This window comes from Pollicipes pollicipes, unplaced genomic scaffold (assembly GCF_011947565.3).
Source record: "Pollicipes pollicipes isolate AB1234 unplaced genomic scaffold, Ppol_2.1 Scaffold_3382;HRSCAF=3971_pilon_pilon_pilon, whole genome shotgun sequence".
NCBI lineage: Eukaryota > Metazoa > Arthropoda > Thecostraca > Pollicipedomorpha > Pollicipedidae > Pollicipes > Pollicipes pollicipes.
Genome location: NW_023596277.1, coordinates 1 through 51,077, shown reverse-complemented (window position 1 = coordinate 51,077; position 51,077 = coordinate 1). Strand labels below are relative to the sequence as shown.

General features: G+C 52.5%; 1 protein-coding gene, 1 long non-coding RNA gene and 1 pseudogene across 3 annotated transcripts; 1 reads left to right on the top strand and 2 right to left on the bottom strand.

Annotated features, from left to right (window-relative positions):
• The first annotated feature begins 16,525 nt into the window (after positions 1 to 16,525).
• Positions 16,526 to 19,386, top strand: LOC119091182 (uncharacterized). Its single transcript, XR_005093369.1, has 4 exons — positions 16,526 to 16,612; positions 17,435 to 17,560; positions 18,143 to 18,298; positions 19,113 to 19,386. It is a non-coding gene; the product is annotated as an uncharacterized LOC119091182 (long non-coding RNA).
• A 5,479-nt stretch (positions 19,387 to 24,865) lies between these two features.
• Positions 24,866 to 30,116, bottom strand: LOC119091181 (m-AAA protease-interacting protein 1, mitochondrial-like). 2 transcript variants are annotated; one of them, XM_037213835.1, is made up of 5 exons: positions 30,027 to 30,116; positions 28,239 to 28,298; positions 27,094 to 27,548; positions 25,814 to 26,015; positions 24,866 to 25,389 (listed from the first exon to the last, which is right to left on the bottom strand). In XM_037213835.1, exons 3-5 carry the CDS (start codon positions 27,490 to 27,492, stop codon positions 25,166 to 25,168), a joined length of 825 nt encoding a protein of 274 aa, XP_037069730.1. In that variant the 5' UTR covers positions 27,493 to 27,548; positions 28,239 to 28,298; positions 30,027 to 30,116; the 3' UTR covers positions 24,866 to 25,165. The 2 variants fall into 2 exon arrangements, with proteins under 2 accessions (XP_037069730.1, XP_037069729.1); XM_037213834.1 differs by lacking the exon at positions 28,239 to 28,298 and having other exon boundaries at positions 30,027 to 30,082.
• A 12,792-nt stretch (positions 30,117 to 42,908) lies between these two features.
• Positions 42,909 to 51,015, bottom strand: LOC119091179 (NADP-dependent malic enzyme-like; annotated as a pseudogene).
• Between the last annotated feature and the right edge of the window lie 62 nt (positions 51,016 to 51,077).

The window sequence follows — 51,077 nt, the reverse complement described above, 5'->3', positions numbered from 1 at the left end:
CTAGTAGGAAACAAAGTACTCGAAATCTGGGTCCCCAAGTCAAATTTCCCCACCCCGTCAGGGACAGAGGCTGGGCATCGACAACGCCCCCCAGTCAGGAGGCGCATCGCACATCGCGTTTGATCTCCAGGTGGCGCCGCCTGCCGTCGGCCCTGGCAGTGCAGGTGGCAGCTGGGCCCCTGGGTGGTGCGAGGGCTAGTCACGGGCGTCTGACGCACGCGAGCACGATGCGCTCCTCAGCGAAACAAAATGAAACGTCGAAACAAATGGCGATATGCACAGCACGGTATTACGTCGTTTTGCTAAACGCTGCTGCCATCGTACACTTCAGTCAGGCAATGGCATTTACCGTTATGTTCGAGCTCACAAACTTTCAGACATGTTTCGCATGTTTTATAGAGCTGATATCCCTAAGCCTCCCCGCAGGTCAACGCATTATAAACCTGGGCGAGTAAACGATACAAACCTTTTCCAATATTCATGCCTGATACGAGTGGAGCGAGCAAACGATACAACTCTTTTCCAATATTCATGGCCTGATCCGAGTGGCTGATCAAGTTCAGTATCGGAAAACCGCAATGCAAGGACATACCAACGCACAATTGACACCTGTGTGCTACGACGATCATGCAACAACAGGAAATACCTGTGTCGAGACTAACCAACACAGGCCTGACATCATTCGTGACAGCCTAATCACCGATAAAGTAAACGTTTTCGCTCTTGTGGACAACTCGTGTTGTCGCCTGTTGTGTTGTGTTATGACAACTCACTCGTGTCACTGGCGGCACGCAGGCTGCGTTTGCGTCACAATCCTGAAACAAATGCCCGACGCTCGTTCCTGGGCGAGGATTTGCAAACCTCAGGTCAGGATCGATAGCCGGGGTTTAGATAAGAGTCGGCCATGTACAAAAACAGAGCAGCCCTGATGTACTACCGCAACTCCAAAGAAGGCCGTCGTGCTTTGCTACGAGGCTGGATAGCAGTCGGACTGGCAATCGCGCAATTATGACGACTGGAATGCAAACGTAAGTTCGCCATTCATCACGCAAGTTAGCTGACGAAAAAGCTGGTTACGGCCCCAACCGAGCTGCGAACTCAGCGCTGTGAACCAAATATTTTCATTTGAAAGATCGATGCACTGATATCCCGCACGATGTATAAACGTGTGGACGCCTCCGCACACTGGTCAACAACACCAATAGCTGGTTCGGTAGATTCCAGAAGCGAGAGATAATGGATTTTCCCTATGACGTAATTCATTACGTGTGCACGTGTCGGATGCCACCACATGGGGCCACAAACCCGCTGATTAGATAACAGTAGCTTTAATAGTAACCTAATCCGTAACAACCTCGAAACAAATGTACGCTATATCGCGACTTCTCCATGTGTTTTATGATATTGTGCCACTTGTAGAAAAAAACTGAATGTTTTTCATGATCCCGCACCCGCGGCTCGAGGTTCACCGCCTGTTGTTTCTCCGCTCCGCTCGCTCAGGGTTGGCTGATCAGCATGGAGCCCAACGGCAGTTAACCTTGCATTTATGCCCCCCCCCCCCCCCTCCCGGCTTGGCATATCGGGCGGACGGGGCAGAATGTCAGACCTGGAGGTCAAAGGGCCACAGTTTAGAAGCGAGCGAAACCCTATGTGGGGCCGAACAGCCAGGAGTCCGGTGGTAGCACAAATTTATATGTGCGTCCTTGACACCCCGACGTACGAATTTTCGAGCCTCGCGTTACTGTGTTTTTACAGACAGGAAAAGCCACTTACTCGCACCAGGTCCCTTTCGGATACCATGAAGACCAAGATGTCGCACCCAATACTGGCAGCGAGATGCGCTAGGCAGTTCGCTAGTTCAAGGTCCTGTGGCACGGAACAAAGCCGACCTTCAGCCATGGCGAATCGCCGGCCGCGACGCGCGGGCATCAGCCACGTGGTCGGCGTACGCGCGGAAGCCACGTGGAACCCCGGGCGTACGCCTCCGTCCTCGTCCCAAGCCAAGGTCGCCGACAGTGTGGGCCGTGCTTTGATCTGCATTTACGACGCGGCTCTCTACGTGGGAGAGCGGGTCCCTCCAGTGTGCTACTTCAGCGCGCATAGCGCCAGGCAGCTGTTACGTGACGTTCACAACGGGTTCTAAAGCATTTCGGGATCGGTCAAATGCAGGGGTGCAGTTTCTTTCCTCTTCGGTTCGACAGAAATCCCCCCCCCCCCAACCTAAAGGTTGGGCCAAAACCGGATAAAGATCCTGGGGCATTCCAGGGGCAGGTAGTCGTGTTCTCGCTGTTCAGACCATTCTCCCACGATCCATTCGGCGAAACCACGCCCCTTGGTTATTGGTATCAAGCCAGCCCGCTATGTAATAAATAATTAACAACAATAGTAAAAAATAAATAACAATAAACCCTCTCTGCCCGCGGTTTGGCTGACGTCAGAGCACCGCCGCTATCGTGTTTGTCAGCCATGGCTGTCCGCCTCCACGCACACGGACAGTTATCGCTGGCTGTTTCGCTGTATCTCCGGTATTCGGTCAATATTTGACGCGGCCTTGGCTTGTACCGGGCGGGTCGCCTTCAGGAAGTTCACCGGCGGTCGGCGCGACACGCTCAGCCCGTGCGACATTGATCGCACGCGGCCCACCGTCGCCCCTCCGACGCCCAGCCCGGGGCTTTGGCCACATCCGCCCGTTGCAACAACCCCACGCACCCCGCGTCGCTCCGTGCTACCGAGGCGGAACGACGCCGACCGTCCGATACTTGGCTGAATCCCACCCCGCGCGTGTACCGGTGCTGCCGTCTGGCGGAGGCCGGCATGTACTGAAGGACGCCGGCGGCGCGCCCATCGCGGTCCCATCCGCCTTTTCCCGCCCGCGGGGCAAATGGGCGGCGGAAATGGGCGGGGCGGGCGCCCCGCGGCCGACACGACCTACGTATTACCATGGGTTTAATAGAATAACAACTCTCTTTGTCTATCGAATCCTCTTCGCTTGCGTGTGCAGGCACTTAGCGTTAAATGGAACGAGCACAGCATCTCACAGGGGAACATATTTCAGGATGTTTTTAGCTGTTGTACATTTGTTGCAATGAGTTATCATGCCAATGTCAGTTAACGTACTAGAAACCCACCTGGGGGATATGATGAAACAGTAAAAATATGTTTTACAGCCCTATGTCCATATAGCAAGAATAGAGAACATGCTAGTTTTTAGGTTTAGGTTATGAGGCAGGGTTTACCAAACGTAGGATTATCTGCACTTGAAACTTCAGTCATTCAAAAACATGTTGCCATGCACAAAATAACCTTAAAATGCAGATATGGCATATCATACTTCCTGCATATCAAGTTTGCTTCACATAAGTTTCTAATACACCTATGCTGCCTGTTGCACATGGATGCAGTGTGAAAATACATTTTCTCAAGGGCGTTGATGCGAAAAAAACCTACAATGCCTTCACCTATACAAAGACTGACAGTTTAGAAAAATAGTATTGAGATGTGGTGCAGATGTGTATGTGACTGATGATGTGACAATGACCGCAGATGTGTATCAATTTACTAAGATTCCACACAAGCTATTTTGTATGCTAAAAAGTTTTAGAAAACAAACAGGTGCTTATACATCATACAATTTTAATAAGTCAGTAGGACCAATCATACACCCGTAACTTACTGTGACCACCATCTTTACATGATGCTGTGACACATGCATGACATCTTTACATAATCTGATGGCAACTGTTATCTTTGTGTATAGGTACAATGCTGCCACTTCACATTTAACAAAATACACATTTGATATGCTTACTTGGTGGCCAAGTCATCCCTCTCTGTCTTCAGATTTCCCAGATCAATCTGCAGCTTTGCTCTCTCCCTGGCAGTCTCATCGAGAAGCCGCCTGGCATCTGCCAGCTCACTTTCATACAGGGACTTGATGTTTGTCACCTCCCTGGTGACAATCTCCTGGGACGAGCGCACTTGGAGGGACAAGCGGCTGTTTTCTATTTCCAAGGAACGAACTTTTTCGATGTAAGCAGCCAAACGATCATTAAGACCAGCGAGTTGCTGCTTCTCTTCCATGCGGGTGGTCCTAGCCGGGCTACTCGGAGAGCGGCTCCTGGCTGGACTTGCCGCAGCGGATCCACCCGACGACACAGACGTCGTGGTGGTCGTCGTCTTCTTGAACATTCTTGCAGACATGACTGTGACTTAACAGAGTAAGCTGGGGGAGCTTTACTAGTTGGTAACAAACCCGTATTCCCAAAGCACGCAGCACCCTCACCGCCCCAATCGCCGCACACTCCGGACGCGAACTCCCGTAACGCCGGTACCACGCGGCCAACGGTTTATCCTCAAACCGGGTGGCACTAAAGTGCTGAATAGTGTTGTTTGTGCTACTGCAACAATATCTCAGAATATGCACGATAACTGTGACAAATTAACAATATTTCGCCAAATTCTATTGTATTCTGAGGGGTTTTAGCACACAAAACGCTTGCTACAACTAATTTTTTAGTACTTACCCTTTGCTAAAGGTTTCTATGACGTCATTTAAGTATGCACCGTTACAAATGTCCAGTCATGTTATCTTGCGGTTGCAAATTTCTTAAGTTATAAAACTTGGCGTCATGTTTTGGTGTATGGGGCAATAACATGTAAGGAGGTTTCAATATGTTTCATGGCACCCTTCTTGGTACTTCTTGGGCCTACCCAGACATGTGGGTAGCCTACAGGCTACCCAGGAGCACTATTCTGGGCTAGGGGCCGGTCTAGGATTACATCAAGGGGGAAGGCATGCAGATTGTGGGGTCCCTTGAGTTTTGGTCCCCCTCTATAAAATACCTTTGCATTCAGGCCGTTAAATTGTAAGATAAGGGGGATATAACCTATACATGTGTATATTTTTTGATAAATATATGCATCTAGATTTACATGTACATCTACACGTGTATGTATATATGTATATTTAGAGAGAGAGAGAGAGAGAGAGAGAGAGAGAGAGAGAGAGAGAGAGAGAGAGAGAGAGAGAGAGAGAGAGAGAGAGAGAGAGAGAGAGAGAGAGAGAGATATATATATATATATATATATATGGATGTATATATATATATATATATATATATGGATGTATATATATATATATATATATATATATATATATATATATATATATAGTTAATGTAGGAACCCATGTTGCTGCGCGTAGCCCCATAAAGCGAGGCGTGTTACATATGCACTTGTATGTAGCCCAGTCATTTTGTTCAGACCTTTTTAATCCTGAGATTTTTTAGGCAGGGTGATTAAGAAAAACAGGCAAAATAAACTCAAGTTCACCGCTAAATACCATCAAAGCCAAGCGCAGACTCGATTTCTAACTTGTTTACGGCTAGTCGGTTGGGTGATGTTATCAGGTGATGGCCGATGACAGAATTTTTCCTATGTTGTAAACGAGTGCAAAATATCCTTGCATTCAAAGCATGTCAAGAACGTGGCGCACAAGTATAATAACATAGTATAGCAACACACTTTAATGACACAAGTATAATAACACACTCCATACCCACGGAAGACGACACATACGACGTCGGTGGCGCGTAAAATTACGTCCGACAATCGCGCGTAAAAATTTATCGGCGGATATCCGACTGCTGCTCTAAGGCTAGACACCAAGGCCAATAGGGACGGAACCTGAGCGATCATGAGTGCTGCGTTAGGCTAACGAGGAGGCTCCCGTCAACAAGTGTGGGATCCTCAGAGCGAGCGGAAAGAACCCAGGACACACGTGGTGGGCCCCAAACGATTGGTAGTGCTCCGACAGGCTGACTTATAAGGCTCCGGCCAGAGGACAAGACTCTCTGAGCAAAGGGAAATTACGCAAGACCGTGAATCAATACCCTTCTGTGATCAAGAGTTCCCGAGCAGGTTGACAGAAAAGGCCCGATAAGAGTGAACAGTCTTCCACTTATGAGATCAAAGCGTGTGTGTCAAAGAAAAGTGTGTCTGTTTGGCCAGTTTTGGGCCCCTTCGGAGCCTGTCAGCCCCGTCGGCATGGGCCATGGGGGCACGGTCCCGGGCCGCCCCCGCCCCCCCCCCCCCCCCCCTCCCCGTCCGTATTCACCACCGGCCCGAGCAGCTCAATAGATGGAGCCCGCCAAGAACATAGCGCCATCTTCTCAAATAAGTACTCAAGACACAGCATGGAGCGCCCGGAATGATCGGGTTCGCCCGAGCAGGTTAACATATGAAGGCCCCGATAACAGTGTAAGACCCTCCGTTCCAATAAGAAATACTCATGACAAAATGTGGAGGGGCCCCCGAAACGATCCAGCATGTTCGAGCAGCCTAACATGTATGGTCCCTGTCAAGAGCGTGGTGTCGATATTGTAGTGGTTAATGCTTCTGCGTTAGCCACTATGCGCCTGGGGAACAGGACGTACGGAGTTCGATTCCCGTAAGAAGCAGGCGTTGCCATATAGCTTCAACAGATGAGTGCGTCGTGAAACCCTAATGAGAATATAAGGAGCGTAGGGCCCTCCATTAAAATAGAAAATACCCAAGACCCAATGAAAATGGCCACCGAGCGAGAAAGTGTGCCCGAGCAGCTTATCAGAAAGGGCCCGACAAGAAGGGCGGGTCCTCGATTCAGATAAGAACTACCCAAAACCCAGTACAGAGGGCCCCCAAGAGATACAGCGTACCCGAATATAGTGTAGTGGTTAACGTGTCTGCGTCAGCCACTGCGCTTCTGGGAAACTAGAGGTTCGGGGTTCGGTTCCCACCGGTGCCCGCCCTTCCTGTCAGGGTGAGAGGCCGGCGTTGCCATATAGTCTCAACAGCTGAGTGCGTTGTAAAACCCTCATCACAATGTCAAAAGCGTAGGGCTCTCCACTAAAAAAGAAAGTACCCAAGACCCGATGAAAATGGCCTCTGACCGAGCGAATGTGCCCAAGCAGCTTATCAGAAGGGGCCTGACAAGAGCGTGGGCCTTCCATTCAAATGAGAAGTACACAGATCCTTGTGCAGAGGGCCCTTGAAAGATGCAATGTAGCCGAGCAGACGGGCCCCCGATAAGTGCGTAGCCCCCCCCCCCTCCCCATTCAGTTACGAGGTGGTCAAGATCCAATGCAGACGGCCCCCGAACGATCGAATGTGCCCGAACAGGCTGAAAAAGATAGTCCCCTATCAGACAGTCAGACAGTCTGATGTCTATCAGATAAATATCATATAGATATCAGATAGTCAGAGTAATTTACAACAGCAGGAGGTGCTTGGTTATGCTGTTAAATGAAAGTCATGGGGACGAAGCCGGTTTCAGCTTCAGTTTCGCCAAGTCGCAGTTTTTCTTCGATGGCTTCTGCCTCGGTATCCACCTGTGCCATTTTTCCCTGACTGGCTTTGGCCTTGCGCCATTTTTAACACCCTGGATTCGACTTAAGCTTCGAGCGATGAGTAAATTATGGCCTGGCTTATCGTGCTTCCTCCGGTTTCGTCATGTTGTATGTTCCACTGCAGTTGTCGCTTACTTCACACACGCATACACACACACACACACACACACACACACACACACACACACACACACACACACACACACACACACACACACACACACACACACACACACACACACACACACACACACACACACCTATTCACATTATTTTGTTTTGCGGGGACATGTGTCTTGGACCTTGTTTGTGGGCACGCAACCAAAACTGGCCTATTGTTAGTAAAGTTGGGCCTTGAAACTCCATATTACAACTGATTAAGGCTGAATTCGGGCTGAGCCCCTGAAATGTCTCGGGATCTTGACGGCGTGCACTAACACAACAAAGATTTCGAGGTGGTGTAAAAATTTGGCTTATGGGTACATTACTCATGCCCACATTTGGCAGGTGTCCCACATACCATTAAATTTACATTGTGTGTGTTTACCAGTAATTGGATTGAGAGCTTCTGGCGCAGACATTCTATATCGAAAGTGTAGGTTGTTCGGTAGTCAAGATGTGAATTTCTCGATCGACAGATTTCACGTTTGTTTCCAACGTCCACCAACTTCCCTTCAGTTTTTCAAGATTACGCCGCCGATGTTAATGATAAATGGGGTACTGCGTCGATTTCTTTCATTGAATTAAGTAAGCTATCCATCGTATGCAATGTGGGGTTTTTACATGAACTTCGAGCGTATCCTAGTTCATCATATATGTCCTGCATGTTTTCATTCTCTACATTTTTATGACAATGTAGCCATAATAGCCTTGCATGTTGTCGATTGCCTGCGATTAAGTACTAGCTACTGGTACTGCTGATGTAGGGTGTGAGTCACCGAGTCTTTTAATGCGCATAGGGTCCTAAATGTCCTCAAAGTGTATCCCAAGAAAGAAAAACAATTTTCATGGGCAAAAGGTATCCCTGGACGTTGTAAGTGTGCCCATGCACCGATTCCGATGCAAGGGCACATCGATGGCGATTTGTTTTCCAAAACCGACTTTTTAAGCAGTGCGATAAAGCAGTATGCTCCGCAGCCCGGCTCAGAGAAATGTCATGCGGGAATGAACCGCTTATTTAATACCCATGCAACATGTGTTCAAGCGTTGATTACACAACTTCATAAGCACTGTTTGTTTCACGGGCAGGTGGCACGTGGACGTTTTCATATGGGTAGGAACGGGTGTGGGCTCCGTGGGTGCAATGTCACCTCAACTGTCTTAAAATGCCCAGCATTAGTGTAATGAAGACGCATAAAAATAATCGACTCCAAAATTGGTTTTGCCTCCCTCCCACCGAAGCACATACAAATCTTTGAACCACTTCAAAACCCATGCACATTTTGAAGAAAAAAGGCAACTGATGTATCAAGCAAAGATTAAACAACCGAGACATGGAAATGATCACCGGTCATGTAATTGGGTGGCGTAACCTATCATTTGACCATCAGTTGGGTCGCACTTTGCGTAACAGGAACAAATCCTACGGTCGTAAATTTACATGGAAATTCGCGCATTATTGATGTCAAAAACACAGCAACATAAACAACAAATATTTGCATTTTGCATCTTAGCATGTGGTGCACGTACACAATCGTTGAGCACATAAGCATACGTGTTTTGTTTGACTGAGGACTCATTTATCTTGGTTACAGTTCCCGGACGAATGCTATGATTTCTTGATGAATTCTTACCTATTTGTCGATCCACAGACGAAAAACCTCTGCACTCAAAATGCGCTCAAACCTCTGTACAACACAAAAACGATGCACATTAAAACAAATATTTGTATTCTGCGTCTAAACATGTGATGCACGTACAGGATCGTCCAGCACACAAGCATGCCGGTGTTGTTGGACAGGGCTCATTTATCACGGCTACAATATTTGGGCGAATGCTATGGTTTCCTTATGAATTTTCACCTTTTCGTTGATCCTCAGACGAATCACTGCGAGAACATACTAAGCTCCATGGGGTTTCGTCATTGGTATAGCTAAAAACAGCATGGTCAACTGTGATCGCAATTACTGGCACACGGTCCGCTCCAAGCCGAGAGCACATCTGACCATCAGCGCAGGTTGCATCAGCGCCAGCATTTTTTCAGCAGATGATTCACTTCAGCATCGTCAACACACTGCAGGACCAGTCTCCTTTCAAAAGGCGTGTAACATGCTTGGGAGCATCCCTGCAAACAAAGACATACTGTATTTCGATTCATGCGCACATCGGAGGCTTAAAGTTGGTGAACGAAGGCGTGGCTTGGAAAACGGTCAACTTGGAACGGAGTTCACGTCGCTGGTTGTGGCTTGGGGAAACAGCAGCTCTGTAAACTTTCAATGGGCGAGGATTTTTATGCGTTAAGTGGCCTCATGCCGAGCAAATGTGAGCGCTGGGAAAACAATTGACGAAAGAACATGTTGGGAAATAATTGGAGACATGGTAGTGGTCAACATTGTCATTGTGAAAGCTAGCGACATGATCTTGGTCTTTTGCACAAAGATTGACTACATGCTGACCCCAGCGGTGCACCACCCTACATAACACACCTAGCGCCCGAAGTTGGTCGTCACGGATGAAGCTGACGCTGAATACATCGGGACCCGCCGCAAATGTCCCACCAGGTAGCGGCGCTAAATGAAAAAAATAAAACATGGATTATTGGGCCCATGAGAAGCAAAATTTGTGTGCCCACTTTACCATGGCATGGGTTTTGTTGCCTTTGCCGGCTCTCAGAAAAGGAGAGGTAAAACAACAAAAACGTCAGACACCGAAATTGAAGACAGAAGTATTCAGGTACAGTGGCCCAGGTAGAGCACAGGGGCACAAGCCCCTCCCCCCCCCCCCCTTGGTTTCCTAGGGAACGTCGATTAAGGGCCTGATTTGAGAGCCCGAAGGGCCGGCCGGAGAAAGTACTCAAGTGCCATTCCGGCGTACTGAATTGATAAGGGACATATAGGGCCTGAGGGACATTTTCCACTGCGGCAAAGCAGGGGCCCGACGATTTAAACCGGTCGGGTTCCCTGCACCCTTCAGGGGCCACAGTTCCTAACATGCAGTCCTATGTTGGCAAGGGGTCCAAATACGCGAAGGACAGCGTTCGATGAGGCCCGAAGAAGGTCCCGGGTACCACCGAAACCGACGATCAAGAGCGCGATTGGAGGACATGATGGACCGACGGGCCGGAAAAAGATCCAAGGCCGTAGGGCCATGACATAAACTATCAATAAAAGGGCACCGATTGAGGACCAGAGACAGTGCGGGACTCTATTTCGGCCAAAGACCACCAACACCGAACAGCTTGCTCCGTGTCAGTCTGAGCTCTGGGGACCATTTCCCAAACTGGTAACAGAACAAACACACGATTTGCATTGGTCGGAACCCCTGTACGAATGTGGGGCTCCTGTGACGGCCAAGGGCACACTGTGCGGGACGGAGTGCCCTGTGCCTTCAACAAGGGCCTCGAGTCGGCCAGGCACAGTTGCCGAACGGGGATGGGGAGGGACGACGAACGACAGAGGGCGTCTCGCGTTGGTTGGGGCCCTCTGACAGTGAGAGGAAACCTGACAACTTATGATGAGAATTCCCATTAGGACAATTGAAGGGCCCTGTGTCAGTCGGGGCCCCAGTACCAAACGTTGAGCCCTCCAAACCAAAGCCAGTCATGTGCCCGTTAAGCTGAACTGGACACTGTGTGCCAATTACTGGACCTCCTGCCGCGATCAAGGATCTTGTTGCGACAAGGAGGGTTCCTGCCTCGCTCCGAGGCAACTGGACGGGCCAGAAGGCTTTCGAAGTCAGGGAGGGAACCATTATGATATGATATATCCTTCCAAGGGCCCCCGGATCGACCAGAGGACCCCGCCGTGTCGCCAGAATGACAGCCAGAATGCACCCTGCTCTGGGCTGGAAAAGCCTTTAAGTCCTTGTTCGGGAACGAAGATATGCCACGTGGTGTTCTGCTCAAAGGGCCCGTTCCCCGGATAAGTTTTGGAACAAAGTGGGGCGAAACAATGTCAAAAATTAATATGGCCAACCCATGCTTTTCCTTCGAACGTTCATTCTTTTTAATAATCAACTAGGGAAACAAATTACTTCAAAACGTTTCCAGCCTGCCCGCTCGCAATCTGTGAACAAGAACATCCTCGGTCGTGGTTGCAGTCTTTGTATGACGGAACGGCGTTCGGCCAATTTGAGCAACATCGGGGGATGAAAGCCATGCGTGCGAGAATGACCGTCGTAAAATAATACTTCCGAAAATCTTTCAAAATAAACCCCTACTGTGAAAAGATTAAACGGTGGTATATCGTTTATTTTTTTACAATTTTGAGGTTTTCCACCTTGCTCACTAAATTTGAGTCCGCTCATTGTCCACCGTTCACTGTTAGCTGCCGGGCCGACACTGAACAGCTTATGGGGGCTGCAACGCCGGGCGTAGAGGTTTTGCTGCTAAGATTTGGGAGCGTGTTTGTTCAAAGCCAAGTTACATTGTTTGTATCACTAATCGATTTTGATTATATGCTTAGCATTTCCAAGACCAGCATGGGCTGGCCATCTTAATACAATTATTGACCTTTTTAGATCTACAATTTACGTTCACGGGGCCCTCAGCGGGGCTTTGTACGCTCAGTATGTTAATGTTATCCGCAGAACCCAGATCGAAATTTTGGCAAATGCTCTCAGTCCTATCATTCAAAAAAGAGTCCAATGCACCTTTTGGAAAGTAAGTGCGCGGGAAAATTGCCCCATGCAGTCGTTTGAGACGGCTGATTTCTTCAGTTTACTGCCTCATCACATAACTGCTCCTACTTCTTACCACACGGAAATCATGATCTAAGCAATTGATGTAAGACTGTAAGAACTTGGTGGGATACCATATAGAATGTTAGTCAATATCTCTGTGGAACCAAGATCAAAATGTTGGCAAATTTCCTCAGTTCTATCGTTTTGGAAAGAGTCCAAAACACGATTATGAATTTAAGCGCGCCGGCAATTTAGTCGATACAGTCGCTTGACGCCTGATTTGTTCATTGTATTGCCTTATCATAGAACTCTCCCCACTTCCTATCATACGGAAGCTATGATCTAAACCATCTATGTTAGATTGTACGGGCTTGATTAGATGCCTTGTGTGTGATGTAACATTCTAAATCGAAACTGTGGAAACAACGTTAGTTCACATATCTTTGGCTTAATATACGTGTTCCGCTGTTTGTCAGTCAGCTTGAATTCAGTTATGCAAGCAGAGCCAGCAGACAGCTTGGAGGTAAACTCGCCTCAATGTGCTCTGTGGTAAAACCCATGCCAGCAGAACGTTAGCCTTTGTAAATGCTGTTTCTGGATTGTCTTGCTATCTCCTACCGGTCTCTGCTCGGAGCCTCGTGATATTTTAGAATATCACGAGGAGTATGCATGTGTGAACATGAGATGAGCATTCCCTTTAAGCCCCAATGGAGGATTGCGTTTGGAAATAATCTTCTACGTGGAGGACCCCAACGAAGCGGCACGCGCCTAGCACTATGCTCGAGCTGAACTCGGTGATGTGTCGCTGTTCGCGGTCTCTGTGCACTGGGCTTGAGAGCTTGTGCGGCAGCTAGGGTCTTGGTGCGGCAGTTACATTCCGAAACCTGTTGTGGAAGAGCTGCGACGTTTGCGTGAATGACGGTTTCGTTACAATATCCCAGATATCGCAGTGCATGTAGACGCCCAAAAAATGCTGTGGTCTGAAAGGCCATTACGCACATTCCCGAAACTACGCACATACGTACATCAGCCATGTGCCATTGAAAGAGAGGTGTCCACTGCAACTGCATTCGTACCCACGAAACATCTTTGAGGCAAAAAAGCCCACCAGACTGTTAATTTGTAAACACGATTGTTCAGTGATAGCAAAAAGCAATGCCAAAGGTGTTCTCATACCCTAACCGCGTAAGGCCACATGAACTTCAGACGTGCAGCGGCGTAATATCTAACCTACCAAAATGTTCATATTTGGGATCAATAATGAAGTAGGCAGCTTCGTGCAGACAATAACAGTGGTTCGTCAGCTAAAGTCTTAGACGCTTCCTTCAATAACCGAATTCCTCTGCATCCTTAACAGGCGACAAATCATGTGAAAAATGCTACCTTGCTGAAATGCCATCGTTTTGTGGGCAACGTTCAACACATGTGTATGGAGTTAAGGTCATGATCTTAACACCAAAATTAGATTTCGGACTAGATGCACGACTGCACTATAGCGATGCCCGTCCCATGGAACTCCCACGGACTCCAAACACATTGCAGAAGCAAATGGCATTTTACCTTCATTTGTATGATTTCTAGAACGCTTGATGTGTGTACGTTTCCGCCACTGTTAACTTGCACGATCACTGTCACACTGACACCGGCAGCACTGCCCTCCAAAGCAACCAGACTGTCCCGACAGTGCGGTTGTCGACTCGGCGGCATCTTCTTGTAGACCGATTGGCCTTGACTTGGCTTTGAAGACACCTGCGCGATTTCCTATTGTTGCCCCCCCCCCCCCCCCCGCCATTTAACGCTGTCTCGCGCTCTGATGCAACAGACCGTCATTGTGAGCACATTCGTATTCCGCCACGTCCGGAAAATTCCGCGAGTCAAGGATGGCAACTATGGGCAGTGACTGCTATGGTACAGGAGACGAAACACACCCGACATGGCAAATGCCTTGTAGCCTAAAAAAGCCACACATGATCAAGGGCCCTGAAACTGCTACCGCGCAACGCAATCAAGGACTGAAACAGTCATCGGCCCAACATGGTCAGGAGCCTCGACACCGCCATAGGGTTCGGCCCAGACCCACCGTTGTCAGTGCCATGGCACAGACAGAAGCCTAGACACGTTCAGGGGCTTTATACAGTGTACATACTTTATACAGGGGGCCTGATACATCTACGTGCTCAACGTGGCCAGGTGCTCTGAGACAGTTAAAGCATTAACAGCAAGGGACCCCTTCACGCTGAGATGTCAGCAAGGCCAGGAGTTCCGACACAGTCATGACCCATAACGGTCAGGACCCAGCAGTCAAGGACCCTGTCACAGCCATAGACCTCCAAACTTATCAGGGCTCCGACACGGCGAAAGGTCCGACTGAACCGGGACGACATGAAAAGAGGCCCAAAACGATCTGGGCTCCAACACCGACACTGGTCATCACTGTCACTGCGCCGCCTGACGCAGTCAGAGGTTCGACATGGCCATGGATCCAACATGGACCCTCACGGCCACAGCATCAGCAGTGTCAGGGGTTTTAGCATGGGGGGGGGGGGGGTGGCAAAAACGGTCGTAGGCCCCGACACAGACATCCCCAAGGCCAGGGACTTGCTCCGGTCGGGGACTCCAAACGACAATCACGGCCGGGGGCCTTCGACACGGCTAGGGACATAATAAATACGGGACAGGCGTTATCAGGGGCTGCGACACAATGAGGGCCAAAGCAAAACCATCGGCATCATATCATCATATATCTAGACATCGCTAAGTGTTAAATACGATCATTGACAACCGCAAGAATATCTTATTCAAGAATATAGTCTAGAACACTGAGCAGGTCATGGGCCAGCTATCATTAAAGGTATCGACCTGTCAGTAGCCCGAACCACGGACCCTGACGTTGCTTTTGAATTGCACCCATTACATAGACCAATTCACTGGATGGATTTTCCCCTGTTTACCTCAGCATACGCTCAGCTAACGAATATTTGTGTTTATGTGTCACTCCTGGTATGTGGGTACATTCAATATCCGGAAACTTGCCAACCACAAATGGCTCCGCCCACTACCGCACTCCGAGTATGCACACTCCAAATAAAATAGTGGTGGGATGTGAGCACATAGAAATTGTGTGCCCGTAAAAAAAATCGACCGGCGCTCGAGCGAATGTCGTAAAAGGACCCTCCAGAACGATTTTTCTTCAATCAGGTTGTGTGGAGACGGTATGTCCCCACAAACCAAGATATCCCCACATCCCAGGTGTATTACATTCTTATGTGTCCGTAAAATAAGTATTTACAAACACACACACACACACACACACACACACACACACACACACACACACACACACACACACACACACACACACACACACACACACACACACACACACATACACACACATACACACACACACACACACACATATATATATATATATATATATATATATATATATATATACAAAAAGCTCAGACTTCACGAACACGGTTGCCCATGCGTATATGACGCAAACCACTCCGTGGCCTGCGTTCCACTCACTGCGTTCTTCGACGCAGTGAGTGGCGCTGCAGCGCTCGACCAAACCTCATTGCAGGGTGCTGTGCTAGGCTACGAGGAAGGCCATTATAATGCGTGGCAGCTCGAAAACGCCTCCGTTCCATCTTGCTGCGTGACCTAGGCGCGAAAAGATCTCCATCCTGTCGTGTGTGACGGTCTCGGGTTCGAGAAAGCACCCAGAACTCACTGGCCTGCGGTTGTGTGTCACCAGAACAAAGAGTCTTGAAGCGTCAACGTGTAGAATTTGGCCAGGTCTTTCGCAGAGAACCAGTCAGACTTCTCCAGCACATCCGACGCGTAATAAACAATTTCGCCTCAAGATCGCTTTTGCTGCCGTATTGATGCCTTTTTAGATCATGTAAATATTGTTTTGAGCGCAATTACGCTTGCATGACATTTTAATGGCGCAGGTAATCATCAACTAGCCCAGCCCAACCGGTCAGCCCCTCACTTTACGATAGGGGTGTAGAGATAGCCTGGTTCGTAAGTTGGTTTTGGAGATAGATTGGTCATTTTTCACTACTCAGTTCCCATTTTTCCAACTTATGTTGAGAAACAGGCTTACCATCATTACGCTGCGTCGTGTTTCAATCATCATTATTATGCTTTATGATTATATCAAACGGACGCTGCATTGTACCCACCACAGTTTGTGTGCCAGTGACGTCACAGTGGATGCTGCTAGCAAAACAAGCTTTTCTATGGCCCACAGTACTGGTGACCGGAGTGGTGACGGCTCACCCTGTGGACCTTGATTTGCAATGGCTGCGCCCGGTGGCGTGGTTGAGGCGGCCGGCCCCATAACCATTGGATGTGCAGATTTTCTTGCCTTTCAGGTACGTGGAAGTTACTATAACTACGCGATTTTTTGTAAGGACGTTAGTGACTCCCCGGGGTGTCCATCGGCTCTTTTTTAACTTCAATGCCCCTCGTGAATGGGCATAATTGACAAACTGGATTTAAATAACCGCAAGTTATTTAAGTCGGTTGTCATTAGTGACTATCAGTATCATCATCATTATTCATTACCACAAATTACCGCTGGTAAAAGTTTGAGCCCAGGATAATGCAAGACAAGGCAAGAGAGGTGGATAAGGTGTTCTAAACCATTTCTTGCTGGAGCAGATACTTCAATTTATGCTATTCAGTAGTGCGATTTGTTGTGCTCTCTGCCCATGCAAAGACTTAACCATCCATTAACTTTTAATATTAGAGGTCTGTGATTTCAGATTTCAGTGGCATGTGGTTTTATTCTGACTTACTATTATATAAGATGACTGCACAATTTGTACATCGTGGTGTCAGTTGGTTCATTGATTGCAACATGGCCATAACTGGTATCAGAGCCTGTGCATGTCTTGAAATATGTAAAAGTGGCCTCAGAGGAAGCAGTGACCTTTTGCCTTGACATTTACTTTCCAAATGAGTAACATCTTGCTTTATGTAATGTTTGGCAAAGGAATTAAATCTGGCATTTGAATTTTTCATGAAGAGAACTTAAAAAATCCATTCATCAACCCATCACTCTGTTTAATTGCATATAAGAACATCACCAGGATGTTTTGTTCTATGTGTTGCATGGTTGGGGCTGCCTTGCTTTTACGAGTGAATGTTCAACACTTACAGTATCATATATTAACAGTGGAAATGACTTTCAGGAGGTGTTAAAGAAGTCTCGCACCATAGATGATAAAATCATTTATGCACTTAACAAATCATTGCCTACACAGTCTTTTGAGGGTCAAGTGGATGCATCCAAGACTTGCAAAGATCTGTACTCAAAGGTTTGTTGCATATTTTTGTTAAGGTGATGCACGTGATTGGAATGATGGTGGAATTAATGTAATTGTTCTGCAAGCAAGCAAATTGTAGTTAGTGATGTACTGAGACATTAACTGTGTCATCCACCAGCTCTGCATATGTTACTAGGCTGTAAATTTATTTTACCACTGTCCTGGCCAATATGCCATTTTCATTGTGCAGCTAATAGCAGACCCAGTAGATAAAGTGACTGACATCAGGTGTCATGTTTCTGTGACAAGTGGAGAAAGCCAATACTGCTAGGTGGCTATGCATACTCATTGATATGTTGAACACATTGTCATGTGGTTCGCAGGTCGAGCCAAAACCCATTATGTGGTTAGGAACATGTGGGTGTAAGAGTCAGCATCCAGTTTACAAGGCATGCATATCAAGTACTAGGATGACCCATCATTCAGATAGTTTTTGTTGCTGAACTTCTTTGAAGTGAATCAATCAAATACAATTGAGGTACTATGAGCACCATGAGCAGAGAAAAAGTTCTGCCCCACGTCCTCTATCTAGCCTAACAGTTTCTTATTGGAGGATGCTGTGTCTGACCTCAGCTAAGGGAAAGCTACCGTGCCCGTGGGGCAGCAATCAGGCGCTGTGTGGAGGAGACAGCCGGCCATGTGGAGGCATTACGGCAGCGGCGTGAGGTCGACCAGGACAGCCAGGACAACTATGACTTACTCAGGGAGCTCCGGAGGGAGCAGTCCAAGGTACTGGACTGGATGCGAACATCAGTCCGCGGTGGTGTGGTGATCGTAACGTACCAAGTGCATCATACTTTCAGATGATGATAACTTTGAGCTGCGTCTGTCGGTGCTAGTGTTTTAAAATTAACGGCTAGGTCCCACACTATCGCCATCACAAAACTTTTAATACAACACGCCTGCCTAACCATTGAACATTGACGCTAAAACACACTTCTAGAAAAATCAGTAGCTTTCGAGGCTGAAAGCAATGTAATTGGTTTAGGTCTCAGCACGTCAGGGTATCTCAAGGGTGTAATTGGTTTGGGTCTCTGCACATCTAGTGAGCTCAAGGGTGTGATTTTTATGGGTCTCTGCACATCTGATTAGCTCAAGGGTTTCATGTAACTGTGATGTGGTCGGACAGAGTGGGTTCTTTTTTCGTGTTAAACCACTTCGAGGGGTGCCGGCAGTGTAGTGGTTAACGCAGACGCGTTAACAGTGGTGGCTAACGCGCAGTGGTTAACGCGTCTGCGTTAACCACTGCGCGTCTGGGAAACCAGAGGTACGGGGTTCGATTTCCCGCGGTGCCCGCCCTTCCTGCCAGGGTGGGAGGCAGGCGACGCCATATAGCTTCAGCAGCTTAGTGCGTCGTAAAACCCCAATGACACACACACACAACCTTACTTCGAAACCTAAGCTATAAGCAGTTGAAACCAACACGGGTGTCGTCTTTTTTAGGCACCGCTCTCACAACGTGACACGTTGGCTTTGCTCGCCCCGCGTGTTCTATAGCGCATGCGCGCCGGCGATGACATAAAGGCTATGTTTGCATCACCAGCTGCGGCTATACCGGTCGGAGCTGAGCGTAGAGGAAGTGGTTCGCGACCGGAGCCGAGCGATCGTCTCTGAGCGATGTCGACTCTTCTACGCGCCCGACCCATCCACCGACCTGCTCAACAACTAGTGGCTGCCGGCCAGGGGCGGGCCCGGCAACAGCGCGCGCGCCGGCAGCCGTGCGCCGGACCAAGCGGCGGGAGGCCAGAGTGAATGGGGGTGTGTCTGCCGGTATGAGCTTGCGTTGTTTGTAATACATTGCGCGACTTGGTGCCGATGGTGTGTGCGAATACGGGAGTGTGGCCGCCGCCCGGCCGGCAGGCAGGCTGCTGCCAGGTGCTGAACGGACGGTCGTTGTCCCCGTAGTCCGGTCGTGGCCGGCTGTGAGCCGGCCAAGCCGACCGCCCACGGTACAGCGCAGTTGTCGCGCTGTCGTGCTCAGCATGGCGGGACGCACTGCCGCGCGATGGAGGCAGCGTTTCACGCGGGTAGAGCAATATTGTGAACTGCTTGTTCCGTCGGACCATCTATGGGCAGCGGTACCTTACAAGCATGCGTTCGTGTATGTGCAACTTGTTTGGAACACTAGCATGCACGAGTCGTGGGGTCGGCAATGAACTTTGCATGATTTACCAGTTGTGTGATGTAACATTCGACAATCCTCGCTAACTTGAGCACAATTTGTCGACGATTTTGATATCAGAGGCTGTTACACCGGATGGTTTTTGCAGTATGTATAACCCGTGCACGCACGGATCCCGGTGAGGAGATTCGCGAACATTCGAGACGATCGCGGTCGTTAATTGCACACCGTCAGATCATGGACCTATGATGAACTGTAAGCCTGGAATGGGTTTTCAACTAAGACAGTTGCGAACCCGGGTATAAATGTAGCGTTGCAGCGGGGGGTTTGTAATATTTTTACATCTTATTGCAACCTTGCAGTTTTTCACAAATCCTTGTGGTTGGGTTCTTCAGCCTTTTGAAAACAATGGAGGAGATCCCATACCGCTACCTTGCCTTGTTTGCCCGTAGACCGTTGCTGCGTCATACCGCACACTACTGCAGCAATTTACAAAATTCTGTTAAAAGTTTCTTGCCTTGTGAGGACACCGAGGGTGGTTCTAGGGTGTTACCCTGCCTCGTTTGGCCGCGAACTGCGTTTTCAATATTCTGCAGACCTGCAATAACTTCAAAATCCCGTTATAGCTATTGTGCCTTGTGAGAACAATGAGGGTGGTTCTAGGGTGCTACTTTGCTTCTTTTGCAAGCCGCTTTGGCAACAATATTCAAAATCCCAATAGAAAAGCTCTTGCGTCCTGTGAGGACATTGAAGGTGGTTTCTAGGGCGCCACCGTGCCTTTTTGGGCGCACACCGCTTTTCCACATTTTACATTTCAACAATTGGAGAATTTCGGCACTTCAGGGCTTCATTCTCCCTGCAGCTGTTGGAGACAACCGCAGGGTTCTTTGGTGCTCATTTTCCCGTTGGCAGTGGCTTCAGCGTTCTGCGACACTTTAAAACAACTGTGATAGTTTGTGTCTTGAGCTTTGAAGTCCCGCGTGGTCGATGATGATGCTCCATTTCTTCACGACCTTTTTCAATGCTAGTAGTGCCCCACGTGTTCATGTAACCTGGCCGTCTTTCAAGAAAAATTACACTCAGTAATGTGCTGCACTCCATTCTCCCTTCGGCACGTATACTGGCGTGAGGCTGGCCGATTGCTTGTGAGACCCACAGGCACGCCGCTGCTCAGGGTGGAGGCTGAGGTTGGGTTTAGGAACATAATGATATAGAGAGCAGTCCAGAGTGGTTCTTCCCTGCTGCGCCCACCTGGCACGGCCTTGGCTGTGATGCGCGGTTCAGGGCATCTCGTCTGCTCCCTTCCAGTGTGTATACAGCCTCAGCATTAAGGTTTATTTTAATGTTAGTATATTTCGTCTTTCCATCCTCTTGCTGGGCTGCCGCCGGTTCCAAAGGTCCTTTTATTTTTCCTGCTTTCAATGAACTCAACGCCTCCGGCCACTATCATGTTGCATTCATTCATCACATTCCGTATCAACTTCCGTTTCACAATTTTGCCCCTCTAGTCCCATCCAGTGGCACATAGGGTTGGGGTAGAGTGTTGCTGCCCAAAATGCGGCCAAATCGGGAGGCTGTAGAAACTGTGAACCCACGTTTGCAATGTTATTTCCTCCATATCTCGACATGTCAGGCCGTTCTACAAGGGCGTCTGGTGCTATTTGGGTTGAGGGTCAGTGACGCATAACAAGATGCACTTGCCTTGGATCCAGGGTTGCTCCCATCCTTGGTCGCCCAGGTAACTTCCTTATCCCTAAGAGGGGTTTGCCTTCCCATTGCCAATGTCTAAGGACTTTATGACTGGTATCGTTATACCGACGTCATAGAGCGTAGCGTGTTTCGCGAGCGTTTTTGCGGGATCCTAGGACGACTTTAACGATTCGCACATTTTGCAATGCCTTGTGACATAGTTCCGGTATTATGAGAGCTGCTCTGCTGGCTGCTCTGCTTCCTCTTGAACGAGATCAGCCCTTCTGCGCGTTCACTTCTGCTCTGCTCTGACGGCCCAAGACCCTGTCTCTATTCGCAGTTTCCAGTGTTGGCATGCATCATGGACATGGAAGCCCTGCGTACATATCGTGCGTGCCTGCATAGTCATCCTTGGTATCACGCGCCCGCTACGTTGTCATTAGTTCATCGAGAGTGTCTTCGGCTTGCCCCGACAACATAGCAACATCGAGAGAAGGCCTTTTTCCTTTAAATCACGCGTGCCATGCGTAGAATGCCCCCTTCAAGAGCCTGAGTGATCTGTGCGCCTTCGAATAGGAGTTCAATGATTCGTGACATTATTTGATCAGTGCTGTCCATAGTATCATCGTGCCCACAATTGAGTCATTATTTACGCTGCATTTGGATGCAGGCCATACCGTGGATTAGGAGCAAGTGAGATATATCGTGTCCAACGAAACCCCGTTCATGTACTTGGTGTAATGTTAAAAGTTATCAGGATTTGCGACTGCGCGATAAAACTTAACTGCAGCTAAAGTTTATTGCCCTGACACTGAGAGCGCTGCCGCGCAGATGCTATCAGAGTGACTATTTCGAGTTGACGTAGTTGTCCAGCTTAATTGGCGGGTGCTTGTTATGTCATGTGATGTCAGGTTAGGTCATATTCAAACGGGTGTTATGCCCGGAATGTCGCAAGAAGTCACCTAGAATTGATTCCTGCTTTACACTTATGGCATGCGTGGACCGTTAGCAACCAGTGCAACATAATCGATAGGGGACAGACAGAACAACGTCTGGTCCTGCTCGGTCCCCCAATTTTGGACTTAGCGCGGTACCGTCTTTGCCGCTGAACCCGTAACACGCGCTGATTCTGAGAACGCAGAAATGTCTTAGTCTGCATCTGCTCATCCCTTCTGTATGGTGGGCATCGACAAGACAACCAGAAGAAAGGGAGTGTTCCACAGTTGTGCCGGGTTTTGAACTGAAACGCCCCGTTTAAAGATTGTTCGAAACAGTTTACAGCCCTTCCCTTTTCGAGGCCTAAATCCTAGTTTCTGAGCTACGCGCCCGCGAATATGCGCTATTTCGGGTTGGCAAAAGTCAGTTGGGCATCCAGGGTGCTATAATAACGCCATTTGAGTTATGTTATTCCAGTAAATGTGGGGCGCTCAAAGCCAATAAACATGTAATCGTCGAATCGCCTTTGCTGCCGCCTTCCACTTACGGTCGACCCGCGGGTACCGCCGCCTCCGCCGCTTTTCACCGACGTACGCCTTTTAGGTGGCGTCGCCACCGCCGCCGCCTTCCAACGACGGCCTCCCCTCAGGCGCCGCCGCCGCCGCCGCCTTCCAACGGCGGTCTCCCCTGAGGTGCTGCCGCCGCCGCTGCCTTCCAATGACGGTCTCCCTCAGGTGCCGCCGCCACAGTCGCTGCCTTCCAACGACGGTCTACCCTGAGGTGCCGCGGCCACCGCCGCCGCCTTCCAACGACGGTCTCCCCTCAGGTGCCGCCACCACCGCCGCCGCCTTCCAACGACGGTCTCCCCTCAGGTGCCGCCGCCGCCGCCGCCGCCTTCCAACGACGGTCCCCCCTCAGGTGCCGCCGCCGCCGCCGCCTTCCAACGGCGGTCTCCTCTCAGGTGCCGCCGCCTTCAAACGACGGTCTCCCCTCAGGTGCCGCCGCATTCCAACGGTGGTCTCCCCTCAGGTGCCGCCGCCTTCCAACGACGGTCTCCCCTCAGGTGCCGCCGCCTTCCAACGGTGGTCTCCTCTCAGGTACCGCCGCCTTCCAACGACGGTCTCCCCTCAGGTGCCGCCGCTGCCGCCGCCGCCGCCTTCCAACGACGGCCTCCCCTCAGGTGCCGCCGCCACCCCCTTTCACTTAAGGTCACCCCTCCCCAGGTGGCGCCGCCACCTCCTCCGCTGCGCTGTCTACCACCCGCCTCTTTCCATGTTCTGCCGATGTATGTGCATGCTTGGCTCATGTGTCCATGTTTTCTGTGCTGTGAATAATTACTTTATTAGTAATGTAATTGTGCAATGCCATGTAAATAGTGACAATATCGGTGGAAATCATGTCACCGTACCAGTCTAGCTAAGACTTCACATTAAGAACCAGCTGGGCCAGTAGCCAACAAACTTAACTAAGTCTCAATTCATGCGTTATCGCTTTGTATGGTTTTGTGTACCATGGCATGACCTTAGAGGTCGGCGCACTCTAAAACCCCAATCATCATTATATCAAGCCGCCGTCGACACCCTCCGTGCCGCCGGTGGGCTGCAGAACATATTCCTGGACATGGTCCGAAAGCATCCTCTGCTTAAGTGGGAATTCCTTGGAGATTACATCACCGCGCAGTCAGCAACAGTCGGTCATACGACCGAGCCCTCTGCGTCTGGGCGACCACAACCCCCTCCGCAGCCCGCGGCGCCAGGCACATCCGGACCTCCGCCATCTGGCTCGCCCCTGTGGTGCATCTTAGGCAGGTAGCCCACAAACGTTGAATCAAATGCACGATCAACACTGGAGCAGCGATTGATGACAATCCAGTGTGACCACATCAAGAGTTGCACATATTTATTTATCACAAAACCATCGTATTCTCTCCAAGCAGTCATTCAACACATCCAGCAACCGTTTAAAACCACGGGCGTCGAAGCGCACCAAACACACGACAGGCAGATCCAGCAAACCTTTGCCCATTACGACAGCACCTCTGCTAATTACGAGATATCAGCAGAAAATTCGTGTTATAGTGTCACCCGGAAACATTAAAGAAGGTACCAGCTTACATTTAGATGGTTCTTTAAAATGGAGGATACAATTTGCAGGCACAGGCTAATACAGCAGGCTGTCGGAACAAACGTGCCGTTTACAAAACGTAGTTAGCATTTAAGCAGTAACACAAGGCGAAAACAAAGCGAATAGCCATCCCGGTAATGAAAGGAATTACCAAAACACGAACGGAGGAAAATACGGATACATTTGACGATCTTTCACTGAGTAAAGGATGCATCCAGCAAGGAGCGCTTCATATAACTCGCTGCCAACGGTGCTTTACGAGGTCACTGGAAATCACGCCGGCACTGTCGCAGATCCACCGCGCCGGCAGCTAGATATCGACAACTCGTGTTAATGACTTCGCGACTGATATTGTCGTAATGAACATCAGGAGATGGGGCCAGAGCGAAAGACTGAACTGCAACCTGGAGCACACGGATGCTTTCCTTGCCACTTGCAACCGGGACCAGACCCGACGAGATACCGCCACGGAGCAGGTGCAGCAAACGTGCACTACGAGCATCCGGCCAGGGGAATTCGACAAATTTGAGCACCTTCTACACTGACATTGCTCTTGGAGACCAGATGAAACAGTGTCAGGTTCTGAAGCTTGGCGCAAAACGCTGACAAGTTCCATTTCTATTGTACAGCTTGGCATTCCGTGCATTGCTTTTCCCCATCGATCATCACGACCTGCGAGCGATGTGACACCCCACAATCCCGACGCGGTGCCATTTGGCGAATCTTCAATCCGCTTGTTCAACATTGGGCTTGAAATGGTTAACAACGTTCACCACCCAGCTATCGTTAACCCCTTTTGTGTAGTTCCGGATGAACCTGTAGTTCCACACGGTGAAATCGGGTAACTGGTATGGAGGCACGTATTCGCTTTCCGACAGCCGATCTCGGTTCGCGAAGTTCGAGTGTACGTGGGCGCAGACGGTCACCTCAACCCAGCGCTTTTGTATATCTGTAAGGGAAGAGACGGACGGCAATAAAAACTGAATTCGCGAACACCACGCAATACTGAATGCGAATGCAAGTCTAGCAAGTCAAAGTTTTCCAATCATTGTTGCATGACATTCATCATAAGTTAATGCTTGGGAACATAACTATTTAAAACAGTGACAGCTTACTGGTACGCAACAAAGTTGGATCACACCAGCTGCAGTGGAGCGAATGGACACTAAAGTCGTTACGGTAACCGCCGAAGGTAAAATGCAGCCATCATGATGGGGCGCTCTGGCGACTACGCTAGAGAAAATCTAACCTGTTCCCATTTCTAGGTTTCCTGTTACTGTTTGCGCTGGAGGGTGGCAGCATGGATATCCAAGCACACGAGATCCCCGACTACAAACAAAAAATACATGCTTCGAATTTCCATCAGAACTTACCGTCATCTTCCTCTATGATCATGCCGATCTCGTAGGGGAAGATCGGCCCTATATTATCCCGGATAACCTTCAGCTCACAGCGCTCCTTGACCGAGAGGGTGGCGTAGTTCCTCTCGATCTCTGCCAGCGCCTCCGGCGTCACCAAGCCACGAAGGCCAGCGAAGTCACCGTTGGCCAGCTTCTCCGAGACGACTAAAAGGGCCTGGACGATAGGTGATCATTGTCAGGCACCGTTGGGTATGGAACATGCGTAGACGATGATGTATGTAGGTAGCAGGGCTGTTAGCTCTGCGTGGCCTGTCAACAAAGACGTATTCGCCGAACTGGCAAAATCGGAAGCATACTAGCCTTTCTAACCCATCAGGTCATCCATTCATGAAAGCCTCGCATAGTCAGTGCCCTAGTTGCCCCTAGTGCCCTGAGATGACCGCGCCCACCTTCCCTCCCACCCGCGTCACAACTTGCTGAAACGAGCAATGTGACACAGGTGTGCCGACCATGTGTTGTGTCCACAGTGAATGACAAGAGGAAAATAGACAGAAACCATCGCTCTAATAGCATTCCAAATATTGAGATAATTACTCTGAATTGACAGACGTCGTTGGCTGTCAGATCGTATGCCACAAAGATTGCCGGCGACAAATACTATGATCGACCAACGTGGTCAATGACGCGAATGGCCGCAGCCGAAAACATAACCAGTGACAAACGTCTGTGATAATGATCGCCAGGGCAAACTGCGCATGACAATATCGTACGGTTGAAACACAGCCCAACTCACCCTAACTCAACATGTGAATGCGGCTATACCCCGGGTAGCATTTCGTCAAGGTTTTTGCCATCGGAATATGGTATTCTGATGATTGCTCCGTGAGAGGTAGCGAGTTTTCTGAGATGACGAAACCTTTTCGATGAGTTTCTTTCCATGCAACGTCGTCGGAACGATGCTACATTTTACCCATTTTGAGAGGCAGGCCCCTGCCCCTACCCCTTTTTCAGCCCTGTTCTTAACCCACAACCCTTTATTTCGAACGTTATTTGCTCCTTACGATTTGTGACCTTGTGAAAATTCACATACGCCATATCAACATGCGACGATCAACATTACGTACAATCTACTTAATTTTTATCCAGCACCCAAACGATGGCAATCTTCTTGAAAATGTAGGGCCGCAATTCATCACGGCTGGAAATATACATTCAATGATGATCTTCAAAGTTCATCTTCCTAATATCCCAGCGTACTGCATGTACTTAACTATTTTACTTCATTTGCTTACCTGCTTCGCCCCATCCAGGAACGTTGGAAACGAAAAGCTCTGATCCAGATACGGCCTGATGACGAACAATTGGAGAAACACGTTCTTGGCCATCTTGACGAAGCTCGGAAACACAATGTGAGGGAAATCCATTAGGTCCCGCGACCCGGCCATGTCTGATGACATGGCAAGACGGGACTGAATGGGCCCGCTGGCAGTCAATGTCTGCGCTTGCGTGACCTTCGGGCGGCACATTGTGTGCAGGTGTCCCCTGTTTCCGTTGCACCCTATGCCAGCCACGTGCAACAAAGCCGACGTTGCCTTGGCTTTCTGCAGCAGCGATTCGCTGCCTTTCAATGTCAACAGAGCCAGCTGTGCCGATCTTGCTCCCAGCACACTAATTTGCGTCATGCAGGACATCGTAGATCGGCGATGCCCCCCTTCTCGCTCCTCAGCTGCCTTTTATCTTCAGACTCCTGCAAGCGAAAGCACATGCTAATATTTAATACTACGTGAAAACATGTTCAGACATGGTAATATGCACACGAAAAATCGCATAGCCCATGACCAAGGGTGCACACCGTCTGCTACGAGGGCAGCGACCCAGGGGGCGGGGGGCGGGGAGAGGGTGGGAGGCGAGGAAAGGGCATGTTTTATGTCTCTTCTGGATCAACCTCTGGTCATAAATGTCATAAATGCAGCCGGGCACACGGACTTTATGCTTCGCCTGGGTGACCTTGTAGGCTGCCACTCGACTTGATCTAGCTGATGCCATGCTAAGGACATTTGTTAATTTTATACATAAGTATGCATTTAGCCATGACATGACATGAAGGAAGATAGTAACTGGTTGACATGTTTGAAGCACGATAGAATGTGCTACAAACTCAGTGGTGGAGCATGCGTCCGAGACGCCACCTATATCCTAACCAAATAATACCTTCCAGTGGCTGCACTTGCCCTTGCTCGTATCAAGCGGTAAATAAAATGAGATGTCAGCATAAAAACTGCATCCAGTACACCACTGGCATCATTCACTTCACAAAGACTCATCCTGAGTTCCAGATGTTGATAGGCCCATGGATCGTAAACCATGGGGAGCCCTTATATCAGTATCTGGTCAGGCGACCACGTGGGGTGATGACTAAGAGGGTCCATTACCTCACCTGACAACAGGGGCTGCAAGGCGCTTCTGTCCCTCCCCTGGGCACCCACCAGCTCCGATTCTGGCGACATGGAGGTCGGACTTCAGGATCTATCCACAGGCATTCAGAGGGATACATCCTCTATCACTTCCCTCCCTGACATGGGATGTGGCATGACACAGAAGGCTGCCTGACCAAAAGACATAGCTAACCTGAATGACACAATAGATCCCTCACTGACAGCAGGGGTTCCAATTGACAGAGATCCCAGTTTTGAACCAGGGGGTCTCCCATTTGGCACTGATGCCCCATTACAGACACAGGGCCCTTCCATTGTCATTTCCCATGCCTGCTCTCATTGTCACAGAGACTGTCAAACACACAAGGTGCTCTGACATTCAGGGTCCCCCTGTATCTCTTCACAAAACTGCCACCCAGACCCTGACCAGCTCAGCCCCCTGCAGGCACAGCATTTTTTGCTAGTTGATGCAGGCCCCATGGCCTCCACAAGAGCCCCTCATTGCCCAGGAGGGCTTCCATGTTCCTGCTGGCTGATCAGCACAACATACCTTGTGACTGACATTTAAGGGCCCTGACCATGCAAGCCATGCTCCCTCAAAACCAAGCTCCCATCAGACTTCTGGGCCCCTTAACCAGGTCATTGACCATTGGCTTGGCACATCAAGAGCAAGGAGCATGTACCCCTGGACCCACATTGCTTGTGCCCCTGATGATGGCTACATAGCTCCAGTGGCATGGTGTTCAGCTGACACTGGCATTATGTGATGCCCATGAGTGCTTTATCAGCACATTGAAATTGTATTGTCACACAAAGGAATGCATATCAGTTTTGACAAACCATCAGTAATATTTATTGAATTATTGAATTGTTGACAGCAACCTCTTATCAAGATATGCATTGACATCAGTTTCAAGACCTTTTACTTTATTCAATGTAGATATATGACATGTTTAGCATGACAAACTTATTGGAAACATTTTGTTGACACAAATATTGCTATAGTAACATAGTAGATCTAAAAGGAGCTTCCTTTTTATGGTGTCTCCTCCATATCTACAGCTTGCTATCCACTAATTAACCTTGAGGTTCTGCTGAATGCCTCCTAGAAAAAAACCATAATTTGCCAGCATCACCGGAAAAATGCTGCTAGCAATCCTGCAACACTCCACCAAAGGAACAACACATCTTGTGATACCATTAATTTTCTCTAGATTGTGATTACATTGATACAGAATATCATAGTGTCAATCTTATGGTCAGCATAAGTCAGGCTCTTAGGCATCATGTCAGGTTAAAACTGACCCATTTCAACATGGCAAACACATATCCTTGCACAGAACTTCATTTGAGTGCTTGGGGAGGAACATAGGAAGAAAGATGGGATGCTGACCTATAACAGCAGAATTACTTGATGATAAAATGAATAGTTAAGAACCATGAAGCCTTCTTTACACTCCCGCTCCACAACACTGAAATCTTCTTTTTTGTATGTGGGAGGCACAACAATCTAAAACAGTACAAGTGCACAGCAATTGCACCACAATCTAAACTATTTCCATGCACAACCATCGGTGCATTTAGAACACTTCATTTAGGTGAATGGCCTTACTGCACAGTACTTGTAATATTCATTGAATAGTTATATCCTCGAGCCAGACAAGCCAGAGCCAGGGAAAAATGATCAGGGACCTTTAGACATCATGTTTACGATGTACCAGCACTAAATATTGGGGGTCACGAGCCAGCATTAGGCGAATTCATATCGACACTGAGGGCAAGAGCCTTACCAACAGCAGATAAATCGTCAGCCCTGCTTCCAATAACTCATCCGCGCCTAAATGCTATGAATAATATGCCCCAAAACAATATCCACAAACCCAGCGCCGTGCCATCAGCTGCCTTGGCCTACAATAGCATTAAGTCTCTGCTGCGTCAAGACTGTATTTTTACATTTGATTTGTATCCAAGCCGCTAAAGCTTTTTTACCTAGAGACCTCCACGGGTATTTGGTGGTATTTTGTAGCCTGGGCACTTCTCTAATTTTGTTGAAGTTTCCAGGAACGGGACGCCCTGTGGTATGTCGTTTTGGTCTTGGCAAATTCAAAGTGGAAGTGGGTGGAGCGGTGGTTGGGCTGTGCATACATGCGCACCAAATCACAACTATAGGCATACACCGTCTTTGCAAGTGATGGAGCAGTTGCTTGCGTAGCTATTTAACACACGGCGATTTATTTAGAAGCGTCCTCTGCTTGGCATGCACATTCTATGTTTGCCGCATCATGGATACCTTAAATACCTTCTCATGTGACTCTTGGTGGATATGCGGCATGAAGATAAAGTGCGCGGCTAACTCCGCAGAGCTATAACAATAGGAACCAGGTGAAGCTATTACGCTGAGTGTAGATAAATAACGTGTCAATGGTGACTATATCGTCTAGCGTTGTAACCTCTTGCTCGCATGATACCCAGTATAAGCCTTCCAAAGTGAGTCCAGTTCGATGCGCAGGATGTAGATATGAAGTTTTTTCGCTCCCCGGAAGCCTCCACACGCACATTTCGTTGGCAGCTTATATAAAGACATGAAGACATCTGTCCGACAAAAAGCCGCGAGGACCCATCAAGGCTGGCCCAGCCTTGATCTACCTCATGTTCCGAACGCGCCCTCGAAAATAATGTTACTACCTCACCTGCTTGAATTTAGCTATAAATGAGATCTCCAGACTGATAGGACTTGTCCAGACGGTTTTTGAATGTTGCTAGGAAAGTACTCACTACAACTTTGTCGACCCATTCCAATGGTTCACTACTCTTAGACTAAATGGCATCTACCTCATCATAGCTCCACTCCTATCATTTGCTAAATGAAGCTGGTTTCCTCCATGCCTCAGCCTAATTCCCCGTGCTCCATGCAGATCTACCTTTCATGATCTTGTATACATGTTGTCCAATGACCCCAAACCCTGACATTCGACATCACCCGCCGATGTGCCGGCCCCGAGGTGTCTACATGCTTGGTTCACCGCCGGCCGGCTTAACACTCATTAGCCAACCTCGCGAAAAAGGGGAGCAACAGGCAGTGATGTCCGATCCGGGAGTGTGAAAGCGTGCAAAATGGCGGCATATCGACACCTTAAAAAATATCGGCATCGCACCCTGACTGCTGGTCTGGGTGCTGGTCAACTGGTCAGATGTTGCCACACGACCCAGTCCAAGCGACGTATTGCGTTATGAAACTGGATGGCGTTGTCGCCACTCCAGCCAGCGTGTGGTCCCCATATAACATTATCTTGTATCAAACCATGTGCATGTGCGGCGATGTCGCGGAGATGTGCGGATATGGTGAATGGTTGCATTGCATTAAACCGGATCAAGTTGCCTGGTCGGCAGAAATTTTGAATGTTATCGTCCGTATGCGGGCATATACCGCTGAACGATGTTTATGCATCCGCGCAATACCATGACACTTTGGCGATGACATCTTATGTTTTCAGTGATGTTTTTCCTAACACGTTTTCAGTGATGGCATCACTGAGCACATATAGAGAACGTGGGGCAATGGTGACTTTCGGTCTGGTTGTGTGCGGCACTTGGCGCCACCACGAATTCCAACCGAGTTATGCCAGAAAGGGGACCATCACAGAGAAGGACCGAACCCTGCCATATTGGTGTGCTCGAGCTTGGACTTCAGACGTGCGAAGAGCTGGCGTCACTTATACCTAGTGGTCTAGCATCGGCACCGAACAATCCTAGGAATGCAGCACTTTCGCACTGTTCCTTCGCGCCTGGTGCTTGCTCCTCGCGCTTGTCCTACCGCTCCTGTTCTTGCCACTCCCACGGCAAGACCGGGAGAGCCCAATGAGAGAGGAGGGTGACAATAATGCTCCTCAAACACCATTCTAGCTTATTGCAGCTGGTTAAAGGTGTCCGTGCGGGTGTCCAACGCTGGCCACACGTGGCAGTTTGCGCCTCCTATCGTGTCGAGAGCGTCCGGCTCCGCTCAGGAGGACCGGCAGGGGGCAGCTGACCCCGCGGCGCCGGCATCGTCGGCAACAGTCTCCAGGGAGCGGATGGGTGTAAGCTCCAGGGTGCAGCGTGCATTTGCCGTGCTCAGCGCGTTCACGAAATGGCTGATCCGGACTGAGGGAGGGCTAGAGGCGCCTTCATGTTACGCGGGCACAATGGCACCAGTACCGGTCTGCATCCTATGCCACGTGACTGTCTGCAAGCCCGGGAGAGAAACACCACGCGCATCGGCCTTCAGCCACGGTATTGCTGCGCTGCCGCTCTGCCAACCTTCGTGGCCGGCCTCTTCTATCCGCTGGGCGGCCGGCCAAAATGGCCAGAACTACGGAGCAGCAGGTGGTCAACGAGCGGCTGTACCTTACAACATTGCTGAGACTGCGGCGATGCAAATGATGTCCTTGGACGATAGGACGATATGCAGCGACACATACACCCAGTGGTCTCTTCCTCAGTGGTGAAGGCCTTCTGCGGTTTTTTTACTGATGCACTTTTGTTATGATCGTTGCGGAGTGTGGGGAGACCAGATTTTTTTTTCTCGGATGAAACGTAACGCGTTTCATGCCAGGAGTTGAGAGATACGTTGGTCTATATGGAGAGAGAATAGTACAGCTGGGCAGCTTTTGTTATAACTGGGCTCATTCAGGAGCTAATTTGACAACGTCCAATGCCTAATGTGATGTTGCTTTCCCTGCTTGTGCTCATGTGTGTGTCTCTTGTTCTGCATATGTGTGTCCGCATGTTTGTTTCCCGGCATCATTGAACAAAATATATGTAAGAGATGCAGAACGTAAAATGCGGGAAGTGGAAGATGGGTCTAGGAGGCGGGAAGTTAACAGAATGTGATACGTGATGATGTCGACTTTGTATTGCCGTGCACAAGGCTAAATCTTGAATAACTGCGAGCATGCGCGCTCACGAGCAAGACTTGACGAGTCGTTCATCGGCTCGCAGCGCCTCCGCAGAACCGGAGCGTAATGCTCGAGTTTCAAATTGACGAGGATTATATCACTCTGCTCCTTCCACCCTGTTCCAGTGTGAGATGCCAGTATCTCCAAACGCGTTGAATACGATATTGATAATTGCCACGAAGCAGGTGACTACCTTGTGCTGCCGTGGAGCTAGTCGAGAGATGGTTACGGAATGCGGATCCTGTGGGGAAATGGGAGAATATCTAGCGGACACCATTGGGGGTGGTGGTGGGGGCTGAGGCTGAGCCTCTCAAATTTTTAAAATATTTATATTTTCAACAGGGGGGATGGCTGTAAGGAAATCATAGACCTCCCTCGCCTCCTTCCCTCCCCCTTTTCCCCGCCGAAATGGGGAATGCATCCATGTTCAGCATTGTTTCGGTCCATATCACACCGCTGCACCACTTGTTTTCGTCTCCAAAAAATGCCCCATACGTGGCATTTTGCTTCCTCAGTGGTGAAAAGCCGTTTAGCGATGATGCATCCTTTATACATGTAGCACGCCTCCGCATTTAGTAGCATTCATCACCATCCGAATTGGCAGTGATCTGGCAGTATGGAATCCCAGTCATCTAGAACTCCCAGGTTTATCTTGAGATCCCGCACCGACATATCCTTAGAAAAGCTTCTAAACATTTGGCAGCCACAGCAGCCACTAGTGCTTTCCCTCCGGTTTCAAAATAGTGAGCGCGATCTCTGGGACCGTGAGCGTGTCGGAGCGTGTTGTAGAACGCGATTAAAGGGTATGGATGCTGCCTTGCCTCGTGAGCGTGTTGGAGCCTGTTGTAGAACGCGATTAAAGGGTATGGATGCTGCCTTGCCTCGAGAAATACTCTGGGAATTCTCGGATCTTTAACGAGCGATCAATGCAATCAAGGTCGCGTTGCCATTCGATGCGTCGAATTGAGAAATCCGGAATTAACATTTTATACTTTGCAACGTTATGCCCGGGCAAGGTTGCGGATTCGCAATGACTGCAAGCCTCAACTGATTGTAGTATGGGAACAACCTCATAACAGATGACATTTCCAATGGCATTACATGATAATGATGAAGGTTTATTTATGTATTTGCACTTGAATTTGCACACATTCTTGTGTTTAATTAGAATATGATTTTTCCTGAACATTATCTCTTAAGTGAATGTTATATGTTTGAAGATATCATAGCAGCCATCACATTTGATGATGTAGTCTTACTTGTATCTAAGTATACTTTTAGGTGAAAAAGACTGCTCTGGCAGCACAATTTCTTTTGAGTAAATATGCTGCTGAGTATGTCATTGATTGTCAGCCTACCCTGCACACCATTACTTGAAAGCCAATTGATGGTAGTTGAATCCAAAAATTGAAACCATGCTCATTGATGTCAGATATGAATGATGACTGCTAGGATGACCTTGAAATAGCATGCACAATAGTTGCTCTGCACATCTTTGGTTGGGGTTATGCAACTCAGGAATGGGAGGGACAGGAGGGACATTGGTCATAAGAAGGGCAGGACTGGAACTGCACCAAATCATCTTTGAAATGGCTTCTTCAGTTAAAGCCCACATAGAACTGTGGAACACTCCCTTCAACAGGAACACATGGCTCATTAGCTGGATGATATGCCTCTAAAGAAGTAGAGATGATATTCTGCAGCTGAGGTTTGAATTAGTTTCTTTATTTAGGTTGGGCCTTCAGATTGGATAGATTGGGTAGATGTGACCAGTATCCACATTTTGATGTTTATATGACCCTTGACCTCACTGCAAAATTGGGAATTTCTGTGCAACGGCCAGACTTTTGTGTGAAAAGCTGGATGGGCAGGCAACAGTCCTCAGCGTGGTCAGTCTTCCCTTCTGGGATCTCCTGGGTTAGCTGCTGCCATTCACAGGTTGTCCCAGTCAGCCAAATAGCAGGTGCCTAAAGTGGCTGGGACCCAACCTGCCATAGGGTGTCATTTTGAATGCAGACATGCTCTCTGGAAAATGAAGGCACTGGGATGAAATAAAGCTCATTAAAGCATACTTGCCTGCTCTGTTCGATGACAGATGGTGGTCTCCCATTCTGTCTGCCATCTGGTGTTATCCCTGGCTTTGAGGACATCCTTGGTATGCCAGGCTTGGTTTCCTACAGATATTATGTTTGCTTTTTTAATGATGGTCCTGAAGTAAGGCAAGCAAAACATGATGCCCTGAAAGTTGCAAGATGATATCATTGGTTGTCCTAATCTGTTCTCCCAGATGATCTTGCACATTGTTTATGATAGTTGCCTTAAATATATGCTTGCCTGGCTGCTTATGTCTTCTTTGGTTTGCAATATAGGTGTTTGTTATTTTTGTTACAGAGAGAGCTTGGTGCAATTTTAAAAAGGAAGTTTGAGCTTGAGTATCCCTCAGATGCCTGCCTCTGTTTCCTTAGTAAACACTTCTAATGTATTTGTGTGTTATTCCTCCTGTATGCCAGCAGATGGAGCTGAGCGTGACAGCTGAGGTGGATCTGGGTCAGCTGCTGTCAGCGGCTGCTGGGCGGGCCCGACGCGTGGCCAGCTCCAGCCTGGACACAGAGGAGACGACCAGCGTGCTGGAAAACCGCCGGCGCCGGCGCCGCACAGCCGAGCTGACGGCGGCGCTGCTGCAGAAGGCGCGCGCCGACACCACCGCCGCCAGCCGCTCGGCGCTGGACAGCACGGCCTCGAGCGAGCCGAGCCTGTGCTCTGAGGCCAGCGCCGAGGAGCGGGCGCGCGCCTTCCTGGAGAGCAGCTGCGGCGGCCTCTCGCTGCTGGACGCCAGCCTGCTGCTGCAGGAGCTGCGCTCGCCGGCTGTCCGCCGCACGCGCCACAGCACGCGCCGGCTCCTGCCGGCGGCCGCCGACGGCCGACTGCAGCGGCTGGGCGAGGACGGCGTGCGTGCCCTGCTGCTGATGGTGGACGAGCAGCTCGAGTCGTTCCGTGGCTCGCTTTCCGACAGCGACGACGAACCGTCGGCCGACAACACCGTGGTAGCGGCGGAGTCAACACTAACCTCAGACGCAGGAGGCGGCGATGGACCGAGTCACGAGCCGGCGGGGGACGGCGGCCGGCGGGGCTCGCCGTCCGACACGACCAGCGTGACGGCGTCGCCGGGGTCGGAGCCAGTGGGCGTGTGGCCGGACCACAGCCGCAGTATCGTGGCCGGCAGTCTGGAGCAGGCGGACGGCGGCCGGCTGGGCTCGCCGCGCCACTCGCTGCGGCTGTCATCGGCCGTGCCGCTGCTGCAGAGCACGCCACGCCGTTCCGGCCGGGTCGGCTCCTCCCAGATCTCGCTGCGGCTCGAGCAGTCGTCCGCAACGGGGGCCGATCCCTGCACCACATCCGAAGCTGATCTGGGCGCCGCAGGCGGTGCCGAACCGTGCAATTTGGCAGCGGAAGACCCTTCAGGGACGGGCGTGGGCAGACTGCCTCGTTACTCGCGCAGTGAAAACCGACCGATGGTGCCATGCCTCCTGGAAGACTTAGCAGAGGTTATGGACGCTTCAGCTGACAGCGAGCTTCCTAGAGGCGAGGAGACAGCCGGCGAGCAGCGCTCCCCGTCCGCTGACACCACGTGGACGCCAGGCACGAGACTGTCCGGCGCGGCGACCGTCGCCGCCGCCGCCCCGAGCCCACATGACGCCGTCCGCCGCAGGCTGCAAGACATGTCGCTGGCGGCAACGGACGGACCGCGGCTGGAGAGCTCGGCGCCCTCAGTCAGTCCGCCGGTCAGCGAGTCCGCAGCCGTCCCGCGCCGGCAGCGGGCGGCGGGGCAAGGTAGGGACGGTAATCGGCGCGCTGACCGGTCCGGCCGGCGGAGTGAGCTTAATGCTGACAGCTCGGCCAAGAGCCGGCGCCGCACGGCCGAGTTGACGGCGGCGCTGCTGCAGAAGGCGTGCGCCGACACCACCGCCGCCAGCCGCTCGGCGCTGGACAGCACGGCCTCGAGCGAGCCGAGCCTGTGCTCTGAGGCCGGCGCCGAGGAGCGGGCGCGCGCCTTCCTGGAGAGCAGCTGCGGCGGCCTGTCGCTACTGGACGCCAGCCTGCTGCTGCAGGAGTTGCGTTCGCCGGCTGTCCGCCGCACGCGCCACAGCACGCGCCGGCTCCTGCCGGCGGCCGCCGACGGCCGGCTGCAGCGGCTGGGCGAAGACGGCGTGCGTGCCCTGCTGCTGATGGTGGACGAGCAGCTCGAGTCGTTCCGTGGCTCGCTTTCCGACAGCGACGACGAGCCGTCGGTCGACGACACCGTGGTACAGGCGGAGTCAACACTAACCCCAGATGCAGAAGGCGGTGATGGACCGAGTCAAGAGCCGGCGGGGGACAGCAGCCGGCTGAGCGTGTCGTCCGACACGACCAGCGTGACGGCGTCGCCGGGGTCGGAGCCAGTGGGCGTGTGGCCGGACCACAGCCGCAGTATCGTGGCCGGCAGTCTGGAGCAGGCGGCCGGCGGCCGGCTGGGCTCGCCGCGCCACTCGCTGCGGCTGTCATCGGCCGTGCCGCTGCTGCAGAGCACGCCACGCCGTTCCGGCCGGGCCGGCTCCTCCCAGATCTCGCTGCGGCTCGAGCAGTCGTCCGCATTGCCCGAGGGCGGTACGGCACGTGCGGAGGCCGGCAGACGCATGGACGTCCCGGTGGACCCCTTGTCGCGGGCGCCGCGTTCCGGCCACGAGCACATGGATCTGACGCGCTCCGACCTCACGAGCGCGCCTCTCGCGTCCTCGCCCGGTTCAGCCGGCACGCCGCCGTCTGCCGGCTCCAGCGGGGTCGATTCGTCGCTGGCGCCGGGCCTCGCGCTCTCACGGGCTGCCGCCGTCGCTACCGGGGACGCTACTGGGACCAGCTCGTTCCAGGCGCCGCGGCTGCGCTCGCCGCCGTCCGACGTCAGTTCGCTGGCCGGCGTCTCGGCGCTGTCGGCGCGCCGACCGGACCGCGACACGACGCTGGCCCCGTCGACACTGGCTGAGCTCTCGCTGGCGGTGTGCGCCGATGCGCCGCGCCGGTCGTCGCACGTCGGCCGCTCCCGTCTGGTGTCGTCGGCTGTTAGTGATACGCTGCCGGAGAAGGGGTGCGACGAGCTACACAGCGTGGGAGAGGCGGGCAGCGGAGGCGGCCTCAACGACGTCGGTCGCGTCACTGGCGAGGACACCGAGGCAGGCGTGTCGGCAGAGCCCTCCGAGGAGGCGATACTGGTCGACGCCGGCGCGGCGTGTCTGAATCACACGCCGGGCGAGGAGGTGCGCCCCTGCCAGCGCGGTGTCGACGCCGACTCACTGACCTTCTCCCGGAGACTCGCGCTCGACGAAACCGGCTCGGCCCGGTGCTCGGCCGACTCGGCCGACCGGTGCTTGACCGGCTCCGCACTGGAGCGCAGTGATGCGGCGGCCGTGCCGTGCGTCCCGCGCGGCGGCGGCGGCCGCGCCGCCGGCAGCCGCAGGCCCGCGGGGAGCGGTTCGGACTCTGGACCGAGCAAGGTGGGCCGCTGCTCGCCTGCCGGGTCCGTGACCTTGTTCTCTGACGCGACGCTGGAGGAGGCCGGCGCGTACGGCGTGCGGGACGCGCCTGCCCACGTTCGGAGCATGTCGTCCTCGTTCGGAGGTGCGCTACAGCAGGCAGCCGGGGTTGGTGGCAGCAGCATGTCCTCTTCGTTCGGCCGTTCTGGCAGCGCTCCTTTCTGCACGGACGGCATGGCGGCGCCGGCTGCGGGAGGCCCGCCGTCCCAGCCCGTGCAGAGGCGCGGGTCCGGTCGAGTGGAGTCCTCCGAGTCCGATGCTGCAGTCTCTGAGGCCGGCGATCGGTTGGCGAGCGCCCCGCAGGCGAGAGCGGCGCTGTCTAGCGGCGCCCTGGTCCTGGACCAGAGCGGGGACAGCGGCGGCGGGTGCACGCCGACCACCAGTCTGTCCAGCGGCCGGCGCCAGCCGAGAGCGTCCGCCCGCCGGCGGCACCGTGGCCGGGCCTCAGGTGGTGACCTGAGCCGCTCTGGCCGGGCCTCAGGTGGTGACCTGAGCCGCTCTGGCCGGGCCTCAGGTGGTGATCTGAGCCGCTCTGGCCGGGCCTCAGGTGGTGATCTGAGCCGCTCTGTCCGGGCCTCAGGTGGTGACCTGAGCCGCTCTGTCCGGGCCTCAGGTGGTGACCTGAGCCGCTCTGGCCGGGCCTCAGGTGGTGACCTGAGCCGCTCTGGCCGGGCCTCAGGTGGTGACCTGAGCCGCTCTGTCCGGGCCTCAGGTGGTGACCTGAGCCGCTCTGGCCGGGCCTCAGGTGGTGACCTGAGCCGCTCTGTCCGGGCCTCAGGTGGTGACCTGAGCCGCTCTGTCCGGGCCTCAGGTGGTGACCTGAGCCGCTCTGGCCGGGCCTCAGGTGGTGACCTGGGCCGCTCTGGCCAGGCCTCAGGTGGTGACCTGAGCCGCTCTGGCCGGGCTTCAGGTGATGACCTGAGCCGCTCTGGCCGGGCCTCAGGTGGTGAATCCAGTGACCCTGACACGACCCTGGTGGGTGACCAGGGTCTCTTCAGCAAGACGCCGGCCGGCGACACAGTGTTCTTCGAGGACAGCGAGGCATGCGAGCCCGACGAGGGTGCCGATGCCACTGCGGCTGGCGACCCGTACCGGCTCAGTCTGGCCGGCGGTGACCCGCTGGCCGCCTCCGCGCTCTTCGACGAGTTCTCGGGCGAGCTGGACGACTCCGAGCTCAGTGATGTGGACGACACGCTGCCCGAGGAATACCCGGCGCGGCAAGGGACTGCCGGAGGCCGGCGACCCACCCGCCAGGAGCGGTACGCCGCGCTCTTCCCCGACACCGTGACCGCCGCCACCACCGCCGCCGCCACTGCCAGCACCGCCGCCAGCGCCGCCCGCAGGCCGCCCTGCGCCCGCCCGCCTCGGGCGGGCCATGTGTTCGGGGCGCGTGTGCGGCTGTTTAAGGAGACGGACGCGGCCAACAAGCGCTGGTTTAAGGCGAGCGCGACGGGCCTGAAGATCACCAGCGAGGCGCAGTGTGAGGTGAGTCACTCGCCCAAGATGACGACGAAGCCCGGCCGGGCCAATGATGCGGGCTTAAGTACGGGGTGGCAACATTTGTCGTGGTCACTTTGTGTTGCACTATAGCAGAACAACACTTGCTCCCCCGCGACTTACCGTATAATCCCTCTAACTTGAGTAATGGGCCCTAGATATGGCATCTGTTGCTTTATGTAACATGTCAAGGCGCACCAGCATGATTCAATTGCATGTTAACCAGGCACTCTGTGGCATCACTAGCTCACCAGGTGTGTATGACAAATAGCTGCAAAAGTTCTACGTGGGATCCAAGGTGTACAGGATACGATCTTATCATTCCAGGACCCGCCATCCCATTCCTGGGAGTTCCATTCGTTTACAGATGGCGCTGCAGGGACGTTTCATGTGGTGAACTTAATCTGAAATTAGTGATTGCTGGCATCGGCTGACATTGTACGGTACATGGGGCGGCTGAGCGCCCAGTCGATCAGTCCGCCCACGGCCAGAACGCACGCCATGCACGCGTGCCGCGCTCGCTCTGACACCGGCTGACCGTGCTCGTCGCCAGTTTGTGCGCGCCATCGAGCAGTACGAGGAGCTGGTGTTGGGCCAGCTGACCGAGGTGCTGGACGGCCGGCGCCGCGTCTCCACCGAGGACGTGCTGGAGCTGCTGCGCCGCGCGCACCTGGCGGACTCGCCGGAGCAGGTGCGCCAGCTGGTGCGGCGGCACCTGCCGGCCGAGGCGCAGCGCGAGCTGATCCAGGTGACGCTGGCCGGCGGCCGGCTCTACCCGCCCCAAGACCCGCTGGCTGAGCCGTGAGCCGGCCTGGCCAGCAGCGCGAGTGCTGGTCTCCACTGGACCGTGCGACCTGGGCCCTCGACCGGGCCGTGCGGCTGCCCTCAGCGGTCCCGTACTGGGCCGTGCTGCTGCCCTCAGCGGCCCTCGGCTGGGCCGTGCGGCTGCTCTCCGTGACCCTCGACTGGGCTGTGGTGCTGCCCTCGGCGGTCCCCTACTGGGCCGTGCTGCTGTCCTCGGTGGCGCTCGGCGGCCCTCAGCTGCGCGCAATGGCCCTCGACTGAGCCGTGCGGCTGCTCTCGGCGGCCTTCGGTCGGGCCGCGTGGCCGCCCTTGGCGACTCTCGATTGGGCCGTGTGGCCGCCCTCGGCGACTCTCGATTGGGCCGCGTGGCGCGCTCGGCGACTCTCGGTTGGGCCGTGTGGCTGCCCTCGGCGACTCTCGATTGGGCCGCGTGGCGCGCTCGGCAACTCTCGGTTGGGCCGTGTGGCTGCCCTCGGCGATTCTCGATTGGGCCGTGTGGCTGCGCTCGGTGACTCTCGATTGGGCCGTGTGGCTGGCCTCAGCGACTCTCGATTGGGCCGTGCGACCCGTACTTGGTCCGGAGTTTGCTATTCTTCTACGTGCCTGTCATCTCCTTGCTCTTGCGATGTGTGCTGCGTTGTTGATGTGTATCTGGCAGCGTCTGGTGACGTCCATAGTGGCAATGGACAAGCAGGCCCGAGCAGCACGATAGTATAGAGCTTTACGTCTTGGTGATCACTTCCGTTACAGGTATGCCATATGCAGAGAGCTCCTGACTCAATTATGTGGAGACGAATGTTACGAATAAACTGGACTTCTTGCCATATTTTTTCTGAGTAATTACGCTACGAGGAATATGTTATGTTTGTTGGCTCCCTATAGGAGCATAGGCTGAAAGAACGCAATGCTGCGTTCAACAGTTTAACGGGAAACAGAGCCAGTGGTAGGCACACCCAGTACGATGACAAATTCTGGTCGTCTGTTTATTTGAAAACTGCATAGCGTGAGCTGGGTTCTGGGGCGATAGTGCGGACACAATGTGGAGATAGCGCAGGCTTGAAAGTCCAAACCTTACGCTGCGGTTTACCATTGGTTCTGCCACCTCGCTGCACTTGCGCCCAAGCGCAGCGGTGAGCGTGGTCGGGGCGGCAAGTTCATCGCCATTTGGCGGCCCGTCCGGGTTGTGAACTCTGTGATGCAGTTCCGCCAACATCAAATTTGTATTTGTGCTCAGTCGGGGTAGCCTGTTTTGCATCAGAAGTCGTAGCACGCGTGCGCGCGACGCCAGGCTGATTCAGCTTGAACCTGATTTTATACCGATTAGTTAAGATTGGTTAAATACGGGACTGGGTGCAGATGTTCTCCAAACTATGTCATCGATCACCCGGCTCCGCCCCCGGTCTCATTCTATCCCCAGTCATCAGGTGGTGGCTCTGCCCCTGTCATGTCTAATGCCAGATGTGGTTCGGTCACATCAACGTATATACTTGAATGCAAGCAATAACGAGTGTGAAAAATTGTGGTGCAGAGCGCGAACACGCCGTTTTGCACACAAACTCAGTACCTGCGGTGTCATTTACACTCATCGTTCGTTTAATCGAGGATTAGGAGCGCATCCGGTCGAGAAATAAGCGGGCATTTTCGAAGGTCGGAAAGAACGGCAGCTACAACATAGTGTGAATTCAACAGCTGAAAGAGTTTGGATGCAGTGACGAATTACGTTTCAATTGCGCACGTAGAAAGATGTGCCATTTTCCTCTCCCAAACAGAAATGGCGCCGAACAACAAAGTTATGGTTAGTTGGAACAATGGTTAGCTGGGACCCGTGCGCGAGACAGCGGGTCACGACACGTCTGCAGCACAAGAAGCGGAACACTAACGGTACGATGTGTATTTATACTTGTTCCCGTTCAGTCCGGCACCATTCACTACACTTGATATATTAGGACATCAACAACGCATGCGTAAACGAGTTCTACCGCTTCACTGATTTAGTAGCTGGCAAACCAGCAAATAATTTTGGACAGGTTGGTCGTGTTTGATAGACGTATCTTCTACCAACGAGGCCGCTCAAGAGCGGCGGGAGGGGGGGGGGGGCAGCGCGGGCGGAAGAACGCACAAGTCTATTGCTTCATGTCAGACATGCTACAGCATTTTTACGCATAATCTGACCCTGTTGCATTTCACTCGTTCTACAATGCTTCCCTTCCTGACACAAAGCAGCCCGCCAATCGGTGTGGTCGGCCCAGGGTCGGTTCCGCGTCAGATGGCGTCCGTGGTCGGCCGGGAGGCGGCGCCAGCGTCGCCGGGGTCGGGCTGGGGCTCACTGGCCATTCGACACGCCTTCCCAGCTCCACGTGGCGGGCAGGGGGCTACAGTACTCGAAGTCGTACTGCTGAGCTCGGATGAACGCCTCCTTGTCCTTCGGCTCCGGATACAGCGACGCAGTGCCTATCACAACAGCATGCGTCAGGCTGTTACACAGCACACAGCAGAGCAGCGCGCAGCAGGTCTGGGCCGCGGAACACTGTCTGCATCTCCCCCACAGAAAGGGGACGGGAAGACTTGACTGATGAACATGACTGTGAAGATTCTGCGTCCTAGATAAGGCATCTGGGCAAGGTACGCAACATTACATGACTGGGAAAATAGCAAAAGGACCACGCTGTGCAAAACTCAGCGATTGCAAAGGATGCCTCGGCACAACACTCGTGATCAGCCATTAGCTAAATAGCAGGTGCAGTGGCGTGGGACTGGTGTGTCTTTGGTAGGGGCCGGGCAACCCCAAAATGGAAGAGACCGGTGGGTTCGTATTGTATTTGAGCCCCACCTCCCTTTCTGCCCCAGAGCATAAAAACGACGCATAATTTAAGGGCACCACGTCATCGGCCAGCATTTCTACAGGTCTCTTCACACCTTGCAAACTGGCTGGCTGGATTCGGTAGTCAGGCAGCTGTTGAGGACTAAACGTGTCACATTTAGGCCCGCAAGCTCGAAAGTATGGGTAAAAAGGCTCTAGGCAGCTGTTGAGGACTATAGGTGTCACATTTTGGCCCACGGGCTCCAAAGTACGGATAAAAAGCTCTTAAGTGGTATCCTTCTAGTCCGTAACAGCTGACAGCTACAGAACACGCTGCGGGTTCTGCCCATCTCGGCGGTTGTGGACTAGAGGGATGTCATTTTTTATCTCTTTTTACCCGCGCTTTGCAGCTTACGACGTCAAATGTGACCTCTAGGCCACAACAGGGAACTCACTACAGTTTCTACACAGGATTATGAAGCCAGTCTGCATGGTGTGAACGTGCCTTGAATCGCAAAATACAGAGATAGAATTCCCGTGAAATAATGAATTTAGTGAATACGCTTGCTGGTTTCCAAAGCTTATGGCAATCAATCTCAACATATTTGGCACGCCTACATATACCTTACTCGAGCCAAAGGCGAGTGCATCGCGATACAGACCACTTTTCCCCGGTTATCCCCAGACTGCCGGTACAATCGCCTCTATAATACGAACAACCGATGTATGACGTCAGTGTGCTGAGCACGGCTGTCTGCGCATGCGCACCACATGCAAAGGGTCCACTAGGCGCCTCCTTTGGTCTCTGTCAAACCGGTTGCATCTAGATTGTTGGCGCAGCCACTCGCAACAGATCACAGGTGCGGGTGGAACACTCACGACATTCGAGCAGGACAAAACCAGGCGCGAGTAACCGCACACACCCGATATTGTGCTGCAGAAGCGGCAGTCCACAAACACAGTCACCGGTGCTCATGCACGGCCTCCAGCGGACTACGTGGGTCCCCAGAGAGGGGGGTCTCAAGCTAAGCTTAGGCTCTGGCGGCGGGCTCGCAGACAGGGTGACGACGGAGGCAGCGGTGGCGGCAGGCGGGGTGGGGTGCACACAACCAACCTTATAGACTAGAGGGCCAGGGGTACGCCTCTGGGATGGAGCTTCCGTAGTGGAAGTCGTACAACTGAGCCCTGATAAAGACCTCTAGGTCATCCGGCTGGGGGTAGGTGGAGGCTGTCCCTGAAAGGCGAGCCGTTCACTTGAGGCGCACCGCCGCACAGCAGCCTTGATCATCAGATCCCGCCGCATGTACTGAAGAGCTCCCGAGTTCAGCACACGGCAGCGCGCACCAGGCGGCCAGGCAAAGCCAGACGCAGGCAACACTTCTGCCAGTGCAGAAAGCTCCAACAAGTGTTCACTGGAAGACGCCGAAAAGCGTCGGCACCGGACGGGTCCAAGCGCACTAAGATTCCGTCAAAGACAACGCAGCGACGCACAGCGCTGCTTACCAAACATCGAATTGCCCACGGATCTTCATTGAAAGTCAAAGCGTTTCCCAATCATGCATGCCAGCCATCAGCTCCCGTCGAAGTCCATTCTCTGACGTCACGGACGACCACCTGTCCAGCGAGCCGCCCTACACTGGCAGTTACCTGTGCCCACAGATCACCGACACCCACCTGTCCTGCACACCTGACCTGCTGACAGAGACTGGTCTCGGGTCACGGGCGCTCACCACCCCGAGGGTGCTCACCTGTCTTGTAGGCGTGCTCAGCCAGCTGGACGGCGATCTTGAGTGAGACGTCACGGATCGCGCTCAGCGGAGGGTAGAGCCGGCCCTGGGCCAGGTCCTCCGTCGACACCATCAGAGACAGCGCCTGCCGAACGGCCGCGTCACACCACGTTGCAGGCTGGCTGCCGTTTTAAACCGCTGTCTTACATAGTATGGGCCACTTCTCATCAACTGCTGTGAGGCCAGAAGCCAGCCATGTCACACAAACCGACAACGCTTAACTGACAACAATATTTTTGTTTCGAAGTGACGCATGAGCGTAACATGAGCGGCGTTTTACGGCACCTCGCTCCCCCAATAACGTTGCTGCCAGATGAGTACCGACAATTTTACAAAAGAACGCGGCGCTTTGTACTGCTATGTGCGGAGTACAGATTCAACAATTCACGAATGAGCAAGTTTGTACAGCCCTGGAAGATACAAAAGCATTCGTGAAACTACCAAACGAACATACAAACATACATATCGCAAGGGAGCATACTCATCGCAAGGCACTATATGTCAAAGAGCATCACCAACACAAGCGCCGTGACCTTTCACCAAGTATGGGTCCGAGTCCAGGAACTTAAGTCCAAGCCAGGGTCCCGATTCACTGGATCTCCAGTCCTACTTTTCGCTTGAGACCAAAATTGGTCCCATAGATTTTGTTCTTAGACGTTATTTCTAATGCACTATATCTGTAACTCATCTTCTTTTAACCGTAACGTTTCGTTTGGATTGAACTGCAACAGATCCGTGTGGTGTCACGCCTAACCCAGTCTGACCTAACCATAACCACACTGCAGCCTTACTTGAGTTCTTTAAAAGTCAGCCCTACAATAGTTGTCGCGCTGCAAAAGTGTGATAATATGCGCTCCAAGGTTTTGACAACGTTCCCCTGAATCTTGTCAAAGTAACCGAACCCAGCACAATCGAACCAACCGGACGTACACGAAGGGAACGTGGACACCCCGGCTCGGACAATTAAATAGGCATATGGATACCTTACCATACACCCAACATGTGGCTATCCCTTCCACACCATGTTCGTGGACGAGATGTTTGTTTTGATATTTGTATGATCCTCAACCATGTTGAGCATCGAGCGAAAGCCTGAGATTAACCCGCATTCCAAATTGCACGCTCTACTTCAAGAACGTGTCAGAGTCCACAGTTTATCAAATTTATGCGTCCGCTTCTGAGTTCAAAATCGTCTGCAAAGTGAATCGATTCACTTTTGCCCAATTCCAGATAGGTCATGAGTCCAAATCTAAGTCCGGACAGACTCATATTTTTGCTTGCATCTTACCTCCGGCGGAACACGGGAGCCGTGACGCTTCTCACCCCCGCAGCGCGCGGGAGCCGTACCGTCTCTCACCTCGGCGGCGCGCGGGAACCGTGACGTCTCTCACCTCGGCGGCGCGTGGGAGCCGTGACGTCTCTCACCTCGGCGGGCGCGCGGGAGCCGTGACGTTTCTCACCTCGGCGGCGCGCGGGAGTCGTGGCGTGTCTCACCTCGGCGGCGCGCAGGAACACCTCCTCGCCGATGTGGTGCATGCCGGTGCAGATGACGCCCAGCGACACTCCCGGGAAGATGTACGCGTTGTTGCCCTGGCCCGGATACAGCGTCTTGCCGCCGATCGTGACCGGGTCAAAAGGAGAGCCCGAGGCGAAGATAGCCCGGCCCCTGCCGACCAGAGTCACCTACTGCAGGCGCGTGGCTTGGCCGTGGCCAGGTGAACACAGCGACCCGGGGGCTCCGGAATCACGACTCCGACAGGTGACCGGCGGTATGTCGGGACTGCCGCATGTGGCGTGGACAAAGCTGCCGATATATGTCTCCCAGCGGTTGCCGGGGAGGTCCACGGCACTTTCCAGACGCTTGTGGTGCTGGTTGGCATGAGTGGTCTCAGCCTCACACGCACACTGCAGAGTGGGGGAACACACTATGCCTCGTCAGTCTGCGATGGTTAACAAGTGTCTGAGCTGTGCCCTGGCCCGGCTACAGCGTCGTGCCACCGATCGCAACCGGGTCAAACACATCCTGCAGGGGTTCCTCTCATGTCTGGCCGGTGTCCTCTGGCCACCCCGCACGCTTTGTCAGCAGGCTGGCCCGCATTACCTCCGCGCGCGCAGGGGGTCCCACGCTACTTGACTCGTGTCTCCTCACCAGCCCATAGGAGTTGTCTTGTGTCTGACCCGCGTTCGGTCATTGCCCTGCGGGCCGCAGGGATGCTCAAGGTCTGGCCAGCGACTCGGCGTCAGCATGCAGCGCCGCCCGGTGCCTGACCTGCGTGGCCTCGTAGGCCTGCTGGGCGGTGCACTCCGCCTTGCTGGTGGGGTTGCTCAGGGCGAAGATGATGGGCTCTTTGTTTGAAACTCGCCCATGTCCTTCAGAATATCGGCGGTGAACGCCTGGGACTGAGCGGCAGCCCCTGTAACAAGCAGACACCGGGCAAAGCCTTAGACATCGGGCGAACAAGAACATCAGGGTGCTGCTGCGAAGGACACGTCTCGCCCCGTTGGCCGACTCGAACATGCACTCGATGCAACATGACGAACCACCACGGCGGTCATGGTCCACAGGACTGAAAGCCGATTCAGATCAAATCTCAAACGCACGCCAATGACTTATTGAACCTGCTGCACCACGCCGATGATCGCCAATGCAGTCCTCCCGAACACCAACACAGCATCCTCCTCACCAATCAGCGCCGTCGGTTTCAGCTTCTTCACGACATCAGCCAGCGCCTTCATTGGAGGCATGTCTTTGGCGTAATCGACCTTGTGGCCCGTGACGCCGCCCTCCGGCCGGTTCTTGACAATCAGGCCCCTTGGAGTCGATGAGGAAGATCTTGCCGTGGGCTTCATCCGAAGAAAGACCCTCTTGTTCCATCGCCATCACGCACAGGTTGGCGATACCCAGAGAAGCCTGGCGGTCGGAGCACACACCTAACATAGAAACACAAAGACGCAACAACACTGACCTGGCTGTCGGAACACACACCTATCAAAGAAACACAAAGGCGCAACAATACTGGCCTGACTGTTGGAACACACACCTACCATAGAAACACAAAAAAGCAACAATACTGACCTGGCTGTCGGAACACACACACATCATAGAAACACAAAAACGCAACAATAATGGCCTGGCTGTCGGTACACACACCTATCATAGAAACACAAAAACGCAACAATAATGACCTGGCTGTCGGAACACACAGCTGGAATAATATGTTACAACACCTAATAAATAACATACACCTAGAATAAAAAAAATAGAAACACAAATATGCAACCATACTGACAAAAACAAAAAAAGAAAAACGGTGCAGATTCGGACGAAAACTTATTTTTTTCATTTGACCAATGAAGTGCGGCCTCTGGCCTGAGGCACGGCAGACGGATCCCACTGAGACAGTCAACCAGCGCCATCTAGCAGCGCGCCCAAAGTCCTGATCCGGTGCTCGCCACTGACCTCTCCGGCCCCAAGGAAGAGGAATGTGTGGTCGGAGAGCCGCGAGTTCAGCTTCCTCATGGCGGCCAGCAGGCCGGCCACCGCCACCGACGCCGTGCCCTGGATGTCGTCGTTAAACGTGCAGTACTTGTTCCTGTACTTTTCCAGAAACCGGAATGCGTTGTGGTTCCCGAAGTCCTCGAACTGGAAGTCAGCAGAGTTGCGAATCATATATTTTGGCACATGACGGTGTGCCCGGCACCGCTGGCTGGCATAATACGGCCTTTGCTCGAGACGGAATTAAGCAATTGCGCCAGTATAACACGAACAACCCCAGGAGGCACGCTCGCCCTGCTGCACATGATCCCATTTGCAATCAAGCCATCAAAGGCAACGCCCACCAACAGGAGCTTCCACTGGCCGAACGGAACAGTGAGCTGCATCGTCACGTCCAGGGCCTTCCGTCCGGTGGGCCGCCATCCTGCGTTCCGCAGTATCAAATGACTCGCCTTGGATCAACGTGTTCTGTCCGTACCGCTTCACCACCCGCCTGCAATGAACTCATCGATGAACTCGTCGTACTCGGAGCCAGTCACCCGCTTGTGTCGGAGCCCGATGTAGAACTCGTCGTCAAGCAGGTCCTGAAGTGACCAGTGACGAGCCATCAAATGTCGATCATTGGCGGGCTGCTCAACTACACAGCGAATATAGTCCAATCGAACTAGTCAATAGCATCCATTTCAGGCAATGTATGCTTCCATTTACTCACCTGACAGCAAATTGCGTGCGTTCCACGAACGTATTGATACGGGTAATCAATGGCCTTCAGTACACGTGCACGCGTATCTAAGTGCTCTCGAAAGGACACGGCGCCGCCACGACACGGCGCTGGTGCAGCGGCGCGCAGAGTGGGTGCCGACTGACCTGCGTGTTGGTGCCCACGTCCAGCACCACGGGCAGACACTGGTGCGGCTTGATGCCGGCCAGGGCTGTGTAGAGCGACAGCTTGCCCACCGGGATGCCCATGCCCTGGGCGCCGAGGTCGCCCAGGCCCAGGATCCGTTCGCCGTCCGTCACCACCACCGCGCGCACGTCGTGCTCCGGCCTATCGAACGTCACCGGCTCAGGTTGCGCAAGCCACATGTCAGGTCACACGGGTAGGTCCGAAGGTCGTTGGGTCAGGTCACAGGGAAGGGCCACGAGGTCATCAGCGTGCGTCACAGGGGCAGGCCACATCACGAGGCCAGGTCACAAGGATAGGCAGCAGCTTCACCAATGCAGTCCACAGGAGCGGGTGAAAGGATCGCTACGGCAGATAACGGTGTCAGCACACTCATCGCCGCACTGCCTGTCACCTAAGTCCGTGAGCAAATGCTGCATCGTCGGACACTGCATGCACAGGATGCAAAGCTAAAAGGCTTCACCATTTGTCTACTTCAGTTTGCAATTTATTCAGCTGGCTGTTGAACGCTGCACCCAACGCCAGCCCGAAGAGCACTAAAACGTGAGTTAGCCGTCGTACTTATATGATAAACAACACGGTATTCGCAATGTCACGTCTATCAGACCTGGTCCTACCCGCCATGTAATGACCTCTGAGTGCCATCCTGGTGTGTGTGTGGGGGGGGGGGGGGGGGAGGCACGCCCTCTGGACCAATAGGGCGATATATGAGTCAAGACATGATAGTCCCTTCCTCCCCATTATCCCGATGTAGCTCCTGACACGATCTAAAGGTCCGCAGACACGACCGTGCAACCGCCCTATGGCACCCACCAGTTCTTGAGGACATCGTAGATGTGCCCTTGTCGTGGATGCTGATGAAGAGGCCCCTGGCACGGCGGAAGATCAGGCCGAACTTTGGCACGCCAGGCCCACAGTCGGCGTGTACACCAGCGGCATCATGGCCTCGACGTTCTCCGACAGCAGGCGGTAGAAGAGGCGCTCGTTCCGGTCCTACGAGGCAGAGGACGGCACGTGAGCCGACCACGGGACTCCAGGCCAGTGCGCTGGCATGT

Bases quoted from the DNA above. Each gene is read 5' to 3' on its own strand.
- LOC119091181 (XM_037213835.1), bottom strand. From the start codon at position 27,492: ATGTCCTGCATGACGCAAATTAGTGTGCTGGGAGCAAGATCGGCACAG. The intron at 26,016-27,093 runs GTAAGCAAATGA...CCTATCGTCCAG, and splicing joins TCCTGGATGGGGCGAAGCAG to GCCCTTTTAGTCGTCTCGGA. The intron at 25,390-25,813 runs GTAAGTTCTGAT...CTTCCCTTACAG, and splicing joins GATCATAGAGGAAGATGACG to ATATACAAAAGCGCTGGGTT.